The following is a 72,089-nucleotide window of genomic DNA, read 5'->3' on the forward strand; positions in this document are numbered from 1 at the left end:
TTTTACATATACCTACCCTTCCCTAATTGATTTTTTGTCATGCGCACCTTTGAGTGGTGACTTTGTTTTAATCTTTTTTGCATACCTACAAACCAATCAGCATGACTCCTCATTCTGAGCCCATAAAAGCCCCAGACCTAGCCACACTGAGGGAGAGACTACCCAACTTTGGGTGGTGTACCACCTTCACATCCGCCCTCCACTGAGAGATGTTTTGTCACTCAATAAAACAATTTTCTGCCCTCTTCACCCTTCGAGTTTCAGGATAACCTCATTCTTCTTGGATGTAGGACAAGAACTCGGGAATTGCCAAATGCAGCTAAGAGCTGTAACACAGGTGGACTGGGACATGCCCAGCCCAGCTGTGGTCTGAGCTGGTGCACAAGCCAGGTCTGTCCTGGTGGGCCAAGTGGGCAGGGTCCCTCCTGTGGCAGAGCTGGGACCAAGCAAGGCCAGGGCAGGAGTGTCACCAGCCCCAAGTCCCCGGCTGGCAAAGTGACCAAGAAAAATACTGTGTTATTTTGGAGGTGCTTGTCTGGAATTGTTGGAAGGGTGAGTCAATGTGGACCTATGACTTTTCACTTTTTCTGAGGCTTCTTGTCCTCAGAATTTTTCTGCAGACAGATAAAGCACCATGTCTCTGTCAGCCAATTAAGAAATGAATAATGTGGCTGCAGGGGACATTGTCACCCACCTCCTGTCACCCTGGGGGATTGGAATGTTGGCTCTGTTCCATTCTAGATTTTTTCTATGGCATCTTCCTTCTTCCTTTTAAGGATGTCATGTCTCATTTATCTTCTTTTATAATGTTAAAGGTGTTGTTGCAAACTTCAGTGACAATGTTACTGGGTAGAATGGGCACTTGGCCGAGTCATCAAAAATGCAATTCAGAACAATGTGGTTTCCATTTATTCTTGGAAGAAGGATGCAGCAATTATGTTTTTTTCCCCCTCTAGAAGAAACACATTTGCATAGAGCAAGAAGTTTTTTCCTCAGGTGCCTTCCCCTCCCTTGCACTTATGCTTTTTGTTTTTCTTTTTCTCCATCATGTCAGGAGTTAACATAGCCCTGCAAATATGGGGAACTTTTCTATGCAAGAGGTTACTTTTTCCTTTTAGGAGGCATCTTACTAGGTTAAGCTGCCAATTCCCAGGACTCCCTTTTCTATCCCTTGTTTAAGGAGGACCCAATTCCACAACTTCACCTTAGCATTCTGTTTATAACAAAGCAATGGAAGAGTCGCCCCACCAGTCACTGACTAGAGTTTGGCAAGGGCCACCTGTGACTTAATTTAATGAATCCCTGTACCCTCCTGAGGAACCTTTTTGTCCAAAACTTAATTCCAAGTTTTGGGTTGAAGCCCTAGAAAGTAAAACTGGATCTGAGGGATCCATAGAGGCAGATGACAACAAAACTCAAGGGTGCAGTGCAGGTAAACATGACTAATTCCTGCCAATTGGCCTCCCTGCCCCCCACTGTTTTATGGATAGAGGTCATGCTCACGTCCGTGGCACAGATGAGGTCTAGGGAACCCAAAGACAGTGGAAGGATAGGCAACATATTGGGGAGTGTGAATAATTCCTACCCATTAGATTTCCCTGCTACATGGGTGAAGTTTGCGCTGGCATCCATGGTGGCACCTGCCAAGGTCTCTGGGACTTGAGTATATAAGGATGGAAGAAAAATAGACAATGCCCTTTTTTTTCTCTCCCTCACCTATCCTGGGCTTTTGCTGGAAAGATAAAGGAACAAAAGTGCCTTTCCCCGCTCTTACCTGATGGGTAACCAACCAGGTTCAGTTTGTACTTCTCTCGAGTACATCCTGAATAACTGAGGCTCCTTTGAAAAAAAAAAAGCCTTCTTTTTCCTTTTTCCTCCTCTATTCTCTCTTTGAAGATGGGTAATTGCATTCCCATACCACAGGACACTTCCTATGGATGCATCCCCCAAATTGGGGAAAGTTTAATTTCCCCAAACCTTAAAGTGCTTGGCTTAAAATTGAACTGGGAAGAAATTACAAATTTAACTGAGCAAATCTCTTGAGGTGGGACAACTTTTACAGTATGCAGATAAGCTCTGCATACTGTAATTCATTAGGAGATTGGAAATAAAATCTTACACTATAATCCCACCTACTCGGGAGGCTGAGGCAGGAGAATTGCTTGAACCTGGGTGGCGGAGGTTGCAGTGATCTGAGATTGTGCCACTGCACTCCAGATTGGGTGACAGAGTGAGACTCCACTTCGAAAAGAAGAGAAGAGAAGAGAAGAGAAAGAGAAGAGAAAGGGTCTGCTCCCCCTTCACAGTACTCTGGGGTTGATAGGGCTCCATAGCTTGGGGGAAGGGAACCCAGGAGCCTGACATGCTGGCAAAAGGGCAAAAGTTTCTACTAGTCAGACTTCTGGCTTCTCTGTCTCTGCACAAATTGGTTGTAGGAATGACAAAAATCATTATATTCTTTCCCCCTCCATAGGTTCAAAAGCCAGAAGTATTGGCCATTTGGCTTGTTAAAGTTGGGTAATAAGAGATTTAATAGGACTTAAAAAAAAAAAGGAGCACTCAACTTAATTAAAATTAGATATCCAAGATATAGGTATATTTAAAAGTATTTATATGTCTTCTCTTCATGGATCTTGTTTTTCTGGAAAAAGGTTTTCTTCTTCTCAGTCAATTGAATTATTTTTCTCCATTTGTCTTACCATGCTTAATGCGCATAAGAGAGGCCCTAAGATAACTTCTGATAGCCTGGTACTCCTTGGGAAAAACAGAGAAGGTGCCACTGACCCCGTTTTGGAAAAAAAAAACAACCCTGTTTTCCTCCTGGAACCCCAAGAATTAAAAACAGCTATATCCTTCTCAAAATCTGTTTTTGTCTTCCAACTCTGCCTGCTTACTAAGCTGTAGAAACTGCAGGTTTTCCTAGCCCTGTTTCTTGAAGGGCTCCACCCTGGGGCCAATAATTCATTAGGAGATTGGAAATAAAATCTTACACTATAATCCCACCTACTCGGGAGGCTGGAAAAGAAGAGAAGAGAAGAGAAGAGAAAAGAAAAGAAAAGAAAAATCTTATGACTGGATCTTCTGTCTGTCTGTGTGTGTGTGTGTATGTATACATATATACACATATATATGTATCATGTTTTTGATGTTTACATAAAAAGAGCTCTAATTAATTGGCTTCAGGAAAAATAAGTGCTTAGACCAAATATTTTTGAAGGAAGAATAAAAGCTGTAATGCTTTTTAGTTCACATGACTTTAAGAAATAGAAGACAGTTTTAAATTTTATTGGTAAAGTAAAAGTGTCTTCAGAATGTAAACATATAGTTTAAGTCATGCAGTTCAGATATTACATTTGCTAAATTCTTTAAGGTCATAAACTGATTCTTTGGTCTTTGAAAATTGTTTGGCTTGCCTGCTTTTGAGTTTGGTAAGGCCTGGGGACATGTGGAGTTAACCATGCACCTAACTATGCTTGAAAGAGTCAGACCTTATCTGCACCTAGTACATAATTAAAATAACTTACCAGGTTTTACATCAAAATTAAGAACTGCTAAGAATTACCATTATAACATGTAATTGAGACCACTGAAAATAGATTTACATGCAAGGTGTGTTAGGAAAGTAAAATGTATTTTTAGTAAAAGATTATAAGAAGGCATGGAAATGTAAATTTTTGCCTAGAGAGTTAAAAGATTATTTTAAATTAGATACAATAAAGGTAAACATTTAAACTAGTTGTGGAGGGTTTGTATAAATTAACCTTTTAACAGAAATCCTATGTGTGAACATAGTGACTAAACTCTCAAGGGTATTATTTGGTTATTCTGTAAATAGAACATTGGAATGAAAGCACACAAGGTTTTCTGAAGGCACTGATCTTTAACAAAAATTTGTGAAAGGTTATAGAAAGTTTGTAAGAATCTCACCTCATGGTCAAACTGGTTAAGATGGGATAAATTTATCTGTAATGTTTCATTAAAAAATTGGGATTAACCTTAATAGTAGACAAATGCAAGGGTGAAATTTGGCATTCTCTTGAAAAAGATTTTCATGTAACACTAAAGGATCATGAAAGATTTTTGTTAGCTTTGAGAATAAACTACTGAAAAAGAAGGGAAAGACAAGAGACAGATTATTTGGAAAGCTGTCTTCCCTCTTAATGAGTAAAGGTTTTTGCCTGTTTAAAAAATTCTGAGTCATCATTTTGGATAAATCCATGATTTATGGTAATCTGGAATTCTACTTCACAATATCAATTGTTTTAAACCTTTAACAAGTTTGATAGGCTTCCCAAAATCAAATTTCTGCTTCAAACTAGTCTTTTCTAACCCCCATCTTTTGGATGTTACAGAGGGCCCATGGAGTATCCAAAAGAGAGATAAACATGATTATTTGACATATTTAGTTACATGGGATTGTCAAAACAAAAATAAGGTTTAATCTTCTTCAGGTTATATTTTAGTGAATATATATTCTAAAATTGTATGGGACTTATAAAATTCTAATGTCTGAGTATATACTATCAATCATAATTAGGGTTATTATGTTAAGTTTTTGTAAACCACAGAAATAACCAAATTTCTTTGTGAATCATGTTTTTTACTATAACTACCCTAGACATTTTGTCAATCACAGACAATTGTTGTCTTGTTTTAATCCTCTTCAAAAATAGTTTATAATCAGCTATAGGATCTTGACAGATGCTCTCAAATTCAGGTTTCTGATAACCTTTGAGACTGTGATATGGGAATAGAGGAAATTTCAGGACTCATGAGGAGCTGAAATGTTCATAAATATCAAGCAGAACAAGAGTTAACTGAATGGATGGAACTAATAGAAAATTGAAGCGGTCTTTTTTTTAACTGTTTTGCTTAAAATGTTGCTGGTCCTTTATTTTTCAAAGTCAGAAAAATTTTTGTTTTGAGCTCTTTACAGTTTTGAACAATTGAATAAGGTATACTCCTGTGAACAAAATTTGGATCATATTTGTTTCTCTCTTCCTAGTTTCTCCAGAATTGGGAAATTATTCGTGAGTATTCTTAACTTATGGCAATATAGTTATTTGCATACGTGCAATAAGAATAAGAATCCATTTTCTTTTGCAACAGAATGTAATTGGAGAAACTGGTTGTTTTACCAAGGCTTTTACTGGAAAGGTGTGCTTTCCTTTAAGGAATCAAATTTGACTTGTAGAGGCAATAAAAGTCCCTTGGGAATACTGGCCTCATAGCTTATCTACACAGCCCATGCACAGGGTTCCTCATCTGTGGTAAGTAAAGAATTTCATTTTCTGACAGGCCCAGGAGCCCTAAGTTGTCTGGGACCTCAAGAAGAGAGGAATCTACCCAACTTATAGGTCTTTGGGGGTACAAACCCATGGCTGGGCTTGGCTTTAAAAAGTGTTATCTGAGATTCCTTATGGAACAGAGTTACATCAGAGCCAAATTTAAAAGGCTACATGAAAATAATTATTGTTGTTGCACTTTATGCAAATAATCTGGCCAAGTATAAGACTTTAGTTTTGCAAAGTCTTATACTTTTGCAAACAAATCAGTCCTATCATGATTTGTTTTTAATAAAAATGAGGACTGGAGAAAGAGAACTCATGTTTGAAAACTTACCATACACTTGCCATTAAATTCTAGCCTCATTAGTTGTTTTCAGCTTTTGTCTGCATTTTATTCTAATCTTGCTTATTCCTCTGAACCAACCAGTGATCTCTGGCTGCAGCTCAGAAGAAACAAAAGGAATTGCTAATGTAAAAATATGGATGAATATTCTAGTTCTGGGCAATTATCCTGCAAATTCTGACAGGTGATAGGGGTAGATAGGGTGTCCATAACATGGAGGTTTCTTTTCTTGGGAAATTAAGACCAAGGGAGCTAACCAAAGCCAAGCTCAATGCACCAAAATCTTAGCAGGCATAACTATAGCTACCAGTTATCTGGTCATGTCAGCAGCCTCATGATTTTTGAGCCATCCTTACCCTCCTGTTTTGTTTTAATAAATGTCTTCTAATAACCTGGCTTGTCTCTTCTCACCTTCAGGCCATCAAACTCTAAACAGTCATGCAACCAGAGCTTCGGATGATGGCTCCCTTTTGCCAGAGACCCATAGATAGGTCTCTAAGAGAGATCTGACTGCTGTTTTCCAAAAACAGCACTCCCTGTCATCATGACATAGTTAAAAGTGGTCAGCATACTTATCCTAATGGAAGTTAAATTTACCTTTTCAGAGGAAGGAATGATAGCAGCAGGAGGCAGTCAAAGCCCTAGGCAGATAGGGGAGGGTCCCCAGTGAAATTGACCTTCAAAGACAGTTTAAAGTCTAGCTACAAGTCCTGCATAAATCCACGGACCAGACTGAAAGCCTCTCTTCCCATCTGGCATGGTTTCTTCTGATTAATCCTCACCCTTCACCTATTTTTTATATACCTCCCCTTTCCTAATTGTTTTTTTACACTTTCATGGCCACCTTTGAGTTGTGTCTTTCTTTTAAACTTTTTCACATACTCATAAAGCAATCAGCAAGCACTCCCCATTTTGAGCCCATAAAAGTCCTGGACCCAGCCACACTGAGGGAGAGACCACCCAAGTTCAGTGGTCCTCTCTCCACTGAGATCTGTTTTGTCACTCAATGAAACTATTATCTGCCCTCTTCACCCTTTGATTGTCAGCATAACCTCATTCTTCTCGCCTGCAGGACAAGAACTTGGGAAATGCCGGATGCAGGTTCAAGCTGTAATACAGATGGACTGGGGCATGCCCGGCCCAGGCGTGGGCTGAGCCAGTGCACAAACCAGGCATGGCCCGGCAGGCTGAGTGGGCAGGGTGTCCCCTGTGGCAGGCCTGGAGCTGAAAGAGGCCCCAGAGGGGCGTCACTGGCCACAGAAGTCCATGCTGGCAAAGTGACCAAAAAAAATCCTGCATTAAAATCTTATAGATTACTATAAATTAATGTCCCAAACCACTGATTATTTACCCTCTACTAATGTACTATTTAACTTTACAGGTATTTTTATAATAATGTTTCATTTAAGAGAACAAAATGGGTGTTTCTGACTAAAATCAATTACATAAAATGTATCAAACACATCTGAAACACAAGTGGTTGCTCATGGTATTTTAAAAGTAGAAAATATCACTTAGATGGATAGAAATGAATTTTTAGTACCACCATTTCAACTGTAAACTTTTGGGGAAATGTTAAATTTGACAATAGCAAGAGAAGTAATCAAAGAGTGAAAAAAAAAAGTTTTTCATTAACAGTGCACCTGGCTTAGATATTGTTCTGTTAGTAATTGATTAATTCCTTTATCAAATTTGAATGAATGTAAAAGAACTCAGTTGGACACCAAACATATTTATACCTATTAAGAAAGAGAAGCTAGTGCTATATTTGAAGACCCACAGAATAATCATACGCTTTTAAAGCAAATTGTGAAAGAAGCAAATGTGTTGCAAATTTCTCAGGACTAACAAATACATAGATGAGAAATCATGTGGACCAAGATGTGATACTGACCAAGATAACTGCAGAAGAACAGAAGATAAAATTGGGATACTTACTACTCAAACTGATATTGGCCAAGGGCTAAGGAAGTAAACTCAGAACGTTGTGATATCTTTCAACCCTATTGCTTTTAAAATATACATGTGGCTTTTGTTAAGATATACTTAGAGTAAAGGAAACATCATGCTTGAAAGCATATTATGTCTTGTGAAAATCGATGGGCATTGGTAATGTAGAGTTTAAAATTTATGATTTTTTTATCAGTGATTTCAGCTTGATGTCTATCCCCCAAAACACAAACACATCATAAGACAACCAGTTGACCATAATCACTACAGTGTTTTAGGTGTCATCATTATGTTAATTAAATTGTGTACCAATAATATTCCTTTCAACATTACTAACATTGAAAAGAATACGTTTTTATTAAAACAATGCAAACACCAGCTGCACTTATTCATTTTCTCTTTAAGTAACATAGTTTAACATGTCATATTGTAAAACTTGGTCTATCTGTCTGTACACAGGCATACACATATATTAATAATGTTACATAAAATATTGCAAACATTTAATGTATTCTTAAAGATAGAATTCAAAGGTTCCAGGATAGGTATATAAATATTACTGTTAATGTTTCAGTCAAAACCTGAAGAGGAAACTTTGTCTCTCTAAGTTTAATTTAGGAATAAACTTTCCAAAGCAGTAGGGATAAAATTTTAAGTGTGGAATTTAAAGGTTTTTTAAAAGTAGTTACAGAAAACAAATGCAATGGCAAATAGGTGTGGTTGTATCAAAATGTTGACAGTGCCAGTGGCCCCAAGCAGTGACTCCAAACCCTGACCAGTAGGGGAAAAGGCCACAGAACATTGAATTGTTGTTTGTTTCTATGGTTTGCCATGCAGAGAATAATCTTCAGAAAGCTATACAATATGTTTCTCTTTGAAAAATGACACTAGAACAAAAGGAACTAACACTACTGATGATACAGTTAACATAAAGCCAAGAATTCCAAGTAAGAGTTTTGTTCAGAAAACCATTTTATTTAACATACAACATAGAATGTAAAATTTGGGGAAGATTCAAATAGAGTCTGTAACTTGGACATGGGCACTTAATTCTCTTTATAAATTAATCAGGAAATCATATAAATGATTTTCTTCATGGAAATTTATCAGGAACATTTTAAAACATGAACTCGTTTACAAATTCAGAATTTTTCAAAGGGTGCATTTTCCTCTTTAATTGATATCTCTATGTTTTGTTTTTTGTTATTTATGAGTAATTATTCATTATGAAGAAGAAAACAAGGTTAAGTTGCACATATCACAAATGGGAAAAAAGTTTTAGAGACAAATAATATATTTAAGTTGCTTTTAAAAACGCCTTCTTATGAATAGCACATCAGGTACTAGGTTTATTACCTGGAAGATGAAACAATTTGCACATTGAACACGCACAACATGCAATTTACCTATATAGCAAAACTGCATGTGTGCCCCTGAACCTAAAAAAAAAGTTTTTTTTAAATACCCCGTTTAACATCTCTTGACTTTGTGTGTACAGCAAAATATACTGCTAGAAAGAGACAAAATATCTTAGAGGAAAAACCTAACGCCACATTTAAATACCAGAGCCAGAAAAGAGACAAAATCAATTCAAATTATATTTTCTTTCTTAATGATAAAAGAGACTAATAATTGACAAGTTGATATAAGTTGAGTATCAATTTGAATATCCAAGTTGGACTGGTTTGAAACCAGCTTTTTGTTTTTATCCTTTATTAAATGTTGCTTTGGGACAAAGCCATTTCTCAGGGTGTTTATTTAAGATTCTTTTTAAGTCAATATATGACAATAATCTAGAGAATCAACTGGAATTAAATACTTATACTACGCCACTGTTTTTCATAAAAATGTAAAGCCTTACTTGCTGAACATCTGAAAGTAAGAGAGACAGATAAAAGAGAGAGGAAGAGAAATGGGCGATAACACAAATTCTCATTAAAACAGTAAGCATAAATTTAATTTTTGCCACTTTCTTTTTTCCACTAAAGTTATACTCCTCTGGCATAATTCAAATGATTTTTTAAAAATATCAGTAAATATAAAGTTGTAATATAAAGACTATCAATGTAAAATCTACACCCATATGGTCAGAGATATTAAGATATTCCCATTAAGGATAAACGAAGAATCTAAATTAAAGGAAGTTAAAACAATTAAACTATGGCAAGATATTAAAGTTATATACTTTTCAACAGAATGAAGCACATTATACTCAAAAGTCAAACAATATTTATGTTTAGATGTTTTTTAAAGTGCAAGTTGGCAGATTCAATATTGCCTGGGTAATCCCAGGCTTTGTTCTTTATTTTTTTCTTCATTCAATATTGCCTGACAAATATCTATAATTTGCATCTGATCAATGTTAGGTGGACATGCAGAGGTTTTCAGTCAAAGATGAATGTAAAAGTATATATATTTATATAATTAAGACTCTATTTGTAAAGTGAAAATGAATCTTAGAATAATAAAACTGATAAATCAAATTATTGTCTTTGAGATTTTGTCACATGATTGTAACATAATATAAATTATTTTAAATATTTTATATTGTGAATTCATTTTAGACACATCAGTCTTAAATATTGTATCAACATGAGGATTGACAATCTAATTGTAAAGTATATACATAAGTATACATTTTTTACAGAATGACAGAAATTTAATTTTCTGCAATTAATACATGTTATTTTCTAGTTAACTTCAAAAAAGTAAAAAGAAATTACAATTTTATTAAATTATTCATGGCTATTATACATTTTCCAATGTCTAGAGGAAAATAAAATAATAATAAAATTTTAAATCAGTGAATATAAAGTGTTACAGCTTACAAGTTAGAATCTAAAGCTCCTTGCAACATGTAGGTGAGCACTCTTGCAGATATATAATTAAAATCAAAATCTCTTCCTAACCTAGAAAACTTCTCCACAAAGATATTACCAAAATAAGGTTTCTTAGAGAGTAAACATTAAACCAGAATGTCATGCACATCAAGGCAATCCACTCAAGATATTACAAAAATAGAAAAACCTTACACGTTTATACAGCTGAGCAAATGTAACCAATTACATACATGTTCTCATGATAAACAATAGCTAGTCCTCAAGTAAGATAATTTGACAGAACCATTTGTCACATAAATTCATCCTAAATTTACTTGGCAATTGGAGGGATTCTCTGGATTGGCCAATTAGCTTTATCGAAAGGAAAAATAAACTATTCCTGTCTTCATGACAGGGAATGGTCTCACAACTCATACCAATGTGCCCTTAAAAGTCAGGTGCTTACTTTCCCACAGAAACTGAAATAGGGACACTATCTTTCCTGATGATTGCATTTCAAAGAGAGGTCCTTAAGAACAGAACATTATTCCTGGATCATAAACCTCGTAAGAGGTGTAATGTAGCTTTTTTTTTATTATTATACTTTCAGTTTTAGGGTACATGTGCACAACGTGCACGTTAGTTACATATGCATACATGTGCCATGTTGGTGTGCTATACCCATTAACTCGTCATTTAACATTAGGTATATCTCCTAATGCTATCCCTCCCACCTCCCCCTACCCCACAACAGGCCCCAGTGTGTGATGTTCCCCTTCCTGTGTCCATGTGTTCTCATTGTTCAATTCCCACCTATGAGTGAGAACATGCAGTGTTTGGTTTTTCGTCCTTGCGATAGTTTGCTGAGAATGATGGTTTCCAGCTTCAACCATGTCCCTACAAAGGACATGAACTCATCCTTTTTTATGGCTGCATAGTATTCCATGGTGTATATGTGCCACATTTTCTTAATCCAGTCTATCATTGTTGGGCATTTGGCTTGGTTCCAAGTCTTTGCTATTGTGAATAGTGCTGCAATAAACATATGTGTGCATGTGTCTTTACAGCAGCACGATTTATAATCCTTTGGGTATATATCCAGTAATGGGATTGCTGGGTCAAAGTTATTTCTAGTTCTAGATCCCTGAGGAATCACCACACTGACTTCCACAATGGTTGTAATTTAGCTTTTAAAATGATTTGCATACATTCCAAAAAGACAGAAAAAAAACTTACAGTTAGAAGTTTCTAAAAGTAAATGCTCCACAAAAAAGAGTAGGAGAAATCTCTTCCCTTATTTTCAAAAGGGATTTTTTTTTCTTTTTAGATATGTGTTTACCCTTAAAAAACAATCTATATGAACTTATTGCAAGTACAATATTGACTAACTCAAAGTCCAATGACTGTAAACACTTAATAATTTGTTAATTGTTGACTCTGTTTTTATCTATACTTCTGCTGAACTTATAAAGCACTTTCCTCTAAACAGCTCAATCTTTTCTAAGGAAATTAGGTCATAGAAATTACAGATGAAAAGATATTTTCTAAGTATCTTAATTTGGCAAATGTTTAAAACATAAACAATATATTTACTAATGAAAAGATACTCTTATCAAGATGTAAGAACAAAAAAAAAAACCGCAAAAACAAACCCTACAAATAAAGCAAAACAAAAATAAACCCCATTGCTTTTGTTCACTTTACTGTTTCTGTTAATGTAGTTTATGATTAAAAAAATGAATGAAACAGAATCAACTTGTATATAGTTCTTTTATCCAAATAAAGAAGTGAAATTAAACACACGTTATCACAGAAACACTTTGGAAGAAAGTAAAAGCATAATTAAACAAGTTAACATATATTTGAATACTGAGTGTCAACGTGTGCAAAATTATCTTATGTGTTAATTATATAACTTGAACAACATTTTGATTTTCCTTTTAAAAGTTATACAAAAGGGAAAGACTAAAATTGATATGATATTTTAAGATAATAAAATGATCAAATTTAATTGTTTTTGATATGCTGGATGACACAGGAAAAAAGCATCATTCTACAGGCGCAATTATACTTTTCTATACTAAGGCATATGATGCACCATAATGATATAATTTCTATGGCAAAAACCCTCTCTAGACATGTTTCCAAGCCATACTTATGGACCAACAACTAATGACTGTTTATCCCATTTCTATGTATATAGGTAGAGATGCAGGTAGGTAGATTAGTAGGTAGTACTTTATACACACAAACACACACACCAACTTTATATAAATTTCATATATATTTTATCTATATTTATATGATACATAAATATTTATTATATATATATTTTTTTTTTTTTGTGTGTGTGTGTGTGTGTGTGTATGTTCTATTTATAATTGTCATGATCTAGAGCAGAAAGAGTCCTGTTGCCAGAGCAACCATGAATCTCCATCAACCATGAATGGAGAAGGTAGCTTGCAGCTTTGACCAAGACTTTTGGTGAGGCATGTCTCTTTTGTGTGTGTGTGTATTTTTGTGGGGTTTGTGTGTGTGTGTGTGTGTGTGTATTTTTGAGAGAGAGTCCTGCTCCGTCGCCCAGGCCGAAGTGCAGTGGCATGATCTCGGCTCACTGCAACCTCCACCTCACAGGTTCAAACAATTCTCCTGCCTCAGCCTCCCGAGTAGCTGGGATTACAGGTGTGCACCACCATGCCTAGCTAATTTTTGGGTGTTTTAGTAGAGACGGGGTTTCACCATGGTGGCCAGGCTGGTCTTGAACTCCTGACCTCAGGTAATCCGATGCCTCAGCCTCCCAAAGTGCTGGGATTACAGGCATGTGCCACTGTGGTTTGTTTTTTTTCTGAGTGCTTGGTTACCTATATACTCAATGCAACTCAATTTTAGTTTTTCTGTATTTTCTATTTTTTTCTCCTCTGTATTGGCTACATTTACCTACTTATCACTCTGATACCTTTCTCTCCTTCTGTCTACTGCTAGATTCCCTCTGGGTAATAACACATTTAGTCAGCAAGTACTGATGGACAAGTTATTCTGTAGAATATACCTTATAAAAAGACACAGTGAGGCACAACTTCTGTTTTCAAGAGCTATGTATTGTAGCAGATACTAATTATAAAAAAGAAGTAAAAATAAATGTAGAAACAAACAAGCAGCTAATTGAGTAGTAAATCATAGCTAGCTATCACTTTGGAACTCCTGTTATATTGTTATTTGTCTATCATTCCAATAAGGTCTTCTTATATTGCTTGATATCTTAAAACATGTATAAACCTGCATTTTTCAGTCTTCAAAGAGAACATCACACAAAAGCTATAATCTCTCTATAAGGAATTTCTTTCTTGGACTTTTTTTTGCTTTTTACAAAATCTGTGCTTATTTTAGAAAATAAAACAAATATATTTTAAGGTTATTAACATTGCTATTGTTTTACAACCTTTAAAATATGTAACATTGGGCAGCAATCACACAACTATGTTTACAGTCTGTGGAAATAGTATTATTTTCTTGCTATCCTGTTTTAAGTCAGTTTAAATCTCAAATAAACTCAGATGTTTACTTCTGAGTTGTCATTAAAATCTATACCTAAACCAAGCATGGTGACTCATGCCTATAATTGCAGCACTTTGGGAAACCAAACCAGGAGGATCACTTGAGGTCAGGAATTGGAGAGTATCATGGATAACACAGAAAGAACTTGTGGTTACAGGAAAAAAGCAAAGAAAATTAGCCAGATGCGGTGGCATGTACCTGTAGTCCAGCTACTCAGAAGGCTGGGGTGGGAGGATCACTTGAGCCCAGGGGTTCCAGGATGCAGTGAACAATAATCAAGCCACTGCACCCCAGCCTGGGTGCCACAGCAAGACTGCATCTCAAAAAAAATAATTAATTAATTAATTAATTAATGAAAATCTATACCTAGTATGTCATACTTTTCAAAAATGACCTTTTGAAGAAATATTACTTGAAAATACATATATATATATATACACACACACATAAAGAGTTAAACTACATACTCTAATTAAATCACCTAGTAAGTAAACTTGTTTCTATCATAGTTAAGATTTGAAAAGGTTATATAAAAGTGATATTCATACTAATTCGGTAACATCAATTTATTATTCCCAAGAAAGATTAAATAAGCTATCATTATCAATAATCCTGTAAGGTCTTATTGAATCTCCTATATATTAAAGAAAACATATCAGAAAAACATAGGGTGAGCCATACGAAAGACCTTTCTAAAAGTGGTGCTAGTATTATAAAATTAGCCATCCACATTAATTTAATACAACTGCCAACAACTAAATTTTTAAAGAGAGATTTAATATGCTTTCCACGTTTTCTGTTAATTTTTAAATATTTTAATGTGTACGTGATTTATTAATCTCATTGTTAATATAATAGGACTAGCACAGAGATATTGAATGAATTTAAGCTGACATTTTAATAATGTATGTTATGGTATCTTACTAAATGATTTAGGCACAGATAAAACTTATTATATTTATCAAATATCTACTTTTCTGTGGATTCTATGTTTTTCTAACAGTTATTTATTAAATTCTTATTACTGCCTGTAAGATGGGCATTATCTTCATTACCCTATAGGTTAAATACGAAAAAAAAGTTTGTTTTTCTTGTCCTTGTTAACCCAGATATAGGAGAAATGACATTCAAACCTAAATTTCTTCTAGGCATACCAGCACCAGAGAAAGTGGTGGCTGATATCAGAAAGTTAAAAACAGTGTGGTATTTTTCAGGGTTAATGATTAACTATGCTCAGAAAACATGATATGATATTAGTTTAGCTAGAAAGCTTGTAGTATGCTAAAGAACTCAGAACAGATCTTATAAAAAATCTCTGTGATTAGTTCAAAATTATAGAAAGCATGTCCAACTTGGAGATGACATGAATTGTTCAGCCATATAAAATAAAATGAATCTGTATGTTGTTATTCAAATATACACATATAAATTGTATATATATAAACATACATATACACACAGACACACAAATGGACAGACACACAAATGGCCAGCAAGTATATGAAAGGTGCATAGTATTTCACTTAGCATAGTATCTTCCACCTCTACATCACTAATCATCAGAAAAATGCAGATTGAAATCGCAGTGAGAAACCTCCTCCCACCTTTTAGAATGGCTATTCAAACAACAATAACAACAAAAGATAAGTGTGAGCAAAGCTGTAGAGAAAGAGGAAGCTTTGCACACTATCAGTAGAAATGTAAGTTGGTACAATCAATATAAAAAACACTATGGAGATTCCTCAAAAAATTAAAAAAAGAATTACCTTATGATCCATCAATCTCCATTCTGGGTATTTATCCAAAAAAACTGAAATCAAAAGATCTCAGAGACATATCTGCACTCATGTTCATTCTAACATTATTCACAATAATTAAGATATAGAAACAACCCAAGTGTACATCAACAGATGAATAAAGAAAATGTAACATATGTACACAATGGCATACTATCTTCTAAAAAAGAAGAAAACCCTGCCATTTGTGACAACATGATGGAGGTAGAAGATACTATGCTAAGTGAAATAAGCCAGATGCGGAATGACAAATACTGTATGATATCTCTTACATGTGGAATCTAAAACTGTCAAATTCATAGAAGTAGACAGTAGAGTGATAGTTACCAAGAGATGGCAGAAGGCAGATATGGAGAGATGTTGGTCAAAGGATACAAAGTTTCAGTTATACAAGATGAATAAGGTCTGGAAATCTACAGCATGGTGACTATAGGTAACAACGCTGTAATGCGTACTTGACATTTTCTAAGAGGGTAGACCCTAAGTGTTGTCAGCACACGAAAACACAAATGGTAACCTTGTAAGGTGATAGATTTTGTTAATTAGCTTGATTGTAGTGATTATTTCAATGTGTCTGTGTTGGGGGGCGGGTGTTGGATACCTTAATGTACACAATAAAAATAAATTTTATAATAGAACTCAGAACATACTGCCAAAAAAAGAACAAGAAAGCAAAATGAATGAACAGCAAGGATCAACAACCAACAAGATGAAAGTTTATGTGTGTTAAATATAAAATATGCTTTTTAGTTAAAAACCAGCTGTATAACATGAGATGAGCGAGAAGTCTAACTTAAGAGTAGTTCATAACAAGATCATCTTATGTTCACAGATGAGAATATCACAACTGCTATAACAGTGATTGCCTGATGTGGACCAAAATTGATGGAAGCAGAAACTCAACAATTGGATAGACACTGTGTTCTCCAGTTGCCAGCAACACTCATAGACATGTCTTAAGTTCCAGGAAGTAAATTTTGAGCAGGGTATTGAGAAATAACAGTTCATACAGAAAAGTGTGGCTACCATGCTTAAAGGTAAGGAAATCTCATAAAATGAGGACTGCTTGAAGGAACTTGTTTTAGCTCAGAGAAAATCAAAAAAATAAAAGGATCATGAAAGTTTTTCAAATACAAGAAAGTCAAGCATGGGTTTAAAAAAGCACCTGTGATTGTGATAAATGGGTACAAATAAAAGGGAGGTGGATTATGGTTTAATTTATTGAATATAATTCTACCAATTAATTCATTTTCCACCAAACATTAAGCTGGTGTCTCCCTTTGTAAGTAAAAGCAGAGGATATTTTCTCATTTGCTTTACAAGGACTCGTAAATGTTAGATCTTTGTGACTAGCAGAACATTACACATGTTTCATAATAAGTTATATTTATTGTTACTAACTCTTGGAAGAAGTGTAAGGGTTTCAGTTGTTCTGAATGGGACCATTGTCTTATAAGACCATGAATTTGATAGCTACTTATTAACTAGGGAGAAAAATTCCATAAAATATTTGGAAGCAAGTTGATTTAATATATTATATTTCATGTACTTCTCATGTAGCACCCAGCAATATAAGGGGGGTTGAAAAATCTTTAAGAAAAGTTATTTTTCACATTGAATTACATACCTCATATCTTCCATATTCTTGTTTTAGTGAAAAGTTTAAGATTTAAATAGCATGATAGTCTAGGCCCAAGAAAAATAGGTTATTTTTCTTACAAATTGAATGCAATAGGACTTTATGATCTTATTGTAAATTTCTCCATAGGTGAGTATAAGATCTGTGATATTCATGTATAGGTGTGTGTATTTGTAATGTACACTCTTCAGTCATAAAATTGTCCTGAGTATCTAGTTTATAATAACAAACTACCAGCCTCAGGATATGTTACAGACAGCCTTTGTTTTCCTACAGTACGATGCCACTGTTATTAGCAAATAGCTTCCCAATGGGAGACGGTTGCCTTTTGAATTCATTTGACATTGACAAAGGAGTATAGCTTGGGATGAGAAAGTTCTCTTTATTCTACATCTTTCTATATAGTCCTAGAATATGAAGTGTTCATACTGGTCAGAAAATTGAGTACAATAGGGCAGAGCTCAGAGTGCTGTTAGTTTCAACTCTAACTGATACTTTATTAAGTTGTATAGGATAACATACTGTATACGGGAGAGTTCTTTGTGTTCCTTTCGGAATCATTTTGCCTAACATGAGAAACAAGCACGCACACACACACACACACACACACACACACACACGCAGAGCTGTGGAATTTTTAAAGAAAATTCCTAACACAATTTTCATATATTTTTCCCTTGGAAAGAGTAAAACAATAGTCACAAAACTATGGTTAGGTTTATATATGCTTTTTATCAGTGTAATGGTCTAAATGTTAGTGTCCCCCCAAAACAAAATTCATATGTTAAAATCTTCATTTCCAAGCTGATGGTATTAGGAGTAAAGTATTTAGATTATGCAGATGACATATTGTTCTTTTTTATAAAACAGACCTCAGGGAACTCTCTACCGCCTTCCACCATATGAGGACATAGGAAAAAGAGAGCCATCTAGGAACTAGGAGATGAGCCTTCATAAGACACTGATTCTGCTACCATTTTGATCTTGGACTTCCCACCCTTCAAACTGTGAGATACAAGTTTCTGTTGTGTATAGGCTACTCACTGTATGATATTTTCCTATAGCAACCCTGAAAGACTAAGACAATCAGTGTGCATTAGAGATAAGTTATATCGATTATGAGGACCCCAGATAAATTCCCTTTAGTATTTTTTCCTATAAGAAATGAAAAGTATTTGGCCCTGTATCTTCCACTAATCTAAATAGGCAGTGAAGAAAATAATACAACAAATATTATTGCAACAGAATAACAAGCCTCTATTTCGACGTGACAGCCTTGAAGTAGAAAGAGAAATTAAGAGCACTCCTCCATCTCATTAGAAATAGGTCTGCGTAATAGTAGGGCCTTTATAAATTGATTAATAACAGAAGCCACAAAGATGCTGCATTCTTTTTGTTAGATGATACTATACTATAACACTCAAGTCAACCCTGGTAATTTTTCCTGTAAATTTAAGCCAAATAATTCAAAACAGGTGTATATTATTGCTAAATCATTATCCAACTACCTGTCACAGAACAGTTTTGGTGTCATTAAATGTCGTTTATGATTATTCCATGCGTATTACAAAGAAAGTGCTGGAGTTTACATTTATCCCTGTGGAATATAATTTTATTATTTGATTTTATCCTTCCTCATGTTTGACAATAGTTTGGGTTGTTGTAGTTTGTTTTTTGTTTGCTTGGTTTTTTTTCTTGTGTATTTATGCTGTCACACAAAATGTTTGCACCTATCCCAGCTACGTCTGTTCTGTGCCATCTGTGCACCTTACTGTCATATAGCCTATGTCATTGTGCAAGTCATTAATATAAATATTGAAAAAGATTATCCCCAGGACATATGGTTAGAGGCTTCCATCATAGCAGAAAGCAAATCTAAACCTCTAAACTTTGGTTACAGTAGCTTAACAACGTAAGAAGCCATGCAATAATATTAGAATTTAATCCAAAGCTCTTTATCTCTTTCATATACATACAACCACCATCACCACTTCCAAAAAATAGATAAAACTAGCTGTTGTAGTAAAAAGACTCATATTTTCAAGACTATCTCAATTGAAAATTCAAGAGACTATTTAAAACTCAACATCAATAATTTGTCTTTGTTGTTATATACAAAATCTCTGACCCTGAGGCTGCTGGGTAAGGAGAAAATTCACTTCTGCATGAAGGTTGGAGGAAGAGCAATCATTAAAAGAATTCTTGGACAAAGAAAACTCTACTATTATCTCAAAATATTATTTACTGTATCTGCATAGCCAGAGAACAGGAAATAAAATAGGTTGATTATAAAAGATAGCACTGATTAATGATCCTGGGCTGTGCCATGAAGTCATTTGTTTCAACGTAAGACATTCTAGCTTTATCATCACCGCTATTAGGAACTATGTATTTTAGGTAAAACAGAGAATTTGCATTAGCAGAATACTGTTCTTTCTTCCACATAGAGATATGTTTTATATACATCATATATATAATATAAAATATGTATATATTTAAAAGATATATATAAAATCTTGTCATACAAATAATATGTATATTATGTATATTACATAATATGTATATTACATTGTTTATATATTCTCTCCTAATGGTCTGTTTTCTGTTTCTATTGATATTTTTTCTATTTGAAAAATAGAAAACTGGTACTAGAAATGATTTCAAATAAAAAGAAGCTTAAGGAATGGGCCCTGAGTTGTATGAAATTAGATCTCTGATGTGATTTTTTTTAAAGGCATTGCAATGATGTTTTCAATGGGAAAAGGGACATGGGTAATCCTCAGAATGTGGTGGCAAAGAAGTTACTCAAATCACTGCCTCTGGTTCCCTGTAATCAAATTTATACAAAATGTAAGGCACTGGATAACCAAGTATTTTGTGCTATAATATCATTTAGTAAAATTAGCATATAATGGAGTTTTTTGACCTCTAGGTGTGCTAGAGAACCTGGACAAAGACAATCAATTCATTGTTTTAATTGCAAGCTCAACATTTGCATAAGAAACTGGAAAGCTTCTATGACTATATTAAAAAAAATAACCAAAACCAGATAAAACAATATAATATTTATCTCCTATAGCTTAAGAATTTTGAGAACCAAGTTTTCAGTTTATTCATGTTCTTGGATGACTTGCAAAGCAAACCAAATTCTCAATTTCATGGGTCTCTTATTTTAGGAGCTAAAATTTTGGGAAAAAGTAAGACACTAAAACTTGGGGTGAGGATATATAGGTAAAACCAGATGAAACTGGAGACCTTGAAACCCTAAACTTTTTTGCTGATTCTCCTCTGCTATTAAAAGTATCCCTTCTCTTCTATCTATGGAATTGAGTTTCCCCTTCTCTGTAGAACCTATAGGAGCCTACGTTGAAGTAGCTGCCTTGCAAGTGGTAGCAGCATGAGGCAGACAAATTCTTAGGCAGAAAGGGGTGGGTCCCTGATGAAACCCAACCTTCAACCCAAGTACAGTCTAAAGCCTGAAAACTGAGCTGTCAGTTCCATGTAAAGTCCAGGACCTGAGTGAAAAGTTTCTCAATGCCTTTTTAGCCAATCAAATGATGCTTTTTCCAAGCTTGCCCTGGACCAATCAGCATGCACTCCCCCACTATGAGCCCATAAAAGCCCCAGATTGAGCCACACTTTGGGACTACTCGCCTTTGCGTAAGGGCTATCCACGTTGGGTTTCTCTCCCCTGAGAGTTGTTCTCTTACTTAATAAACTCTTCTCCACCTTGCTCACTCTTTGGTTGTCCATGTAACTTCATTCTTCCTGGATGTGGGACAAGAATCTGAGACCTGCCGCATGATGGATGTGAAAGGAGCTGTAATGCTGTAGCCCTCCTGCCCTCTGCCAGCGCCAGGCAGCTGTTCCACATAGTGGGAAGTGGTGGTGGGGCTGAGCCAGCCCAGGAGTCATGGGCCATAGTGGGGCAACAGGACTGAACAAGCTGGGACATGCTCCCATTCGCTGAAGTGTGTGGACATTGGGAATGAATGAGCTGCTACATAAACAAGCCATCACACTTCCTGGGGGCCCAGACCTCGGGACTTCCTGAGCCAGAGCTGTCACGCCGTTCTGGGGCTCCGCAGTTTCTGGTGTCTCCAAGTTTCTTGAGTGCCACTGTGTTCCTCTTATCTGGACACCAGTGCCCAAGGTGGAAGCCACTTGCTGTGTGCCATGTCCAGACCCTGTACTCACTCACTCACGCACCCATTGCCACTCCATGACCAGCTCACCCATGGCAGGTGTGAGATCCAGGCAAGTAGTATAAGCCAAGTGCAGAAGCCCAGCCAGGAGTATTGCTGGACATGATAATTTGCAGCTGGAGAAGTGGCACTGAAAGGATCCTGTGTCACAAGGAACTGTTTAACCTAATAAAAACCTAACCCTTCATTTCTCATTGCTTCTAGAGCTATAACCAGACTCAAGTAACAATAAGTCTCATAAGGTGAGTTACAAAATATGCTCTATGAGAAGGTGCAGTGTATCTCAGAAGAACTGCAGAACTTTAGCCAAATTATGTTCATAGGAACATGGATAATACACATGAGAATGGAATGAAAGGGAGTGTGAACAGAGTAGAAGGAATAGTAAAGTGTATTAGGCTAAATATATTGACATAGACCCATGTAGCAGAAATCCTGCATTAAAATTTTAGCTTGAGGGGCCGAAGATTATTCCAATAATTGGCTGAGTTCAAGCTGAACCAACAGTTGGCCTATGCCAAAGGCAGTGTAATGACGTAGCTCTCCTAGCATATTTATAGAGAGAGGGACACATCTTAGAGATATTAAAATTCTAGAGTCAATTTATCATTTAAGATCTGCTTACCAATTGTTTCCCAAAGAAGTGGCCATAAAACCCTCCATTTCCCAACAGTAAGAGAAATACACTGAAGAGGACTACCAGCACCCGTGCTTTCTAACGACAAAATCTGCTCCCTGAATTCAAAGGGAATGATGTAATCCTGAGTTTTCTTCCTCTTCTGAATCTTTACTCTTCAAGTGCTGACTGTCTTGGAAGCTCTTTGAGGCATTTCAATGGAAGAAATTTTTAAAAATCTTATATATTACACATAGTTGCTCTCATTAGAAGCCTTTTCTGCTACAAAATACTTGATAAAGTCATAAAGAAATATTTTGCCTAATTTTAATTTGTAAAATCACAGTATTTTATACTGTGTATTTTATACTGAGTATTTATACTCATACCTGATATTGAAAGAAGAAATAAGTCAGTTCAGTATTAGATTCCTCACGTGTATCTAAAAAGTTTATTTTCATCTAGAAATTCATTCTTATCTTATTAATTACACACATCATAAATTTGATAGCTTGATTTTAATTTTCCACCAATTAATTTCAATGTTATTGCTATCTCTTTAGTTTCTACTATCATTCTAATCAATTGAATAAATACCAGTATTGAGAATTACTAACGTTTTCACTTATATATTTGTGGGTATTTTATATATAGCAACATTAAATAAAATTTTAATTTTGCTTATATATCAAACACTCTATTATCTTGCCCTATTTGTTATACCCCTGATTTTTAAGGAAGTAAACCATTTGCTATATTATTTTCCTTCCTTTTTACCATTGACTCATCAGTCCTTCTTCTAACTAATACTTGGAAGCCTATTTCTAGGCTGGACTCCAAAAAAGAGCACTTAAATTCCAAGACATTAAGATGTATACAAATGTTAAAAGAAACTCCACTTGGCCGGGCGCGGTGGTTCACGTCTGTAATCCCAGCACTTTTGGAGGCCAAGGCAGGCAGATTATGAGGTCAAGAGATTGAGACTATCCTGGCCAACATGGTGAAATCTCGTCTCTACTAAAAATACGAAAACCAGCTGGGCATAGTGTCGTGCACCTGTAGTCCCAGCTACTCAGGAGGCTGAAGCAGGAGAATCACTTGAACCTGGGAGGCAGAGGTTGCAGTGAGCCGAGATCACACCATTGCACTCCAGCCTGGTGACAGAGTGAAATTCTGCCTCAAAAAAAAAAAAAAAAAAAAAAAAAAAAACTCCACTTAATATGTATAAACAGTTAAAAAAAACTTGTAGATAACTTTAGCTGGATAATCTGAGAGTAGAGGAAATCACCACGATCATCTCAAAAAGAAAATAATGAAATATAAGAAGATATCAAGAAGTATATAGTTCACTGTCAAAGTTTAACCATAAAGTATAGACTTATTGGTCACTATTCCTGCAAATGAATTTCTTATGATCAAACTTTTACAACTGTCCTACATTACTTAACCAAGCAATTTCATTACTTAAGCTTATTCTTACTTAATTCTTGATATTTTAATCTTTATTTACACCAAAAATTCCTAGTACTCATCAGGAGACTGCAAGAATCATCTTTGAAAACAATAAAAATGATTATTTTGTTTTCTTTGAATCGTTGACATTTTTATTCTGTATGATGGTAGATGCCAAAATGTTCTTTAAATGTAAAGAAAACTATAGCAGGGCACTGTGTGTAAATGTAATGAAAAGTGGTGGTGCAAATTTTGACAAACTGACGCAGCCTTTTCCAAGACTTTCAAGTCGTATCCCTACACCAATTCTTCAATTCTCCTGACTCAGGGGCTTGGTGTCAGTCCTTGATTGTGTTTTGTTGTTTCTGCAGATCAACAATTGGGCTCAATTTTAAGCAGTCAAAGCAGACATTTGTCATTGTGCTTGCATCCGGTTTCCTGTGGCATCCTGCCCACTTAATCATTCAAGTAGGGGAACTACTGGCAAAGCGGGAAAGACCAAGGCAAGCTCCTGTGACCTAGCAAGAATCATGTCACATATAATTACCATAATTTATAAAGATCACTCCAGGCTCACTGGTGCTGGTGCTGCACACCAGTTGGACTGTGCTGGAATGTTTAAGTAAATATTTGCACGCAACCTGAAGCTGTTGAGAATTTCTGCTTCAGTTACAGCCCCCATCTTATGAAATATTCAGTACATGAAATGTCTCCAGTGGTGCAGAGTGGTGGGTTTTCTCTCTGATTTGATTAGCAGTGATGATTCTTTCATGAGCTGTGAATGTCCTTCTAGATTAGCATCATCCAGGTTCTTTGGTCTTGTCACGGAAGAAGAGAACTGTGGGGACTGTGGTTTATAAACATGTTAAAAGCATGGCTTTAACAATCTATGAAACATTTCAGAATAGGATTTTAAATATCATTCATATACTTTTAAATGCAGTTCATCCTAATGGAAAATGTGTTATTATGAATCAGAAACCTACAGGAAAATTAGAAGCATACAGAAACTGAAGACTAGAAATGATAAAAATTATGGTGTTGGTAACATTCTGTTTAATGGATGGATAATCATAGGCATGTTATGCAGTTCTAGAAATGATACAATTTTATTGCATTAAAGTCTGTGGGTTGTAGTTATTTGTTCTTGTAATTTGTAATTTAAGGATTATTACCCCAAATAGCTCTTTTAAAAAATAATAAACCCATATAATTTGAAATCACAAATATTCCAAATGAAATACCTAGAATCAATACAAAATATATTTTATCATTCATAAGAAATCATTAAATCTTATATATGATAAATGTAGTGAAGTGCAGAAAGTAAAAGTATACGTATCATTAATGTGCTAAATAGTTTTATAGTCAGATATATGCTTGCTTCTTCATCTCTGTCCCTCCCACATGCAAATAAAAAATATTATTTCTTAAGTTAATAGAAGACTCACATTCAATTTAAAATGTCATAAATCCTCTTATGTTTTGAGCATTTACAGTATTGTAAAATTATTTATTTAACAAATTCCTTCCCAGTGAATGACTATTGCCTCTTAACAGAGTAAATAGGCTAATTGCATTTGTCATCTATGTAAGAGAATTCTGAAGAATTAAAAGCATTTTTATAATAGTTTTTATATTTGTCAATATATAATCATTGCCATTATTGTCTAATTTCAAATGATTCTAAAAATTGCTTCTTTTGATCTATCTTCTAGGAAGTTAGATGTCTAAATCAAATTAGGTTTCTATATCATTTAATTAAAATACTTCATTCTTTCAAATGTTTTATCATTTATTATCAATTGTTTCCAAACATTAGCTATAAAAGCCTAGCTCTGTATTTAATAATGCTAACTTAGCATGCATTTTATTAACATATCTTTACAGTAGTAACAATTCTTAATCTCTTAACATTATTCTATTTCTATATAGATTCAGAGATTCTCCACAGAGGGCATTTCTAAAACTCTGCCTTAACTAATATTAAGTGGGTAATAATTAGAGTAATACCGGCTTACTTCTGATTTTGGAAGCACCGTTAACAAGTATTTGAAACAGAATTTATTTATTTAAAATAATGATTAAGACACAAAGTTTAGTAACTTTAAAAAGTATGGAATCATATTTGTGGTACTTTCATTAATTAAACATTTTTTCTCTTTGAAGAAAATGATTTTTATCCATATGTTTTTCCGTATAATAAAGTATATCTCAGAAAGTTGTCAAGACTATGTTGCATGCTTGCTTAGGACTGTGAATCCTAAGTTGGAAAAACGATAGAGAATAAAAGCATAGGTCATGAGCAAAGATGATTTACAGATTACTCAAATTTTCATGTTTTTTAAGTATTTGAATTTGATTAGATCATGAAGTATCTATGTTAAGCATATTCATTTTTTCTTGCTGCCATAGTAAATCACCACCAACTTAGCATTTTAAAATAAGATGAATTTCTTATCTTACAATTTTTAAGGTAGATGTTCATGGGTCTTAGCTGGTTTCTCTGCTCCAGGTCTCACTGGCTAAGATTGAGCTATCAGCAACTGTGGCTCTTATCAAGAGGGTTTGGGGGAGACTCAATTTCCAGGCCCATGCAGGTTGCTGGAAGGATTCAGTTCCATACAGGCGCAGGTCTAATGTCTCCTTTCTGGCAGGGGATCATTCAGAGCTTCTCCAGGCCTCCTGCAAGACCTAACTTGTGACACCATTCATCTTCAAGGCTAGCAGAATGGGTCAAGTACTTCTCACACTTTAAATCTCTCTGCATCCTCCCTCTGTCTTGTGAGACTTGATCCTAGTCTGAGAAAGTTCTCTGCTTCTAAAGTCTCGTGGAATTAGATTGTGTCTACCTAGATAATTTAAAATAAGTTACCTGTTTTAAGATCTATAACCTTAATAGCATCTGTAAAGTCCATTTTGTCATGTAATGTAAAATAAGCATAGTTCCCAGCAATGGGAGAGAGGGGAATTCTTTCTACCACAGTAAGAGTGTGTCCAGATTTATATCTGTATGTTTGTAGTGTTGTCTTGGAAATAGTGAACAACAAAGTCTCCTAATAGCAGGAAAATAAATCACCTCTGATTTGTAGTGTTTGCATATTTCTGTGATGTAAGTAATCCCAAAATGGCAGATGTCAAGCTATCAATGTGGATTCTGAAGGTGCACAAAATTCCTCTCATGAGATGGTGTGATGTGTCTCTAGTACACCTCTCTGTATTTATAAAATTCATAAAGCAAAATTTTGAAGTCTAATAGCAAATAGAAATTTGACTAATGGTAGTAAAATAATGATGAAGATGACATGTTCTTTACATACATACTTCAAAACACAATAAAGTCAAAAGACAGTGAATATTTCTACCCGTCTTTTTAATCCTAGTACAAATATATATCCTAGCCAAAAATATTTGAAGATAAAACATGAAATATTAATTTCTTATTAAATGTGTAGTTAAACTATTTATAGTGATTATAGTGTTTTACTAGTCCTTCTTCTAGTTACTAATAAAATTAATAAATTACAAGATATATTTATTCAAAATTTTAAATTTCTAACAAACTATGTGCAATGTATTGAAATATGTGCTTCAGTGATTTAAATATGTACATTTTATTGATAGAGAGACAAACTCTTCGCTTGTTTACACAGCTTTTTTTTTTTAATTTTAAAACAGTATTGATTTACTCTGTACAAGTGGGATAGCTAGCACAGTTACTTGTGCTCAGTACACTAAAGAACATTTTCAACTTTGTCTTATAGCAACCATTTTTACTTGTATTTCCAGTGTTCTTGTTTTCTTAATTCCTTCTCTAATGAGCATGTACAACTATTAACAGCAAGGTGGAATAGATGTATCAGACCACACTTGATTGCAATCATGAACTTGTATCCTCAAATTATTTTGGTATGAATGATCTAAATAAAAGTTTCAAAGAATGTGTCTCTTTGCCCAATTGATCTGATTTCTAAGAAATGATTATTTTGTCATTCGAAGTCATGCACAATAGAGATATTGTGAAAGACAAAAATCAACATCAGTACATGTGGCAAATTTGTCATGCACATATGAGAAAGTAGGCTTCTGAGATCTTTTTACTTTAAATATTGTAATTATTATGTCTAAGTATAATCAGTCAGATTATCCTAGGGTATGATTTCCTACCAGGGAGACAGAGACTCTGATGATTTGGGATGGCACATTAGCGTGCTGGAGCTAATGCAGCATCCCGGTGTGCTTAACTCACTCCCAGGGTGTAATTCTAGCCCTAGGAGAATTGTTCCATTATATCCTAACATGAATTAAGTGATGTTTTCAAATTATTTCTTTTATCTTAACTATTTCTGTGACTGCTAATGCAGATACATCTTTAGGAGTGAAAAAAAAAACTATTCTTCTTTCTCACAATGACTTGAAATATTGCATTTATTGAAACATTTCTGTTAAGTTTTCATTGTCAGATACACAGTTTGCTAATTGCACATCTTAGGTCCTCTACATCTCTTCACTGACTATCTTCTGGTGCTCTGCTTTTTTCTCCATCTGCTGTGGCTCCAGTATTAGCTGCTAAGCACATGATCATCTGAGGGAATGGTTGGGCAAAGACTGAAGCAGTGGAGTACAACAGCTATTAGGGAAACAAACGGACCAGCAAATCCCAGCAATGCCAAGGAATTGTATCAGAAAAATGTTTTTCAATTTACTCCAGCCTTTCCCTACAGCATGCACTTAAATAAAATCTAAAATATAAAATCGCTTTTTAAATAAAAACTAGTGATTCTTTATATATGTTACTTAGAAATACAGTTGCAATCAATTCACGTTTTGGCGGAAAATATTTAAAAATTTTGATGTTGTCTAATGGATATAAACAGTTTAAATGTGACCCAAATATTTGCATACAGAATATGGTGACTTTGACCCTTGCAGCACATCTATAAAAGAAATGTGAACTTTTATTCCTGAAGTAGAAAAAGTCGTAGGAAAAAAGATTTGATGTTTTAGGGGAAAATATTAGAAATAATAGTGACAACATCTAATATTTATAAGCACAGTTCTATGAGACAGACTCTGTGCTAAATGCTTATCATGTACTATTTAATATAATCATATTAAAAGCAGTAATAGTATAGTAGCACAATAATAGCATAGTGTGACTAACAGTACTACTCAGGTTGTAGTACTGTCAATCATACTATGCATTAGTCTAAGCAAAGTGGCCACAACTGATTTTGGTGTCCAGAAGCAGAAGTGGCATATTGTTTATTATAATAAACAACAATGGATCAACTCTTTGCTACATTCCTTCATGGGGAGGTGTTTACGATTCAAAATGAAACATTATCTTTAAGTCACACATATATTTTCAAGAATGTTTAAAATGATTCATATTATTTAATCATAAATTTATGTTAGATTTTCTATTTAACTTGTTTCTGGGGTCCTAAATTAATGAATCAGATTTTCATTTAGTTAAAGCAGCAATATTGAAATGCAGATAAATACAACTTGCCACCTTGTAATGATATGAGTATTAGTTGGAATTGGCCAGGATTGGTACTGAGATCATTTGTTACTAGGCTCCTAATGGCTCCTGATAGACTATTATCCCTAACCTGAAACTTGGTTTATGCAGACACTCCTAAATGTTGCTCTTGGAGATACATTTGCCATAAATATGTTTTCAAAGGTTCTAATTTGACTCCAAATTCTCTTCTGCATTTAATGGCAATGAAGTAGACTAGATGGAGGTATGCCCTTACAAAATGCACGCTATTGTCCAAGTAAGTCTCTGATTCTGAAAAATAATGGCTCCCCTTACACCTCCGGCCGATTACTCACCTGCTCTAAGTCTGAAGTTCTCTACTATTATCTGACTGAAAACTGCAACCACATGATCATCATGATTCAGTGTCTCAGAGCAGAAAGATAGTTTGAAAGCCATAGAATATGAATTTCTTCTTTATTCACAAATACACAAATGATACTTTAATGCGTTTTCACTGTTTGGTGAGATAATACGCTAAATTGCTAATAAATTGCTACTATTCAAATCTATTCCATTTCTAGCTAGCATCTATTAATATCTCATGAAATCATTATTTTTAACTGTAAATTTAGGATTGTTATATGGAGGCCAAGAATAATTTGCAGAATTTGCTAAATAGTGTGACAAATAATACTCATTGGAATCTGCTCTCATTGTAGTGTGGTGATTAGGGTTGTTGGGAGACTATATTTATCAAATATTATTACACTGATATTGTAGCTAAAGTGAGGAATCTAGCACCTAGCCCAGTGCCTAATTTTAGATTACATGTGAAGGTGACAGATGGTGTTAGTAAAAATTAAAAATCAAAAAAGACAAATGGTTTTGGAATCCTCATGTATACTACATCATAGAATGAGGACATAACAGCATCTGAAAATCAATAGTATGTAGTTGGTTAAGTTACCATATTGGGATTTCTGTTTGTGAACAAGAAGAAATTATTGTGATGAGATTTACCTTCCTGCATTAAACAAACAAATTAAATAAACTGGAATATATACATGAAATATGATGTATGCTATTGGAAATCAGTCAACAAAAGCCAGTGATTCCTGAGGAACAAAAAACAAACAAGCTGGGTACTACCATAGCCCCAGATTACTGCCTAAAGAAAGGTACCTGGACCTTTGCTGGGAGGGGAAAGCAGGCAGCCCTTAGAGGCCTTCTGGAAATGAAGAGAAGGCACCAAAAGTCTAAGGAGGACAAGGCATCTAGAGTTCACAGGATATGAAAGAGGAGATGATGGATAGAAGATAAATAGGAGATAGACGAAGATAGATTATAGATACAGATAAGTAGGTAGATAATAGATTGATGATTGATTGATAGATGATAGATAGAATTTTGATCTACAGAGCATCTCTAACAAGTATGCAGCAGAATATTAATCAGTGCCTGTGAAGAAACTATCTGAGGCAGTGAAAGATAATATGCAAAAATTACTACAGAAAATTATACTTGGCACTCACCCAGAGCAAAAAATAGTGCCTGTACCCACCTGCCATATTAGACCTTATAACTCACAGGGCATTGGTTAAATAATGAGAAGGGTATTGCCTCAGTAGTGGGAAGTATTTAGATTTAGACCAAGGGTGTCCTGTCTTTTGGCTTCCCTGGGCCATACTGGAAGAAGAAGAATTGTCTTGGGCCACACATAAAACACACTCACACTAACGATAGCTAATGATCTAAAAAAAAAAAAATTCAAAAAAATCCCATATTGTTTTAAGAAAGTTTACAAATTGTGTTGGGCTGCATACAAAGCTATCCTGAACCACATGTGGCCCATGGACTGTGGGTTAGACAAGCTTGCTTTAGACTAAACCCTACCATTGTCTCACCTAACGAATCTTAAAAGTAATAACTTCAGTGATTAAACTGTTTCCAGTTAACTCAACTCAGAACAAGTCTCAAATTATTTAAAAGAAAACAAATATGTCCAGTACCCAATTATGTACAATTCACAATGTCTGGAACACAGTCCAAGGGTATCATATATTCAAAGATGAAGGAAAACATACCCCATAATGAGAGAGAAAGTCAATCAATTGAAACTGATCCATAGCTGGCACAAATATTGGAATGAGCTGACAAAAAAAATAACACAGTTAGTATGACTGCAATCTATATGTTCAAAAAATATGAACAGAATTATAAAAGGTGAAAAAAAGACCAAAATTAAAAATCAAGTGATGAAAACTACATGCGAAATAAAAAATATATTGATGGTTTAATAGCAGATTAGACATCGCAGAAGAAAACATAAAGAAACTTGAAGACATAGCAAGAAAATAATCCATAAAAACACAGAGAAAAAATGAAAAATCAATAATGAGTTTTGAAAAATTACCAAACAGCTCAATATGCCTGTAATTAGTAGCCCTGAAGGAGAGAAAACAAAAGTTTCAGGAAAAAAATAATTGAGGGACTGGCCGAGAAGGCTGACTAGAAGTAGCTGGTGTGTGCTGCTTTCACAGAGAAGAGTTAGAGTGGCCAGTAAACAGGAGCTCTTCAACTGGATCATCCAGGAAGACACATTGGGATTCATCAAGGAAGCAATGTAACTCACAGAAAGCAAGACTGGACAGTTGCCCATCCAGGATTGGTGCAGAGCCAAGGGAGGCTCCCCATGGCAGAGAAACAGTTGGGTGAGTGAGAGCCTCTGGGGGCCCAAATTTCTGCCATAGACCTTGGAAATCATGGGCACTGAAGATCCCCCCAGCTTCCTTGCCCTGGGCCTGTACACTGACACAAAGATCTTGTGGAGTCTGGGCAGAGCATTGCTTAGGCCCATGTGAAGCCCCAAGGACCTTGGACTCTTAGATCTGTGATGCCAGGTGTCATAGCTCTGCCAATGAGGGAGGCCAGGCTCTCTTATGGTCCCCCAAGATAGATGCCACATCCACAATGCTGAGGAGTGGATGGACTGCAGGTCTCACCTCCATTACACCTCAACAAGCACAGTCCACTGGCCTGGCACTCCAGCACAGCCACCCAACTACCATCTAAGCACTCAGGCCAGTGCCCGCCCTGTATTTCTCTGGCACAAAGTTTCCAGACATTACTCACAGGTCCACTATTTTTGCCATTGCTGCAGCCCTTTCCTCAACTCCTCTCAGGCTCAGAAGGGAGCAAAGAGCCTGCTTCCAGCACACAGCAGCTGCCTTAAAGAAAAGTAGCCAGACTGTTTTCACATGGGTTTATGCCCCTCTTACTCCTCACTGGGCAGGGCCTCCTGACCTGGGCCCCCAGAACAGTGGACCTGCCCTTGCCTGAGCACATCAGTCTATAGCAGCTTTGCATTACTTTGGGGAGAAAATCCCAGACACAACCTACAGGATCTTTGCCATTACTACTGCAATAGTACTGCCTTTGCTGCCCTCCTGCTGGGGGAGGAATAAAGGCCCCGATCACTTTGCTGTCACCTCCAGCACACCACAACCACTACCCAGAGAGAAACCCCGGCTCCGTTCCCTGTGAGCCCTCATTCCTATTCTCCACCAGGCAGGGGCCCCCGGTTGGGCCACAGTGCTGCCCCTCCACCCCAGGCTGAACATTCTCATTGGCAGTGGCTTTGTGTTTCTCTGAGGTGATGCTTCGAGAGGCAACTGACATCTCTGCCATTGCTGCTGCAGCAGTACAGCCCTTGGTGCCCTTAGGCTGGGGAAGGAACAAAGAACTTGACTACTTTACTCATGCCTCCAGCATGTCACAGCCGCCTTATGGAGAGGAGACCAGTCTCTCTTCCCTGTGAGACCCTGATGCCCTGTTCTTCACTAGGTAGTGTCCCCAGCTCAGGCTTGTAGTGCCACCACTGCACCCACGGCTCAACATTTCAACCGACAGCAGCTTTATGCTTCTCTGAGGTGGCATTGGAGAGGCGACTGACAACGCCTCTGCCATTGCCACTGCAGCTGTACTTGCCCTTACTGTTACCAGGCTAGGGAAGGAACAAAGAGGCTTAGTACTTTACTTGCACCTCTAGTACACTGCAGCAGCCCTATAGAGAAGAGGCCAGACTGTCTTCCCCATTAGGTCCCTTCATCCTTTGCTCTTCACCAAGCAGGGCCCCTGGCCTTGGGCCCAATATGTAGTTGCTCCATTCCAGGCTGAATGTTGCAATTGGCAGTGTCTCTCTGTTCCTCTGGGGTGAATCCCCAAGAGACAAGTGAAAGGCCCTCTACCATTGTCATTGCCAAAGGCTCTGCACATACTGACCCCAAGCTGGGAAAAGAACAAAAAGGATAGGCTCACCCAGGGCTGTGATAAAGTCTGGGAGTGCCAAGCTGAGATCTGTGGCCAGCACTTGAGTGGCCCAAGTTCTCATATCACTGAGAGGAAGCATGGCTGAAAACATGAGGAAATACAGAGAAGCCATGTGCTAAGTAAAAGCCTACCTACAGCCATTGTGCTTAAGTACCAAGCAGCCCATGGATCACAGCGTAAACTTCAAAACCAAAATATTTTACAATATACTCCTTTGTGAAATCAAGGACAAGAATTCATCCACAAATAAAGACCCACGCATAAAGCCTTAGTCCTCTGAAAAGATACAGAAATGAAGCCAGCTGACTATGCTCAAATTATGCTACAGTTAAAAACATAAGCCCACACAGATGAGAGAGAACTAGCACAAGAATTCTGGCAACCCTAAAAGCCAGAGTGTGTCCTTACCTACAAATGACCACACTAGCTCCCTAGTAATGGTTCTGAACTGAAATAAAATGGCTGAAATGACAGACATAGAATTCAGAATCTGTATGGCAAGGAAGATCATTGAGATTCAGGAGAAATGTGAAGCCTGTTGCAAGAAATCTGAAAAATTCATTAAAATGATTCAAGAGATGAAACATGAAATAGCCATTTTAAGAAAGAACCAAACTGAGCTGAGTTGAAAAACTGGCAAGAATGTCATAACACAATTGGAAGCATTAACAGCAGAATAGAACAAGCTGAGGAAAGAGTCTCAAAGCTCGAAGATCAGTTCTTTGAATTAACTCAATCAGACAAAAATAAAGAAAAAATAATAAAAGAGAACAAAACTTCTGAGAAATATGAGACTATGTGAAGAGACCAAATTTTGTGACTAATTGGTGTCACTGAAAGAGAGGGAAAAGGAGAAAGCAACTTGGAAAACAAATTTGAGGATACTGTCCACAAAAATTTCCTGAAACTTGCTAGAGAAATTGACCTGCAAATTCAGGAAATTTATAGAATCTCTGTGAGAAACAACACAAGATGACCATCCCTAAAACACAAAGTCATTAAATTATCCAAGGTCAAAATGAAAGAAAAAAATATTAAAGGTAGCTAGAGAGAAAGAACAGAACATCTATAAAGGGAACCCCACCAAGCTACCAGTGGCCCTTTCACCAGAAACCCTTGTAAGCCAGAAGAGATTGGGGGCCTACATTTGGTAACATTAAAGAGAAAAAAAAAAGTCAACCACGAATTTCATATCCAGCCAAACAAAGTTTCATTAGTGGAAGAGAAATAAAATCTCCTTCAGAGAAGTAACGCTGAGAAAATTCTTTACCATCAGATCTTCCTTACAAGAGGTCCCTAAGGGAGTGCTAAACATGAAATCAAAAAACCATTACTGGCCACCTCAAAAACACACTCAAATACATAGACATTGACACTATAAAGCAATACACAGTCAAGTCTACATAACAACCAGCTAACAATATAATGACAGAATCGAACTTACACATATCAACATTAACCTTGAATGTAAACAGGCTAAATACTACACTTAAAAGGCACAAAAATATCATGACTTCAACAAACAAAATGAATAAGGCACCAAGGACCAATCCTCAAGAAACAGAGATATGTGACTGTTCAGAAAGAGAATTCAAAATAGCTATTTTGAGGGAACTCATAGAAATTGGGGATAACACAGAGAAGGAATTTATAATTCTATCAGATAAACTTAACAAGAGATTGAAGTAACTAAAAAGAATCAAGCAGACATTCTGGAGTTAAAGATTGCAACTGACATTCTGAAGAATGCACCAGTCTTTTAATAGCAGAATTGTTCAAGAAAAAGAAAGAATTAATGAGCAGATTATCTGAAAATACACAGAGGAGGCAAATCTAAGAGTTATTGGCCTTAAAGTAGAGAGAAAGAGGTAGTACTAGAAAGTTTAGTGAAAGGGATAATAACAGAGAACTTCCCAAACCTAGAAAAATATATCAATATCCAACTGTGAGAAAGTTTTAGAATACCAGACAAATTTACCTCAAAGAAGACTACCTCATAGTTAATAAAACTCTCAAGGATCAAGAATAAATAAAGGATCCTAAAAGCTGCAAGAAAAAAGAAACAACTAACATACAATTGAGCTATAATATATCTGGTAGCAGACTTCTTAGTGGAAACCTTACAGGCCAGGAGAAAGTGGCATGACTTATTTAAAGCACTGAGGAAAAAAAAATCCTTTGAATTGTATACCTGGTGAAAATATCCTTCAAACATGATGAAGAAATAAAGACTTTCACAGTCAACAAAGTACTAGAAGTCCTAGCCAGAGCAATCAGGCAAGAGAAATAAATAAAAAGCAACCAAATAGGAAGAAATGAGATAAAAAAATCTCTCTTCACAGATGACATAATTCTGTACTTAGAAAAGCCCGTTGTCTCTGTACAAATGTTTCCAGATCTTATAAACAACTTCAGCAAAGTTTTAGGATACAAAATTAACATACAAAAATCAGTAGTATTTCTATACACCATTCATTTACAAGCTGAAAGCCAAATCAAGAACAGAATACCATTCACAATAGTCACAAAAATATGATAGAATACAGATAAACAAAGGTAGTGTAGTGAAAGATCTTTACAACAAAAATTACAAAACACTGCTGAAAGAAATCAGAGACAACACAAACTCATGGGAAAACTTCCCATGCTCATGGATACGAAGAATCAATATTTTTTAAAAGGCCATACTACCCAAAGGAATTTACAGATATAATGATATTCATATCAAACTACCAACAACATTTTTCTCATAATAAAAAAAAATCCTCAAATTCACTTAGAATCAAAAAAGGACCCAATTAGCCAAAGCAATTCTCAGCAAAAAAGAGCAAAGCTGGAGGTATCACACTACCTGACTTCAAACTATACTACAAGACTATAGTAATTAAATCAGCATAGTAATGGTACAAAAATAGACACATCAACAAATGGAACAAGATACAGAACCTAGAAATAAAGCTGCACACCTATAGTCATCTTATTTTTGACAAAGCCAATAATCACAAGCAATCAGGAAAAGATTCCCTATTCAATTAATGATGCTGGAATAACTAGCTATCCATATGCAGAACATTGAAACTGGACCCCTACCTTTCACCATATATAAAAGTTAACTCAAGATGGATTAAAGACTTAAAGGTAAAACTTAAAACTATAAATATCATAGAAGAAAACCTAGGAAATACCATTCCGTACATTGGCCCTGGCAAAGACTCCATGATGAAGAATCCAAAAGCAATTGCAGCAGAAACAAAAATTGGTAAGTGGGACACAATTAAACTAAAGTCTTCTGCATAGCAAAATAAATATTCAGCAGGGTAAATAGACATCCTAAAGAATGACAGAAAATATTTACAAAATATACATCTGACAAAGGTCTAATATCTAGAATCTATAGGGAACTTAAAGCAACCAGGAAAAAGCAAATAATCCCATTAAAAACGGGCAAGGAACATGAAGCAACACTTCCCAAAAGAAGACTCCATGTTGCCAATACACATATGAAAAAATGCTCAATATCACCAATCATTAGGGAAATGCAAATAAAAACCACATTGAGATACTATAGTATACCACCAGTCACAATGGCTATTGCTCTAAAGTCAAATAATAACAGATGCTGGTGAGTTTTTACAGAAAAGTGAATGCTTATACACTGTTGATGAGAATGTGAATTAGTTCAGACATGTTGCAGATCAGGTTGAAGACTTCTCAAAGGGCTTGAAATAGAACTACTATTTAATCCAGCAATCCCGTTATTGGGTTTATACCCTAAGGAATATAAATGATTGTACCATAAAGATATATGCATGCACATGTTCATGATAGCACTATTTGCAATAGCACAGAAATAAAACAACTTAGATGCCCATGAACAGAGAACTGTAAAAAGAAAATGTGGTACATACACACCATGGAATACTATGCAGTCATAAAAAGAACAAGATCATGTCCTTTGCAGCAACATGAATGTAGCTGGAGGCCATTATCTTAAGCAAACTAACACAGAAACAGAAAACCAAATACCACATGTTCTCACTTGTAAGTGGGAGCTAAACACTGAATACACATGGATACAAAGAAGGGAACAACAGACACTGGAGACTGCTTGAGGTGGAAGGGTGGGGAGTGCCATGTGGGTTGGAAGGCTCGATATGCTCTCTATTTGGTGACAGGATCATTCTTACACCAAGCTTCAGTGACACAAAATTTTCTCATGTAACAACCCTGTACAGGTAAATCCCTGAACCTAAAATTAAAAGTGAAATAAAAGAAAATCTTCAATATATCAAGAGGGCTTAAGAATCCTAAATATTTGAAACTATAATTTTGATAATCTCTATCTATTATATAAAACATTTAACTACAAAGGGGGAAATAGATAAATCCAAAACTATAGTCAGAAATGTCAATACCCCTCTCTCAATAATTGATACAAGTAGACAAACAACTAGTAAGGATATATAAAACATGAATGACATTATCAACTATCTTGACTTAAATGTCATTTACTGAAAAGTCTAAAATCAGTAACTTCAGCCTGCACTGTAAGAAACTGAAAGGAAGGAAAAATTAAAGTGAAATAAAAGAAAGGGAAAAACGAAACTCATGATTAGAGAGAAAAAAGAGTCAATCAATAAAACCAAATACAGGGCTATAAAATAACATCATAAGGAACTAAATATCAATAAATTTAACAACTCACATGAAATGGACAAATTCATTAAAACACAAAAACTACCAATGTCACTCAAGAAAAATGATAGCCTGATTATTTCTGTGTCTCTTAAAGAAATTGAGTTTTAACACCTTTCCTTTCATTAGTCAATTTTATGAAACATTTAATAAAAATATAAAATATATTTTATAAAAATCATTGTAAAATATTGAGGAAGCAGAAATAACACCAAACTCATTATTAAGAGATCTGCTTTAACCTGCTATCAAAAGCAAAAAAAAAAAAAAAAAAAAAAAAGAATTAAATCACTATAGAAAAAGAAAATTGAAGACCAGCATTCCTCATGAATAGGAACACAAAACCCTCAACAAAAATTGACGAATTTAATAAGATAATAAATGAAAACTATAATACATCATGAATAAATGGATTCACACCAGGAATTCAGGATGGGTTTTAACATCCTAATATCAAACAATGTAATTAATTATATTAATTTATAAAAGAAAAAATAATCTCAACTGGTACAGAAAAACACATTTGATAAATCTGACATGTCATAACATAACTTTGAGCAAACTAGGAATAAAAACGAATTTTCTTAGCCTAATAAAAGATAATATGGAAAACTGCCAGCTAACATCATAATTAATGGTAATAGGATGAAAGATTTTCTACTAAGATGCAAAACAAGGCAAAGATGTTCATTCTGATCACTCCTTTTCAATATTCCACTTAAGAACTGAACCAATAGAGAAAACAAAAAGAAACAAGTCATACAAATTTGACAGGAAAATAAAAACTTTTTTACAAATGAAAGGATTGAGGATTTTAAAAAGCCTAAGGAGAAAGATTAGAATTCATTAGTAAATTCAGCAACATTAGAGGATACAATATCAATATACAAAAATCAAGTACATTTCCACATATCAGAAATTAACATTAAAATATTGAAATAAAAATGTAATGCTATTTATAATCGCATTAAATAACATGTATTGGCTGGGAATAAGTTTTACAAAAGACATGCTATGCTGGCAAACTGGAAATAGAAAAGACTGTGAATATTAATATGACAGCCTTATTTGTCAATCAAAAACTTAAAAAATGGTCAAAGGGTGAATGATAAATTGTGGAGAATTTGTAAAATTCAACATGAAAGGACATGAACTACATGCAACAACATGAATGAATATAAAAATATTTAAGCTAAGTGCAGAAGCCAGAAAAGTAAGAGTATATACTATAGTATTCCTTTTTGTCAATACTATGTGATAAACAAGTTTGGGTTTTAGTTCTATGACAGTATTTAGAAAAAAAGACAATATTTAGTGCTATGGCAGTATTTAGTGCTATGACAATATTTAAAATTTTTTGGAGAACTTTTTAGGTTCCTTACCCTTGGACTCAACTGCTTAATATTTTCATTTCTGATAAAACATCAACATTCTTTTAATTGTTAATGCTACCAGAGAGTATCTGTGAAGACTTTTGTCTTCTTCATTTCCACATTTAGCTGATCATTGAGATTTTTTTGTTTCACTAAATGTTTTTTATATTTGTCTCATTATTTTCTATTTAATGTTTTCTTTAACAGTTTCTCTTAAATCACTGGACAATGTTAGCTCAAAATAAGCAAACTTTCTACCAACAATTACATAACTGCTGTTAAACTAATGTTCCAAAATATGAATCTGATTTGATATTTTCTTTGCTACTTCATACTTTTTAAGTACTTGCTAAGGTGACAAGATAAACCTGAGAATCAATAGTGTAATATACAGGCCCATTATAGTATAGAATCTGGCTTTCTTTTGTATTAATTAATTCACTTTTCAACAAATATTTGTTGAGCCATACTGTAGTCAGAATTTAAGATGGCCCTATAATTTCTGTTCCTTGGTGTTATGTTCCTCCTTGAGTGTCAGAACATGTGGCTATTCTAGCCAACAGAATATGGGAAAAGAGAAGGGATTACACAAACGCAATTAAGGTTCCAAATCCATTGAACCTTCATTAAGTAAAAGTAAGACATTATTAGAGGGCTTAACTGAATAAGTAAAACACATAAAAGGAGTCATAATTATACTGAGGTTGAAGGAACAAGACATTCTGAGTTCTACAAACATTAGAAAATAAATTCTGCCAACAGAAGTGGATAATTTCCCAGTTAAGCCTCTAGATGAGAATATATCTCTGTTCTTCCCTTCACTTCAGCTTTGCGAGACCCTAAGGAGAGAACCCAGTAAAGTCATGCCTGGGCTTCTAACCTCTGAAAACTGTGAGACAATAAATGGGTGTCATTTTAAGTGAGTAAATATTTTGGTAATTTTTTACACATAAATAGAAAACTAATACAAGCAAATATTCTGCTCCTTGCGCCGTATTCTAGAAACTGTGGGAACAAGAGTGATAAGAAAAATATATACATGTTTAGATAATCTAAAGAGTGGGTACAGTCAGTACAGAGAGAAAAGAGAACCAAACATTAGATCCTAGTCACTCCAACCTTAGAAAGAGGATGAAGTGGGACACTTTGCAAGAGTTAAAAGTAATGCAACCCCCAGTCCAGAGGTTTTCTAGGACACAGAATGAGCAAGTACTCACTTGTAACTGTTGCACCTCCAGTTCTTGATGTTTTAGAAAAGTTACAGGAAGAATCTCAGCCCTGAATAAATAAAATAAAAACTAGTTGGATCCAAAGATGCCTGAATTGAAGATGAACTTTGGCAAGCTCTCCTCATTACCACACTAAAAGCCCCACCCAGGGAAGAGCTTAGTCACTATTATCCACACCTGTGGCTTATATAGAGGAACAACTGATGACGGCATCTGTGCTGCTTTGACCCCACCTCTAGATACAATGACTCAGCTAACAAACCTAATGAAAGGCCAGTTTTCACCTGTTCAGGGAGGCATTGATGTGGGGATTTATTCCAGCTGTCCTGTTTACTTGTTCCAAGTAATCAATTTTCTTTGTTAAATACTCCTTGGTTGTAGCCATTGGACTGTCACCTGCCAAGTCAAAAACAACAACAACAACAACAAAACACTCCTTGCAAAGGTAACAGTAGGAGGAAGTGGAAGATCACCAACAGTGAGTTAAACGTAGGAGCTAATGGGCTGGGCGCGGTGGCTCACAAATTATCTGCTCCCAAAGTACACTGATGGGACAGGCATAGGACACAAATTATAGATATTTCCATTCACAAGGAGAAAGACAAGGAAGATTAAAAAAAAAAAGGCATTAAATCGGCCGAGCGCAGTGGCTCACGCCCGTAATCCCAGCACTTTGGGAGGCCGAGGCGGGCGGATCACGAGGTCAGGAGATCGAGACCATCCTGGCTAACACGGTGAAACCCCGTCTCCACTAAAAATACAAAAAATTAGCCGGGCGTGGTGGTGGGTGCCTCTAGTCCCAGCTACTCGGGAGGCTGAGGCAAGAGAATGGCGTGACCTGGGAGGCGGAGCTTGCAGTGAGCCGAGACTGAGCCACTGCACTCCAGCCTGGGTGACAAAGCAAGACTCTGTCTCAAAAAAAAAAAAAAAAGAAAAAAAAAGAGAAAAAATGGAGCTAATGAGGTAGGAAACAAGCATAGCACAGTGTTTCAGAAGTCTATGAAGGTATATTTTGAGGGACGAAAAGGACAATGGTTTCAAATTCTACTGAGAGGTCAAGAAAGATGAGTAATAATTTTTCCAAATGGTTTTAACAGTGTGGACATCGTTAGTGAATGAAAGGAGAATTTTTTTAACGAATTAATGGAGGTTAAATCTTGATCAAATTGGCTTTAAAAGAGGATACAAAGGGAGTAGACAGGGAATGTAAACAAACAAACAAAAACTTATTAAGTGATTTAATAGAAATTAAATGCATCAATCCTATTGAGTTTTACTAGAAGGAATTATTGGAACGATTCTTTTCCCCTCTCATAAATTTATTTCAAAGCTGGAGCAGAAGAAATTTGCTATCTCATAATTTTATACATACTTGATGTATTCATCAAAAATGAAAACACACTAAAGAAAATTTTAGTTAAAGAAAGACTAAAAGAATTTATCATCACTAGATCTGCACTAGGAAAACATATCATCCTTAACCTGAAATGCAATGACTAGGAAATTCAAGACTAGGAAGTAATGAACAATGAAAAAGGAAAAATATGAGGATAAATATGACTGCTTATTTTTCTTCTCATATTGTTAAAGAACATACGACTTTTTCAAACAAAAACCGTAACATTATTCTATGATTTCTATGTGTGTAGATGTAATTCATAATAATGATAACACAAAATACAAAAATAGAAGAATGGAACTATACTATTGGAAATTTTTCATATTTCATATGAAGTTAAAAATATATTATGTAGAATAATAACATAAACTACAGTGTAATAATTTAAGGAGACATAGTCTAATGTCTAGTGCAACCACTATGATATTGAAATGATAAACAGCTAAATCATAAATAAGGGATTATAAAAATAGAGACAGGAATGCTTTTACACTGTTGGTGGGAGTGTAAATTAGTTCAACCATTGTGGAAGACACTGTGACGATTCTTCCAGGATCTAGAAACAGAAATACCATTTGACCCAGCAATCCCATTACTGGGTATATACCCAAAGGATTATAAATCAATCTACTATAAAAACACATGCACATGTATGTTTATTACAACACTGTTCACAATAGCAAAGACTTGGAACCAACCCAAATGCCCATCAATGAGAGACTGGATAAAGAAAATGTGGCACATATACATTGAGGAATACTATGCAGCCATATAAAAGATAAGTTAATGTCCTTTGCAGGGTCATGGATGAAGCTGGAAATTATCATTCTCAGGAAACTAACACAGGAACAGAAAAGTAAACACCACATGTTCTCATTCATAAGTGGGAGTTGAACAATGAGAACACATGGACACAGGGAGGGGAACATCACACACCGAGGGCTGTTGGAGGGTGGGGGGATAGGGTTGAGATAGCATTAGGAGAAATAACTAACATAGATGACCGGTTGATGAGTGCAGCAAACCACCATGGCATGTGTATACCTATGTCACAAACCTGCACATTCTGCACATGTATCCCAGAACTTAAAGTATAATAAAAAAAAAGTTGTGATTTACACAAATGAATACACAAAACTAGGGAGAAACTATACAACTTTTGAGAAAAGAACATGGAAGAAAATCAAGCTGATATAATAAATGAATATAAATATTAATGATGGATACAGTTTGGCTGTGTTCCCGCCCAAATCTCATCTTGAAGTGTAGCTCTCATAATCCTCACGTGCCTTCCACCATGATTGTGAGGCCTCCCCAGTCTTGTGGAACTGTGAGTCCATTAAACCTCTTTCCTTTATAAATTATCCAGTCTTGGGTATGTCTTTATCAGCAGCATAAGAACAGACTAATACAATGATATAGTATATAATAGTAATTCATAACATTATTATTATTATTATTATCATTATTTTTTGAGACAGATTCCCGCTCTGTCTCCCAGGCTGTAGTGCAGTGGCGCGATCTCGGGTCACTGCAACCTCTGCCTCCTGGGTTCAAGCAATTCTCCTGTCTCAGCCTCCCGAATTGTTGGGACTACAGGTGCAAGCCACCATGCGCGCGGCTAATTTTTTTGTATTTTTAGTAGAGTATTTTTAGTAGAGATGGGATTTCACCATATTGGTCAGGCTCATCTCAAACTCCCGTCCTCAGGTGATCCACCTACCTTGGCCTCCCAAAGTGCTGGGATTACAGGTGTGAGTCACTGTGCCTGGCCAACATTATTAGATTTGTGTTACTATGAATTTATATACTTATAATGAAATATGTCATATTTATAAGGTGTACTATAAATGTGAATAATGTATAAATATCTCTTACCCACAGATGATAATTTAACAAACTAATTCGATAAGCAATACACTTGAACAATTAACAAAATATATTCAAATGGACAAAATAAGCATAAAAATTCTCAACAATTCTAGTTATCACAGAAACAAAAAGTAAATCCACATGAGTTACCATCATATACCTATTAGGCTGACCAAAATTTAAAAGGCTGATAATGCCAAATGTTTGTCAATATGTGAAGCAACTGGAACTCTCACACATTGTTGATGGAAATCAAAATGGCACAACCATTTTGAAAAAAGACTTGACATATTTTAAAAATTTAATTATCCACTGATGTTATAATATCAATATATACTACACGTGTATAATAATATGGAAGTAGGAAGTGGGACTTAACTGTGGACCAGATTAAAGACTGGCTAAAACAGGGAAGAGACACCAAAAACAACTCTCCACAAGACACACCCACCAGTGCCAATACAGTTTATCATTGCTGTGGCAACATCCAGAAGTTACTGCACTTTTCCATGACAATAACCGAAAAGTTATCACTTTTCTAGAAATTTCCGAATAACTCACATCTCGATTTGCATGTAATTAAAGGTGAGTATAAATATGAGTGCAACACTGCCCCCAAGCTGCATCTCTCAACCCACTGCCTATGTAGGAGCAGTCACACAGCTGTAATATTGCTTCCTAAATAAAACTGTTTTATTGTACCACCTTTTCACTGTTGAATTTCTCCCTGGGCAAAGCCAATAATCCTCCTGGGCTAAGCCCCAGTTTTGGTGCTTGCTTGCCCTGCATCAGTTTTATATTGTGTCCTTTTTGGTGAAGTTGTGCTTTTCAAAGAATTTCTCATTTTCTTCTAAGTTGTCGAGTCTATTGGCAAATAGTTGTCCACTAAATGTCCTTATTATCTTTTTAATATCTGTAGAGTCTGTATTGTTTCTCTTTCTTTTCTGATATTGCTATTGTGTTTGTACACTTTCATTACTAATTAGTCTTACTTGATTTTGTTAATTACTTTTTCAAAAAAACCACATTTGGGCTTGTTTATTTTCTATTTCATTGATTTCTCTTCTCTTTGGTATTACTTTTCTACAACTAATTTTTGTAACTTGATATTTTCTTTGGGTTACTAATATGGAAATATATATTATTGATTTCTCTTAAAAATTTGAGCAGGTCAATTTTTCTTCAAATATTATTTTAGCTTCATTGAACACATTTTGATTCATTTTTTTTGTATTCATAATCCCTCAGTTCAAAATATTTCCAAATTTCACTTGTGTGTTTTCCTTTGTCCCATTTTTGCTAAGTGTGTTATATAATTTTCACATACTTTCTTTACATACTATGACTTTTTCTAAATAATTATTATTTAGAAAATTATTATAATTATTATTTGCTAGCTTAATTATTTTCTAGGCACAGACTATCCTAATATTTCAATCTTTTCAAAGTTACTAATCTGTGTTTTGTGATCCAGCATAATGTTTATTATCATGATATTCTGAATGTAGTTGAAAAGATTATTATAGTTGCTTGTTGCAGTATAGATGTCAATTCAGCCAATGTTGTTGGTAGAGATTAACTGGTGTATGAATTCTTACTAATATTATGGCTAATTTTCTGTCAATTATTGAGGAAGGAGTACTAAAATATCCAAATATAATTGTTCATCTATTCCTCTATTTCAACCCATTTCTTCTTCCAGTACGTTTATATACATCATATATATTGCCACCTAATTTATTCATAATAAAATGCACCTGATATGATTTGACTGTGTCCCTACCCAAATCTCATCTCAAATTGTAATCCTCATGTACTGAGGGAGGGACCTGGTGGAAGGTGATTGGATCATAGGGGCACTTTCCCCAATAACTGTCCTCATGATACTGAGAGAGTTCTCACATGAGCTGATGGTTTTAAAAGCATTTGGCAGTTTCCACTTTGCTCTCTCTCTCTCTCCTGCCACCATGTAAGACATGCCTTGCTTCCCCTTTGCCTTCCACCATGATGGTAAGTTTCCTGAGGTCTCTCCAGCCATGTGGAACTGTGAGTCAATTAAACCTCTTTCCTTTATAAATTACCCAGTCTCAGTTAGTATCTTTACAGCAGTGTGAGAATGACTAATATAGCACCTATTTGAAATATACAATTTCATGAGATATGACACATGTATACACTCATATGACCATTGCCTCATTCAAGATATAGAACATGTTCATCAGCATGTGTGCTTCTCCCATGGCTGTCAATCACACTCACACCCACTGAACCCATGCCACCACAACCACTGTGTGGTCTTCTGTAATTACATATTTGTTTTCTTTTTGTGTAATTTCATAAAAATAGAATCATATAGTATGTATATTCTTTAGTGCATTTTTATTTTACATATATGCCATTCATCATACCACAATTTGTTTATTTATTATCTGCTCTTGGACATTTGACTTTTTTCAGTTTGGGCTGTTACAGGTTCAACTATTATGGGTATTCATGTACAAGTTGCTTTACAGGCACATCTTTTTGTTTCCCCTTGATAACCATCTAAGGGTATTGATGCATGGAAGGCAAGCCCCCAAATTAGTCCTTAACCTAGAAGGGTTATTGCCTTTGCCCAGGAAAGAATTCAAGAGTGAGCTGGCAGTAGAAGAAAACAGCTTTATTATCATGACAGTGTTACAGCTCTGTGACTGCTCCTACAGAGCAGAGATACTCCATAGACAGTGTGTTGGGAGTAGCAGCTCAGGGGCAGTGTTGCAGTCATATTTATACCCACCTATAATTACATGCACATCAAGATGTGTGTTATTCAGAAATTTCTAGAAAAGGAGTGGTAACTTTCTGTTCATTATCACGGTTGGGGCAGTAATTCTGGAAGTTGCCACAGCAATAGTAAACTGCCATGGCACTGGTGGGTGTGCCTTATGGAAAGCTGTTTTTGATGTCTCTTCTCTTTTATAACTAGTCTTTAATTTGGTCTGGAATTAAGTCCTGCCTCCTACCTCATTCCCCACTCAGAGATTAGATACTTCTCCATAAACTTAAGGGAGCTGCAGAAGGGTGGAGGTCCATCTTCTGTAACTGCTTCCTGCTGATTTTATGGGAATAGGTTCTTCCTAGCACTGGAGGAGTAAAAATCTCTGTATACCTAATCTAAGGGGCCCAAAGACAGGATACTTTTATTCTCGGGGACAGCTGATGGAATGAGTTAAAAGCCTTGTGGCAGCATTGTCTTTACCTGGAATTGTTGTAATTTAGAAGGCAGGAACTTTACTAAAAGGTTAAACAAGAGAAAACCAAAACCTAATAATAACAAGATAGCTATCAAAGGTCCTAGAAGAGGTAAAAACCAGCTGCCACTTGGGAGGGCACTTGTTGAAAACAACATTTTTTATTTAGAGATGGGATCTTGCTACGTTGCCCAAACTGGTTTCAAACTCCTGGGCTAAACTGATCCTCCCACCTTGGCCTTCCAAAGTGCTGGGATTACAAGCGTGAGCCACTGCACCCAGCCAAAGGAAGGCACTTTTGATAGTCGACCAGATATAGCTGGGGTCTGGGCCCTGGTTCTATCTATGTAACCAGGTAGCTTGCTCATAGATCATTTGAATGTTAACCTCAACCTGTCGGGTTGTTAATTTGTATACAGTAGGTTTTATTAATAACTGCACAGACTCTACCTTGTGTAGCTTGTAAATAACCCAACGTTAGTCTATTATTGAGAATTACATTTGCCAAAGGGTCTAGGGAGTCTTAAATTCTCTTTAGTGTCTGACCTGTGTTTGACAACTAAGGATTCTAGGGTTTCAGTCAAGATTTCTAGGGTTGAATTATGGTAGGCAAAGACACCTCAGGGTGGTGTTAGTCCTATTGACACCCTGATTCCCACCTGAATTAATCCTACTGCTCATTTATTTTTGGTATTCCTAGGTTTCATGGAGTTATAGACCATGACCCCTAGCAGGGGAAGGGTGGCCAATGTACATTTACCTTTGTTCCAAGTTTTGATATATAAGAGAAGGCTCTTCCTTAAAGAGCAGGTGGCTCCCTTGCAAGTCAAGAGTGTTTACGGGGTGTGACTTTTTTACTTTCATGGCCACAAACAATAATGAGCTCAGTGGGGTACAATTAGAGATCCTTCGGGTATGATGTCTATTCTTCACTGCCAAGTTAGGTCCATAGGAATATTCTTCACATGTTTTAATATGACCGGTTGAATAATCTTTGTTTTCCATAAGTGGATGGTACTCCCACCTTTCCAGATTAGGCAGTTGTTTTTTTCAACTGTATGTTCTGGTGCAGGATAAGGCCCCATATATGGCTTTCTTACTCAGAAGTAGAATCCCATTTACCATGCTGTGCCCTTGGGAACTTGGCAATTAGAGTTGGATTAAGGCATCACAGGGAAACTTTCACTTTTGTGTCATTAACAAAATGGTGGATGTAAAAGAGAGAATCATTAGTGCAGTGGAGATACGGATACCCAAATTCCCAAGTCCAGGTAGTAGTGGTGGGACTGGGTTCAGGTGGAATTGGTTAAGTTGGGGAGAATTTCACCTAGCAAGTAGGAGTCTGGGTGCTTTGGAATTGCTATGGTTAGTTAGGAAGTCTGGGGAGATGACCACAAGATTTTTCAGATGGGCCAGAAGGTAGAACTTTTTATCCTGGGATGTTGATGACAAATCCAGCAACTACGAAGATGATTCCCTACCACTATAATTTTTGAAATGTTTCCTATAGAGTTTTTCCCACTCACAATAAATCAGGGTAATTGGGAGAGCAAACAGGATTAACAGTGGCAGCATGGTGTCTGGTTGGGCTTTGGAGTGGCCTGTATCCCCAACAAGAACAAAAGATATTTCCCAGGAGGAGGCAGTTGGCCAAAGCAACAGAAAAAAAGTATTACAATTAAGAAGAAGAGAACAATTAATGCTTCTATTTGTATTCAAAGCCTCAGTTTACTATTTCTGGCTGTATTGATTCTTTTAAATAGGTAAGGGAGGCCTTCCAAAGGTTCACAGATGTAGGTCGTGGTGTCTTCCTTTTGTGCCCATGACTAATAAGAAATAGGTTTAATCTTGGAGAGGTGTACCCAACTGTTATTGTCTGAAGTTTAACAGCAGTAGGAGTACTGAACAACACCTGATAGAGGACTTTCTAGTTTGGTTGTAATTGATTCTTGAGAGATCCTGTTGTTCCAAATTTTTAGTAAAATCAATCTCCTGGTTCAATGGATGGGGGTGGGGAACATTAATTCTTTTCGTTTTGGGAGGGGGCGATATTTTGTTTTTACATGCTTGAAAAACCTTCTGAACCTAGCTAAGTTGATAATATGGATGAGCATTCTATGTGTCTTTTTATCAAACAGGAGGTCTAAAGTTAAAAATAGCCTCCTGTAAGTCATTTCAAATGGACTAAACTTTAGAGTTACCTTTGGAGCCATCCTCACATGTAAAAGGGCTCTGAGTAGGAGAGAAACCCAGACCTCTAAGCTCTCAGGTCTCCTAACAGAGTTTTGCTAATGTCCTTTAAAAGACATAATTAGCTTTGTTTTTTTAAATCTTATTGGAGAATTGAGGTCTCCATGAGAGGTGAAGATAATAGGTAATGCCTAGGGCTAAAAAAAAACCTGCCTGGTCATTTTAGCTGTGAAGGAGAGTCCCCTTATCACTCTGTAGACTTTTTGGTAATCCAAACATAAAGAGACACATATCTAAAGTAATACAATTCAGTCGCAATTTTATAGATGACTGCAGTTTACCATTAATTCAACACATATTTATTATTAAATAGAATATATTTTAAATTCCTCATTTTGTAGATCCTATCAAATAAACTATTTTTTCATATTATTATATTATCACAATTGGCAGTTGTGTATATGATGTATATATATATCCACCACTTGATTACTAGCTGGATATGTGTGTTTGTGATCACAGACACACACACACATACACACAGAGCGATGTACACACACTAATTTCAAATACTTAAACCCACTATTTCCACTGGGACTGAGTCAGTAATTTAATAGTACATTCAAGGAAGACCTTATTATTACATGAGATTGGAGGTTATCAGGGAGTTTCAAATTGTTATTATTGAAACAACAATGCACTCTTTTGAGATTCAGTGTGAACCTGCTGCAGTATGGTGCTGGTTACTGACATTTAATATATGAAACCTTGGAACACCGTTAAATAGAAAACGTGAGTGATTACTAAAAGAGTAATCTGAGTTTTCCAATTTTATAAAACTCCGCTATCGAATCAGATTTAAAATGTTTAAATTCCAGAAATGAGCAGAGACCCCAACATTTAATATCTCCAGGGAATTACTGAAAGAAAATACTAGAGAGATATTGGGGGAAGCAGAGACAATCTTCTGTTTGAAAAATCTATATACATTTACTAGCAGGATGGTAATAAGCATTTCTGGGGTTGTAGAAGCATTGAATAGAACCGTGGTGTAATGATGTTGAAACTATTGACAGAACTGGCAATAATGACCCACTAAAATGAAGCCAAATGGAATTAACCTAAAAATCCAATCAATGGCTCACTCACTGAGGGAAAAATGAGGAAAATTTCTGCATAATTTCACATTTTATTCTTGGTAGCTTTATATCATGTGAAATGTACAGGGTGTGCAAATGTGTGAGACAAAATTTCAGCAAACAAAATCAGGCATTGTAGTAGAAATTGCAGACGAAAGAAAATTAGTGGATTAGATTGACTTCTGTATTGGCAAATGGCATGTTATAATAAAGATGCAATAGTACTTAACTTTTAACACTAATTATTAATTATTTATTGAAAAATTGGCTTTTTAAAATATTTTATTCTTGTAATAATAAATGTGATAGGTAGCAATACTGAACATGAATTTTTGAGCATGTCATCAGCAAGAGTTTCTTTATTAAATTTCTTGAGGTGACAACTTAATGGTAGAAAGAAATTATAAATAAAAAACGCTATCCACTTAATTATGTAGTAATATATGGTTATGTAGCTATGCAATAATAACTTTGTGACTTCAGTTTCTTAACTGAAAATAAATAATCACTTCAGTACTTTATAGTATTTTTAGGTTCCTAAACAAAAGAAATATGATCTTCAATATTTTTCATTTATTAAACCATTTCTAGATGATAGTTGAACTTACAGATGCCAGTTTACTAAAAGTTTATATTGAAATTTAGTTATAAAATATTTAGTAAGAAAAACAAAGGTATAATATTTATTAGATGGCCCATATTACTGCATCATAGAAAGTTTTATAAACAAGTAAATCTCATAGTACATTCACAGGCAAACATAAACATAATACAAATAACACTGTATTATTTAACCATGTTTACATGCCAAGTGAACAGTAAATGGGCAGCTGATAATACATTCAATCAGACAGTCTATCATATAAATTTCATTCACTCATTAAATTTATCCTTTAATGCTAAATTACTCTATTTATGACCAGCAGAGAAATATATGTGTATAGTAAACATTGAGCCTAATGACTAAAGTAAAACGATTGAGTACCTTGGTTTTTACCATTACACACCTGTAATTTAAAAAAAAAAAATTGGATGATATGTTTTCTCTCATTGCATTAATCTTTGTTTTTTCAACTTATCTGTCCTTTCACTAAAAGAAAATCACCCTACTAATTCATACTTAATAGGAGACCTTTGCATTAACTCAAAGCAAGTTGGTATCCAATTATCATAGCCTATTCCATTTTGAAAAATGAGGCAATTATAAATTTGTGATCTTTCCCCTTTCTTTAATTCCACTGTTCAGTGAGTTGTATTTGTTTTGTTTATTGTAAAGAACTCCAAGTAAACCTGGTTACATTTGCCTATTCACTTTAAAAGTTACGGTGAGTCTCACTGGTCTGCCATCTGGAGTCACAGCTAGCTGACAACATTATATAACTTTTTAAATTCATGTGTTGCTGAATTTAATGTAATTTTGAAATAAGTATGTTATGTTTAACAATTTTGGAATGCATCTCCTTGGCCTGATAGCAGCAGCTACTGCGTTAAGAAATTGTTCTTATAGCAATATGCCACTGATTCATTATTTTTTCTTTTCAAGCTTATCACTAGCTTAAGACATAACATATATCCACCCCCTGAGTGTTTAAGTCTATTCCATGTTTCTATGTGGATTTCTCATTTCTTTTACTATCATAATATTGAGCAAAATTTAGACAGAAAAAGTTTATTACTGTTATTGAATAAGGTATATTTATTATTACAAAATCATATGATTTTACAAAATACATTTTTTTCCTGTGGCCCATTATGTTTGGAGTATAATTAGATGTTTCCCATAGTAACTAGGCCCCTGCTATCAAGCTAAATGGAATAACTTTATTCGTCTGCAAATTTTTAACAGGGCAAACAAAATAATAGTCACAATAGCAGGAATTTTATTATGAAAGGTAATTATCACTGATTATACCACATTGAAAAGCAATTATCTTTATTTTCTCCACCTTGCCTTCCAACTTTGGTCCATATTCTTAAGTACTTTTCATATATCTGTAATGGCATCATAGAAATACTACAGTGATTCTTTAAAATACCTGAAATTGCAAGAAAACCCATGATTACTTGATAAGACAAAATAGGAGGAAAAGTATAAATTACAGTCATTGTTTTCTGGTTCCATGGTATATTGCTGATGCATTCTGAATTCTTGTCCCTTGCCTGATTTCACAACAGAGAGATTAATGCTCCAAGATTCTGAATTCTTGTCAGATGTCCAGATTCTAAAATCTTTGACAAATGAACAATTTTGAAGTAGTTATTTATGTTTTTTCCCCCAGTCCCATATCATCTTATCCAAGCAAATCCAATACACTCAGTTTTAATGTACATGCTTGCCACTAAAACGTCTCTCCTTTCATTATATTACTCTTTGTAGCAATTATGTTGCCTTTTGGATTGATCTAACTTTTTCCAATGTTTCCATATTCTGACTATAGATTTTACCTTCTAGTTCAAATTCTGCTTCTTTAGATTTTTCAACCATTTAATTTCTGAATATTGACCAAAAACACACACTAAAGGGTGTAAATCACTGTCTCTTTCAGTTATTCTTCTCAGTGTTGTGATAGCATTTCCATCAGTTTTTTCAGAGATTAAGGATTCTTTTCATAATCTGAACCACTCAAAATTTGATACCTGTATTTTACACTTTCTCCATTTGTTGCCAGACTCTTACATTGATGCTAACAGCTGATATAATTTTCTCCTCAGTATTTTATGTTCAAATTCTTGACTTACAGACCCTGTGTATACCAATCCCTGGATAAGTAAAACCTGATTTGTACATTTCATTCTGTAACAGTCACCTAACCCTCTTAATTCTGTATATCCTAATGACTAACCATATAATTCAATTTATGATATGTGCTCATGCATATAAACCATTGCACATTTTTTTCACTATACTTCAAACAGCCTGATGTCTAATTTCCACTTGAGGAGACATATATTCCGATTCCAGGTCACAATTTCTGACCATCATTTGTTTCTGACCCCCTAGGCTAAGTAACAAATCCCTCTTCAATACTGTTAATGTCTACTGCAGCAATTATTAATTTTTAATATCTCTACTTAACAGAGTTCTTCAACTTAAAATTATCACTTTATGTTTGTTTTGTTTTGCTTTTGCTTTAGTTTCCATGTACCATGACTTATCTAGAGTATTTCATGAATACTTTTCTGGAATATTTAATTAATTATTTAGTGAATAATTAGTATGAGGATAGTTATCAATGCATAGAACAAAAATACTTAGTGTAGAAATTTTCATAATGGAGATTATGACTAAGAATGAATAAGCATTAACTTAGTGTAGTCCATGTTGCAACAGAAGTAAAATGGTTCTTTGTATAGATACCAACCAAAGATTTTGCTGATAATCCAATGGAGATGACTGAATCTCCAAGAATCCTGTTTGGCTGTAAAATAATTTAAAAGAAGAGTTGTGTATTTTTACATGTATATGTTTTGTTTTCATTTTTATTTTGAGATGGAGTCTCACTCTTTCACCGAGGCTGGAGTGCTGTGGTGCAATCTCGGCTCACTGCAGCCTCCACTTCCTGGGTTCAAGCGATTCTCCTGCCTCAGCCTCCCAAGTAGCTGGGATTACAGGTGTGCACCACCACGCCTGGCTAATTTTTGTATTTTTAGTAGAGATGGGGTTTCACCATGTTGACAAGGCTGGTCTCAAACTCCTGACTTCAAGTGATCCTCCCTCCTTGGCCTCCCAGCCTCCCAAAGTGTTGGGATTACAGGTGTGAGCCACCACGCCCGTCCTTTACATGTATATGTTATATGTTATTGTTCTGATGTACAGATCCTTACTCACTACAATATTTTTTAGAATTTTCTATACAATGACCAGGTTGATTTTTCTCCTACTAAGGATGATCTGTGTATGAGGCAATTATTTTACAAGCTTAGTGCCATGTTTTGTGGTTCTATCACAATTAAAATAATACTTATATTAATGGAACATCTTTGATTCATGGTGCATTTCCAATAACCATTGTTTATCAGATCAGTGACATTCAGTAAAAGTAATCTTGAATTTAAACTTGAAGGAAAATTTTAGTAAGGGATTTCTACATATACTCAAAGAAATTTCCTAAAAATTAATGTTGAAATGAGGAATTTGGCATAAAGTATTTTAGCATTATTTCATTATTATCTTGCATTTTACATTTTTTGAAAGTACCAGCTAATGAGTTAAGAGAGAAAATAATATGGATTAAAACTGTTGATATATTTGTGAAATAATTATGATTTCTATAAGGAGAAACTAATAGAATTAACACAAAACTAATAAAACCAATACATTAAGGTATGTGGCTAACTTCAAATATTAGAAGAAACAAAAATCTCTAATAATCATTATAATAAATTTTATATTTTAAGGTAAAATAAATTATTCAATTAATAGCCCAAATATAAAATTATAGAATAGTAGAGTTAGAATAAAGAAGATTGAATAGAATATATACATATATGCATACATGTATATACAAAATTAGAAATATTTTCTATTTTTCTCTCTTTCTATACAAACATTATATATATACCTATATCTATAATTTTTTTAAACTTGAATGAAAAGACAAAATTACTTGAGTAAATGATGAGAAATACTAGGACACTATGTTCCTGTTTAGAAAGAATTGATATATATGCATATATGTCAGTTTTCCTGAATCAATTTGCAAATTTCATTTAGTACTACCAACTTCCAATTTCATTTTTTCTTTAGTTTTAAATTCAAAAATTTTATTTTAAAATCATTTTAGACTCAAAAGAATTGGCCAAAATAGTACAGACAATTTATTTGTACCCTTTTTCTAGTTTACACCAATGGTATTGTCTTATAAAAGAAATTATGTCATCAAAATAAGGTATTTGACATTTTTCATAATATTAACTATACTACACACCTTATTCAGATTTTTCCAGGTTTACTTGCACTCTTTATTTCAGTACAGTTAGAGAATATTTTATCACATGTGCAGATTTTTGTAACCACTAACATAGTCAGATTACAAAGCTTTTTCGTCATCACAAATAAGCTCCTTTTTGCTTCTTCTTAATGATCACATCCTTCCCAAACTTTAATCTCTGTCAAACACTAATCTGTTCTCTATTACTATAATTTTGTCACATGGAGAAAGTTATATAAAATAAACCATACCATATCTAACCTTTCTGTTTGGCTTCTTTTTTTTTATGCTCCAATATAATACTCTGGAGATACACAAAATTATGCAAATGAATATTTTGTTCCTTTATATTGCTGAGTCATATTCCATTATATGGATACATCACAGTTTGTCTATTCATCTTTTGAAGATAACTTAGATTGCTTCTTTCTTTGCTGTTAGAACTGAAACTGCTGTAAACATTTGTATACTGATGTTGGTGTAAATATATGTGTTAATTTCTCTAGAATAAATATGTAGGAGCACAACTATCTTGTAGTAAAATTTCCTTTTATTTTATGAGAAACTGCCAAACTCTTTTCCAGAGTGACTGAATTATTTTACTTATCAGCATATAAGATATCAAGTCATTCTACATCCTCATCATATTTTGTACACAATACTATGCTTTAGAGTTACATAATTAAGTTGTTTTAATTACCTATGTTTAACGTTTCTAACCACATAGCATAGTATTCTACCATATCATGGCACAGTATTCTACCATCTACCATATCTTGCTTATCTATTCTTAAATTACGGTTTTCTAACTTATCTCTATCTTCTCATTACTGCAGATTATACATTCCCTGTAAACCACCTGTGTGATTTTACTGGCATATAATTTAGTTATGGGATTCCAGGCTATGCATAATGTTAATACATAGTATCTGGTTTCTTTCCAAAATAGCAAGACTGGTGCACTTCACCAGGAATTTGTTTCTATTTTCTATCCACTAACAAAACCTTTTTATTATCCAACTTTTAGCATGCCAATTGTCATAAATTATATTTCTTTGTTGTTTTAACTAAACATTTTGCTTCTAGTGAATTGGAACCTCTATGTACAGTTATGCAGCACATGACGATGTTTTGGACGATTAGCTGCATAAACAATGGTGGTCCCACAAGTTTATAATGGAGCTGAAAAATTCCTATACCCTGGTGACATGGTAGCCACAGTAACATCTTAGTGCAACACATTATTCAACAAGGCTGTCGTCGAAGTGACAAACAACTTTAACCTAGGTGTGGGAAAGGATGACACTGAGGAGCTGCCAGATGTGATTCCTGAGGGAATTGACTAACGAGGAGTTAATGAAACTGGATCAGGAATGCAGAGCTGAATAAGAGACAAGAGAAAAGGACATCACAGGAGAAGAACCCCCAGGAAAATTCACAGTGAAAGATTTAGCAGAAGATATTATGGACCTCAGCAAGCTCATTAAAAAGTTTGAAAACCTGGGCCCCAACACCAGAAGGTTTTCATTAATAGAGAGAAATGTTCATGGCGCGTTATCAGCTTACAAGCAAACCTGTGATTGAAAAAACAAAACAAAACAAAAAAGCCATTATGGACGTATTTCTGAAAAAATGGTTACATTCCCAGAAGAGCCTCAGGCAGGTCCTTCAGGAGCTATTCCAGAAGAAGGCATTGTTATCATAGGAGAAGCCAGCTCCATGAGTGTCATTGCTCCTGAAGACCTTCCAGTGAGAAAAGATGTGGAGGTAGAAGACAGTGATGTTGATAAACCTGACCCTGTGCAGGCCTAGAATAATGTGTGTGTGCGTGCCTTAATATGCACATTAAAAATTTTTTAAGTAAAAACAAAATATTAAAAATCAAAAAAGCTTATAGAATAAGGAAATAAAATAACTTATTTTTGTACAGCTGTAAACCTGTTTATGTTTTAAGCTAAGTGTCATTAAAAAGATTCGAAAGTTTAAAATTAAAAAGTTAATAAAGTAAAAAGTTACAATAAGATAATGTGAATTTATTATTGAAGAAAGAAAAGTAATTTTTATAAATTTAGTGTAGCTTAAGTGTACAGTGTTTATAGTCTACAGTGAGGTATAGAAATGTCCTAGGCCTTCACATTCACTCACCACTCACTCAGTGACTCACCCAGAGCAATTTCCTGTCCTGCAAGCTCCATTCATGGACAGTGCTCTATACAGAAGTACCATTTTTTGTCTTTTATGTTATATTTTTGCTGTACATTTTTTAAGTCTGTACATGTATTTAGATACACAGGTGCTTGCCATCGTGTTACAATTACCTACAGTATTCAGTATAGTAACAAGCTGTACAGGTTTGTAGCCTAGGAGCAATAGTAAGGCTATATCACATAGCCTAGGGGTATAGTAGGTTACACCATTTAGGTTTGTGTAAGTACATTCATGATGTTTGTACAATAAAATTACCTAAAGACAATTTTTTTTTTTGAGATGGAGTCTCACTCTGTTGCCCTGGCTGGAGTCCAGTGGCACGATCTCTGCTCACTGCAAGCTCCGCCTCCCGGGTTCACACCATTCTCCTGCCTCTGCCTCCCAAGCAGCTGGGACTACAGGCGCCCGCCACCACGCCCAGCTAATGTTTTTGTATTTTTAGTAGAGACGAGGTTTCACCCTGCTAGTCAGGATGGTCTTGATCTCCTGACCTCGTGATCCGCCCGCCTCGGCCTCCCAAAGTGTTGGGATTACAGGTGTGAGCCACCATGCCCAGCCTAAAGACATATTTTCAGAACTTATTCCTTTTGTCAAGCAGTGCGTGGCTGTGGTTACTTGTACTTCAGATTTCCTCTCAGTGAACTGTTTGTTCCTATGCGATAACTATATTTATCCTGGGTTTTCTTTTTCCTACTTTAAGGTTTTTGTTTGTTTGTTTGTTTGTTTGTTTTAATTTTCTAACTGTCTTAAATGTTGCAAGTGGTTTTTTTCCAATATGTCATATCTCTACAGTTGCCTTTATTGTATACAAATTCCTTAGGTTACATGTAATCAAATCCAGTATTTTTTCATAAAGCAAAAAGGAACACTTTTGATATTAATAGTAGGTTTTGTACCAATTAACTATGAAATATTATTTTTGTCTGCATAATTGGGGCTTATTTATATAAAAGGAGCATAATTAGTGAATGAGAAGTATTTTGTGGAATTCTGTAAGTCTTTTCAATACCATAAATGCTGCCTTTGGAAAGATTCAAACATATTGCCCTTCACATTTTTTAGAAAAAGATTGATACCTATGCTCATTATACTTTTTCTTCATTCTCAGTCATTTTGCCAGAAGCATGAAAGTTGAAATAATATTTTCCTGATCTTATTTTTATGTCTGATTCTAAAGTGAGAAATAGCACTCTTGAAACTTTACATCACATTTTATCTTATATTGTGAAAAGTTGAATTGATATCAACTAGAAAAAAATGTTATATTCTTTCGTTGCAGCAAATTACTTTCCCCACAAAGATTCTGATCCAAGATGACCCACTGCATGGTATGCTGTGTTATAAGAGCAACATCCCTGTAATTTGAAGAATACCATGGAGACTCATTTTTTATCTTAAAAAAGAAGCTTCATGGGCACTGTTGATACATACCTTAGAGAGAGACAGAAAAGGAATTAAAGAAATAGATAGGTAATAAAGAAAGTTGCTTAGTTTTTCTTTTCAAAATATTGTGAGAAAAAAACCTTCCTTCCCTAAGCAGATAGTAGTCCTAAGCTATGGTAAATTTGAGGGAAGGAAACAAAAGAGAGGGGCAGCTACTATGTACAGTCTTTGGGATTTTATCAATATGCTATAGAAATTATTAATGTAAGACATAGTTCATAAATATGCTTCTTACATATCTGAAATGTGCTGTTAGTCATTTTATATTTGCAGCAAAAACAATTCAAAGCGCTAACTGGCAACACCTTCAGCCCTAACCTCACTCCATATTGCCCAGGAGAATCATGTTTGCCCAGAGCTTAGCAGAGGTATAACAGGGAACAAATGGAAGCAAAGCCTGCAGCCAGTAGCCTGAGTTCCATGATAATAAAATACTAAAAATATGAGAATTTGAGGTTGAATTAACTTCTGCCATTTTAGTGTACTTAAAACTATAACATATATTAAATGTATTTGATAAATTGTATAAATTGAGCTATTATATTCCAATAGATTTGAGAGCATTCTCAGACTGTCTCATAATAAATATGATCGTTGGTATTACATCAGTTTGGATTTTGCTCTACTAATGAAGCCTGACGCAAATAGCTAGTGTTTACCAAACATCCACTTGTGTGCCTTTATGTTTCCTAGCCTCCTTTTTGCTAAGCTTGAGTCTGTATTACTCATCTATCTAGTCGAAATGATACATGTTTATTCTAGGCCAAATTTTCTCTTTTCTCTCTTTCTCAGATATGAATAACTTTAGAACTCTCATTTCCCAGAGATAGGAGCTACAAGATTACAAACGGCTGATTGATCTCCTTTAGATTTTGTGTGGGTGAAAAATAAAAGTTTGTTTTGTTAATTCCTTGAAATTTTGGAGCTGTCTGTTGTGGTAGCTATCACTAGCTACACTGACTAATTCTACAAACATCACAAATATCAAATGCTTAATGATACGTTTTTCTATTATTGTCAACAATCTTCATATTCAGTTATATCTTGTCAACATCAACAAGAAAATGACCCAAAATTTACAATCCTTGTGGATTTTTTTCAGTGCAGAACTTACACCTCATTGAGAGTTCCACTCAATTCTAACAATACTCAACCAGGTTATCCGTAAGGTCTTGAGGATGAGAAGTACAAAAACAGCACATAAAAGATAGGGAAGGAAAATAAAGCTGAGAACAAAAATTGACCAAAAAAAATATGAAAGGCAACAGAACCAGTTCTAAGTTATATACTAATAGTAAGAGAGGAGAAAGTTTCACAATGTATAGTATCCTTAATTATATAGAATTATTTTTGGAGGAAGACAGAATGATTATTGATGAAATCTGAATACAATCACAAGTAAAATATCAGTTCATCGTTTATCTTTAAAAGTAATGAGAATCTTTCCATCCAAAATTATGTGCAGATTTGTTTAAATATTACAAAGATTTTACTAATATGTTGAGATTTTCCTCAAACTTTGATAGACAAATAATATCGGACCATGTTGATCCTGTGGCTCAACACATGACCTCTGGAGGTTATCATGCCCCAGTTTTGGACACATGACTACTTGACAAAATGTCAGAGGAAAATAAATTTAAAGTAGAAATGAATAATGATCATTGCACTTGGCAATTTAATGAATACTTCATTTGTGCCAACTATGTATTATTTAGATAAGATCATTCAAGAGACAAACTCAAAATAGCTAAGATTTATGCTAAAATAATTAAATATCTAGCTGCTTAAAGTATATATGTAAAAATTAAAATGTCAATACAAGCTTGAAATGTTACACTCTATGATAGATGGGGAGAAAATAGGGGATTATGAATGATGAAATTGAGAACTAAGGATAACGAATTTGGAGAGAACTTTTGACTGTTCAGGGGAAGCCAGATTATTGACACATCAATTTGGATAGAAAAAAAATCTGCTTTAAAAATTATTTTATCTGGTTTCTTTAAAACCAGATAAAATACCTTACATGCAGGTAGCACTGGAAACATATTTGAATGAATAAATAAATTAAGTATAATACATGGAAGAGGCATAGAAAAATGAAAGACCTAATTTTATTTTAATGGACAATAACTTGTATATGTATGCAGACCATTGAGGCAATTTACCTTTCTGATACCTTGAAGATGAAACAAAATTAACCGGCACATCAAAAAATAAATACCATTTTTATATGTTAATGTGTTTTGGTGATAATACTTATTTATAGTAAGGAAGACTCAACAACTAATGGTGCCCTTTTTTTCAGAAGATTTTATTTTCTTTTTCTTTTCAAACAGAAGAAAACAAAATGAATGAAAAACCATTTGCCTCCTAGAGTAATGTTTAAAACTGTATGAATAATTCACTCTACTTGGTGTGTAGTTGATTTTGAAAACCAAAATAGCACAATTAGATGAATTAAAAGAACTTGATATCAATTAAATTAAAATAAACTTTTTCTTGGAAAACAGTTTTTGTTCTAAATTGCTTCTCTGCTCTGTATAAATATGTATAACATTAAAAGCATAAAATTTATTTCACTCTAAATTGAATTTTATTAATTGAGCATGCTGAGGTATAAATCAAATTTTATTTTAATCTGAAGCTTGAAAAAGAATACAATTTTTTGTGATAGGTTATAAAAATAAGAATTCATCTAATAATAATACAGTGATTAATTTATTTTAAACAACAGAGGATAAATAGTACTAAAGAAACAGACTATATTTTGGAAAGTTATAATAAGCAATAAAAGCCTCTTTTTATTTCTGCTTCAGTAATAACTTCAAGTGGTCTGTGGAATGAAAAAAATGCAAATAATTTGTAATGTTTTCACTAGGTACTATTAGCTATGTATTGCATTATCCGTTATTAAAAGAATGATTGGTGGAAAAATTGGTAAGAAAAAATGTCAGCATCTGTTTTATCTGATACTAGATCTCAGTAGTGAAATGTTCTAGAAGGATACTCCACCACAGCTAAATTTTAAGAATTGTAAAATGTGTACTTGTTATATTATTAGTTGCAAGAATATTAGATAGAAAAAAAGTGTAGTCCAATAAAATAAGTTTAACCAAGATATCAGAACCCTCACTGAGATTCGTAAAAGAGTGGTTGTTAAATTTGAGGACAAGACTTGTAGTTAATTAGCCTACTTAGGCATTTTTCCAATTTATTTAATCCAAAAATCAATAAATGAAAAAATAGTTTAAAAAACCATCTTTCTTTGAGAATTTCTTATTTTGACAGAACAAGTTTTCTCTCAGTGCACCCTGGGAAACATTTTCCTTGAAACAAACAAACAAAAATGTTATTTTAATGTTCCAGAGGTCAGGAGTCTGAAATGGTCTTACTGACTAATATCAAGATTTTTTGGAAGGACTACATTCCCTATAGAGGCTCTAGAGGAAGAAGTTAACTTGACTTTTCCAGCCAGTAGAGACTGCCTGGATTCCTTGGTTGGGACTCCATTCTCCATCTTTAAATCTAGCAGCACAACAGCTTCAAAGCCCTCTTCTGTCTGACCCTGCCTTCCATCGTCACCTCCTCTGATGTGGATACTCCACCTACCCATTAACAGGATGCTTTTAATTACATTGGATGCACCCAAATAACCCAAAATGATCTGCTCATATTGAAGAGTCTTAACTATATCTGCAAATCTATTTTGCCTTATAAGATATCAAATTCACAGATTCTTGGGGTTGGGAAATAGGCATCTTGAGGGAGGGGATGTATTCTTCTGCCTGCCACAATACACTCATGAGCAAAGATTCACATCAATCCCACATGGAAAATACATTCACTTCATCCCAACATCTCCAAAAATATCAACCCATTAAAGCATCAACTCAAGATTCCAAATCTAATCTTTGCATTTCAAAAGTTCTAAATCTCATCATTAAAAATTATCTAAGTCAAGTATGGATGTAACTCTGTATGATGCATTCTGAGGCAAAATTCCTCTTTATCTGTGCACCTGTGGAATTAGATAATAAATTATCTGCTCCCAAAGTACACTGATAGAACAAGCAAAGGACACAAGTTATAGACATTTCCATTCACAAGGAGAAAGATGAGGAGGATTAAAAAGAGCTGTAAGTCCTAAACAATTCTGAAATTCAGCTGGATGGGTAAAATTAGGTTGTAAAGTCCAAGGATAATCTGTGGTTTGTGAATCTTCCTTCTAGTCCTGAAGCTTTTTCCATAGAAAGGTAATACATGTTTTCTGCTGAGTAGTTTTATCACCCTATGTTTCAGTCAATTCAGGCTGCTATAACAAATACTACAGAGTGGATGACTTGGACAAACATTGCATAATATCCTCAGGGTTCATCCCTGTTTCATATGTTGCAGGATTTCTTCTTTTTTAAAGTGGAATAATATTCCATTGTATGTATACAACGTACGTTTTTAATCAATTTATCTGTCCATGGACGTTTACATTGTAACCACATATTGGCTATTGTGAACACTGTTGCAATGAACATAGGAGTACTAATATCTCTTCAAGGTCCTGATGTAAATTATTTGGGGTATATACCCAGAAGTGGGATTGCTAGATCATATGATAGGTTCCATTTTTCAGCTTTAGAACAACCCTCATACTGTTTTCCATTAGTGGCTACACAATTTTATGTTCCCACCAACAGTGTATAGGGTTCCAATTTCTTCACATCCTCACCAACACCTGTGTTTTCATATGCACCATTTTTTTGAGTGAGCATGTTTATCACAAAGTGGTCCCCAGTAGGCTTAATAATTATCACATTATTATTATTATTATTGCATTCATATATTCTTAGCGTTCCTTTTATTGAATTTATGGGCTTATAAAGATGAAGCACAAACCACGGTCCATAGGAAATCTACTGAGGTAATGTGACTAATCCTTGTCCAGGTGACATGCCAGCTATCTTGCTGTATGTACCTATACTTTCCTCTATAGACTTTAGTCAGCAATACCTATACATTTCCTGTGTACTATTTACTGTGAAAAATAGAATTAATATTGAAAATTGCTTTGCAATTCTCATTGTTCTTTATTCTAAAAAGACATTTCTGATTTACTGGGCAATATTTTCAGTTACTTATTTTAATCAGAATAGTTATATTTATGTGCACGTTTTAAAGGTTGATATCTCCTGATAGATTTTAATAATTTGTTATTTGGATTTCCCAGTGTGTACCTCATTCAATTGCTTGCACAGTTTATAGTCTTTCTGCCATAGCTACATCTAATTCTAGATGGAGACAGCTTTTCTGTTATGTTGACAATTTTGTGTTGTTGATAAACATTGTCAACTATTGTAGAAAAATCTTAAGGAAACAATATAAATAATGGCAATGATAGGAGATCAATATACACAAACAAATCTTAGGGTAGAAATGCACTTTATGCTTGATAATGTGGTAAAATCACAAGAGAAATTTTAATAAATAGAATTGCAGGAATAAAATAAAATTATTGAATATATTTTAATAATTAGATTGTAATTATATAGAGGATGCTGATTCAAGCAAAGATCTAAGTTTGTTTATTTTGAAATTTAAATATCTATATAATAATAAATCAATATCTGAAGAAATCCTTTATAAATCATTAGACTAAGTAAATATGGAATGAAAAAGCTAAGCAGTGATATATAAGTTTGTGTTTAAAGATGAGTATTAATACAAATTTTAAAGTTTGGGTTTATATATGTTTTTTAACTAAAAATGCATATTCAGCAAAATTTATTTATTTAAACAACAGCTGATACGGTTTGGCTCTGTGTCCCTATCCAAATCTCATCTTGAATTGTAGTCTCCATAATCCCCACATGTTAAGGGGGGATCTGGTGGGAGGTGACTGGATCATGGCAGTGATTGGATCATGGCAGTGGTTGCCCCCATGCTGTTCTCATGATAGTGAGTTTTCATGAGATCTGATGGTTTTATAATTACTTGACAGTTCCTCCTTTACAGGATCTCTCTTGCCTGCCACCATGTAAGATGTGCTTGCTACCCCTTCAACTTCTGCCATGATTTTAAATTTCCTGAGGCCTCCCCAGCCATGTGGAACTGTGAGTCAATTAATCTTCTTTCCTTTATAAATTACCCAGTCTTGGGTATCTCTTTATAGCAGTGTGAACTTGGACTAATACACCAGCTTTTTGATTTAAAAAAATGATGTGAAAATGGTGACTTTAGTAAGCTTGTCTTTCAGGGTTTTAATAAATTCTGGATAACCTAGACATAGATTTTGGAATTAAAGTTTAAGTACGTATATCTTAAGATACAAAACCAAAAACAAGTTTGCTTATGTTCCTACTGGTTGCTTATCTTCCTACTAGAGGTGGAGAAAGACTAAAGATATCCAAATTGATTTAGTTCCATAGAATGGGGATTTTTATTTTTTTTAGGGACACATGAAAACAGAATGACAAGAATGTGTCTCAGTGTCTCTATAAAAGATAACTGGGAATATTCTGGGAATATTTGTATCTTCTTAATAACCAAAGAAATACACCAAATTTGTAAATATTCAAAATTAATATCCTAACAAGCATCTCAGGCCCTACAAAATTTAACCGTGACCAGGCCAACACCTATCTATGCTGGAATCAAAGAACACACATTGAAGATACCTAAGAATCAAAAGAGTTGTCAGAAAATCTGTCTGAAATTGGCTTCATTGGGAGAAGAATGACTTTTTATTATCTCATATTAGTGCACTTTCAATTTCCCCTAGTATCCTCCTTCAATTGTCCTTCAATTAGAGACAAACCTATGACTTGGCTTATTATATGACATTGGCTTTGCTTCCAGTCTCAGCTACTTGTAGGTTAGAGCTGTGTACATTATAAATGTAATCATGGAGTCTAATATAGGAAATAAATTATACAGGTTTATTAAATGAATGAGTATAAAGAAATGTTAGCACCCTTCCCCCAATCATTTCATGCCAACCTCAATCATGTAAAAGCTACCCCTTCCTTCCAAGTCTATATCTCACACTACTATTCCTCTGAAATAAGCAATAAGAAGCAAAATCATTTTATTTAAAATCCATTGTCAAGATGCAGCAATACTGTTGAGAAAGTAACTATCTCTTCATGTATATAAGGGAGGATATCTGACAGTGCAACAAGCATTGAATTTTGAAGCAGAGCATGGAAATTTTAAGTCCTTATTCTTCTATCAACTTAATTTATGGTCATGGGCATTTAACTTGAGATCTGTAAATCTCAGCTTTGCTTTTAAATAGAGAAAATAACTTGAAATCTATAAATCTCAGCTTTGCTTTTAAATAGGGAAAATAATGTCTGACCAACTTAATTCATTAAGCTATTGTAATTCTGATTTGTGAATAATTTTAAATATAAAAATTTTAACTATTCAATGTTGTTATGTGTTTTTTCTCTTAAATGATGACTTCTCTATTAAAAATTAAACATAATTTTCAGTGTATGTGTTAACTGAAGTGATCTATTTTAATTAAATAGATTTATTTACATATTCATTTGTTAAGTCATAAAATGAGTAGGTACTTGCTACCTACCTCCTATGCGCCAGAGATTTCTCTGTTCACTAAGAGTTCAGTCATGGACATAAGAAAAGTTGCCTCTCTCTTTCTCTCCCTCACTACCTCTCTCTCTCTCTCCCTCTATTTACATTCAATTGGAAAGAATAAATTGAACACATAACTAAAAAGGAAAATTTCAGATACTATTGAGCGTTACATGGAAAATTAGTGTTTAACAGATAGTGATTTCTACTTCAGTTATTATAAAAGCTATACCTTAAGAGGTTAACATTTAAATTGAAATTTTAATGCCATGAAAGAGCAAGTCTTGCTAAGTTAAAATCAGCATGAAGAGCTTTTATGGCAGAGGAAATGATGTCAAGGTAGAAATCGATTTGATTATTTGAGAAACTGAAAAGATATCTAGGCTGCCTATGCACGGACCAGAGTGGCTAGGGGGGAAAGTGGTCCAGGAAAAGAATAGTTAAGTAAGATGGAGGCTAGGTCACATAAACCTTAGCATCCTGAATGTTTGGGCTGACCTCCCAAACATTTGCATTCCTCCAAATTCATATGTTGATGTCCTAATCCACAGCACCTCAAAACATGACTGTATTTGGAGATAGGGTTTATAAAGAGGTAATTTAGTTAAAAATCAGGTAATTAGACCAGATCCTAATCCAATATGACCAGCGTCTTTATGAGAAGAGGAATTAAGGAGATACACACACACACACACACACACACACACACACACACACACACAGAAGAACACCATGTGAGCATGAAGATGGCCATCTGTCGGCCAAGAAGAGAGGACTCAGAAGAAACCAGTCCTGCTGACAGTTGATCTCAGACTTCTAGCTTCCTGAACTGTAAGAAAATAAATTTTTGTTGTTTAAGATTCCAGGTCTGTGGTACTTTGCTATAGCAGGCCAAGCAAACTAATACACTGGCAAAGGGGTTTGTATTTTACTCTGAGTACGAGAGTCAATCATCTAAGGGCTTTCAGCCAGGGAGTGTCATAATCTATCCGATTTATATTCCTTTCAGAAGACTCTAGCTGCTCTGTGTATGACTCATTTTTGTAAGATAGTAGAGGAGATAGCAGAGAAGCAAGAGAGAAAGCTTGTTGCAGAACATATACATGCTGTGTGTATGTAGAACAGAGGCTGCATGCATATGAATTTGTGAATAGCTGTACATGCATTTTAGATATGTATGTAACCACAGTGCTTCATTGTGTATTTTGACAGATGTTATAACACACGATTGGTCACACACTCACAATTTTATTTTCCCTAAAAGCTTGATATTGATATTATATTTTATAGACAAACCTAGATGTTTAGCCAGTTGGCCATATTGTTGCCTTACTATTGATAAATAAGCTTTTGTTACGTATTGTTTTGTGTTTGGTTTTGATAAACACGTTTACTCTGTCTCAAAGAGAAAGGAACACATGTTTGTGTGTGTGTATATATATGTATTTGAGATATATATAGAGAGAGATATGATGTATATCTATATATATGATGAGTCAATATATACAATAAAAATTAAAAATCATGTTATTAATTCATGAAAGAAGACACATGTTAGAGAGAGAGTTTATATACTGGAAAAGGCACAGTACTAGGAATAAGGGGACTTATCACTCAATTGTTTTATGATATAAGGAGGTAAACAACTTAATTATTAACTTTCATATCTATGAATATATGTATTTATAGAAGTTATTTTAAATGTTGAATTGATTAAGGAAACAGAAACTTAAAGGCAAACAAAAACCATGACATAGATATTAAAATAATAGAGATACATTAATTATTCAGTTAACCAACATCCTAGATATAAATAACAACTCTCCTTTTAAAATGAGATATTCCATTTTAAAGCATATTATTTGCAGTTGATTTAATTTACAACATTATATGAAATTGGAATGTATAGTCAGTGAGCAGCATTGTTCACAGAAATGAAACATATGTTACCAGTAGCAGTTGTCTGATGAAGCTTCATTATTCAGTTCAAAAATGCTGAAGCTATAATCATTAAACATATGCCAAAGACAGAAATATAGCAGCTCTAGTATGAGAGAGAATTAAGGTGGGAGAGGGGAATATAAAAGATCTTTATAGAGGCACAAAGAGAATTGGAAATCTAATTATAATCATGTTTTTTATTAGTTATTCATGATTGTCTCCACATCGTTTAGTTAGAACAATTGAGTAATAGCCAGAGCCACTTTACAGAGGACTATTTATTAAGGCAGGATTTTACAAGAAAGTTGATGATTTATTAAAATGGTAGCTATGATTCTGTCTAGAAGCTAATTATAATATCAGAAATATGATGGAAGATCTACCATCATATTTCTGATGCTTATCCCCATAGAAAGTGGCATCTTCAAGTTTCTATTCTATTACTAGTGTAATAAGAGGAATGTCCAGTTAGCTAAAAACTGATTCTGAGATGGAGATTGATGTGCCATATATTTATTAGAAGAAGGAAGAGGCAGAATTCAGAATAGGAACAACTCAGGTTGTGATGCAATTGGACAAAGCCCAGGCCAGCTTTGGGAGATATTCTAGAGAGATTGTTGTCCATTAGTTTTACCAGATGGGACCAAAATGGCCAAATCTTTCTATTCTTGCCTTGCTTAGTCACTGGATGCAAGATTGCCTTAAAAAGTGTGACTTTAGGCAGGGTTAGTCTTTGCAGCTAGGACAAACTCTGAAGAAGTTAAGAGCTGAAGTTTGTCTGCTGATCACATTTCTCAGAGTTAGGCAGCACATCCTTTCTTGAAGTTGGACCTGGATTAGCACATCTCAATATGGACCTCTTTCCAGCACTTGTGCTACTTGGATCTACTCCATATATTTTTGGGGAGCAGCTCCTTCAGGGTTTCCTTGAAGATCTCTTCTTGATAGAAAACCTGAAGGAGGGATGAACTTCAGGTTTTGCCAGTGCAGTCGGTTATGGTACCTTAACTGATATGCATCATTGTCATCCTCCACTGTCCATTCTAGAGTTCACTTCCCTCAGCTTCTACCTCTTTTAGTCTTGGTGGTTTATCCACTGGTGTGACCTAGAAACGTATCCCCCAGGTACTTGATCCCCAGTTCACCATGACCTTCTTAAGCTAGGTTGCTGTATATTAATGGTGCTGTATATTAATATAATATAACCTTGTTAAGCTAGGTTACATTATATTAATGGTGGGGAAAGGAAGTATTGAAAATCCCTCAAGCTGATTATCTGCACTCTTTCCTACATTTATCGTGCAGAATATACCACCTAATGATCAGTGTCAACTGACAATTACACCTGCAAGAAATAATGACTTTCCTTCTTGCTTGATATTCCCTGGACACAGAATTACCAAAGTGTCCAGGAAGCAGATATTGATAACCATTCAGTGAGACTCTTTCATTCCCCCGACGAGAGTGTGCCCTCTTGGGATCACAGCCCTTAATGTTGCAAGCCCAAAGTTGTAGAAACTGAAATAACAAAATCTCCTAGTAGATCATTAGGAGTGATGGTAACTCAGGTACTCTCGTTTTCATGTCCTGCTTCCCAGACCCATGTACTCTTCCTTTGAAGAAAAAGTGCAAAATAAACATTTTTGTTTAATGCATATTATGCATAGTGGATGAGACATGCTACTCTTACAGAATATTTCCTTAGAGCTGTGTTTCAAAAGTGTCTTCAGCAGGCCAGTGGCTTCTGCGTGGTACAATGTGAGACAGAACAATAAGGTCTTGTGGATGTGGGTTTCATCTCCCACATTCTTTGATTTATATGTACCCTCTGGTCTGATATAAAGCTGTGATCCCATATCAATGGATCAAATGCTCCGTAAGCTCTCTGATATGGGTACTAGCCAATGCCCTACTGATAAGATAGGAAATCTACTCAGAATATATTTTATATATATTATATATATATATTATTATATATATATAAAGTTATATATATATAAAACATTATATATATAAAGTTATATATATATAATGTTATATATATATACTGGAAGGGTTAAAACTTTCTTTATGTATATATAACATTATATATATATAAAACATTATATATATATATAGCTATACATAACTTTATATATAGTTATATATATAGCTATACATAACTTTATATATAGTTATATATATAGCTATACATAACTTTATATATAGTTATATATATAGCTATATATATAACTATATATATAGTTATATATATAGCTATATATATAACTATATATATAGTTATATATATATAACTATAGCTATACATAACTTTATATATAGTTATATATATAGCTATACATAACTTTATATATAGTTATATATATAGCTATATATATAACTATATGTATAGCTATATATATAGCTATATATATAGTTATATATATAGCTATATATATAACTTTATATATAGCTATATATATAGCTATATATATAACTTTATATATAGCTATATATAACTTTATATATAGTTATATATATAGCTATATATACAACTTTATATATAGTTATATATATAGCTATATATATAACTTTATATATAGTTATATATATAGCTATATATATAACTATATATATAGTTATATATAACTATATATTATATATAACATTTTATATATATAACATTATGTATATATATATAAAGAAAGTTTTAACCCTACCAGGATGGAGGGGAACCAATGTAACAAATTTACCACCAGCTATGCAGTAGATTTTATCTGGAAAGAATGCAAATTTGTTTAGGGTGTGGTCATTGTTGGTGTCTATTCCTGGCAGGTTGGATTATCTTTAATAATTGTGAGTTCAGAGACACGTTGGGTCTCTGTCTCTGCCACTATAACCACTTCTGCTATATCCTTTTATACCAGCACTGTTGTGGCCATTAATACAGACTATCTGGTGTCAACTAGCTCAGTAGTTTTATTTAATTTTTTAGTATCTCTTCCATGGTGAAAACTCTCTGGGGAACACCAATGTGAGCTAGAAAGCCCTTCAAATGTCATGCTTACTTGACTATGTTGATTCACATGTCTTTATCCCAAAACCCCTTGCCCCACATTTCCCCATATTTTTTTCTTCCAAGTCCCTGATTAAATGTCCAGGAGCTTTATATCTATTCCCAAAACTGTTTATATTCTAACTTTGATGCATTGTTTTCCACAAAATTTTAAACCAGGTATATTACCAAAAGAATTTTTTTTTTTTTTACATATTGACTTTCAAGCTAATTCCTGACTAGGCCATAATATAAGTGCTCTTCATTTCTTATATGCACTCATACAATGCTGACCAATCTATAAGCTAAACTTAAGCATTTTTGTA

At 34.6% G+C, this 72,089-nt stretch overlaps 1 annotated feature.

The window, feature by feature from the left end:
- Window positions 40,417-41,616: an enhancer, noted in NCBI's record as "P300/CBP strongly-dependent group 1 enhancer chr3:95928173-95929372 (GRCh37/hg19 assembly coordinates)". NCBI's record gives its function as "activates an origin of replication core promoter dependent on BRD2, BRD4, P300/CBP, MED14 and CDK7 cofactors, with strong dependence on P300/CBP, by STARR-seq in HCT116 cells {active_cell/tissue: HCT116}" and the evidence as "EXISTENCE:reporter gene assay evidence [ECO:0000049][PMID:35650434]".

The sequence above is a fragment of the Homo sapiens genome, chromosome 3 (assembly GCF_000001405.40).
Source record: "Homo sapiens chromosome 3, GRCh38.p14 Primary Assembly".
In the NCBI taxonomy this organism is placed as follows: Eukaryota; Metazoa; Chordata; class Mammalia; order Primates; family Hominidae; genus Homo; species Homo sapiens.